At 36.5% G+C, this 72,089-nt stretch overlaps 1 protein-coding gene and 1 pseudogene across 1 annotated transcript; both read left to right on the top strand.

The window, feature by feature from the left end:
• The first annotated feature begins 15,228 nt into the window (after window positions 1-15,228).
• MYCT1 (MYC target 1) lies at window positions 15,229-44,214 on the top strand. Its single transcript, XM_058534308.1, is given in 3 exon segments — window positions 15,229-15,334; window positions 15,337-15,417; window positions 43,703-44,214. Coding segments are annotated over 3 exon segments (699 nt in total).
• Window positions 44,215-52,503: 8,289 nt separating this feature from the next.
• Window positions 52,504-63,467, top strand: LOC131399764 (mitotic checkpoint protein BUB3-like; annotated as a pseudogene).
• The last annotated feature ends 8,622 nt before the right edge of the window (window positions 63,468-72,089 follow it).

Raw genomic sequence — 72,089 nt, 5'->3', positions numbered from 1 at the left:
AATTTAAATTTAAGTTTAAATAGCTAAATGTGGCTACCATACGGGATAGTGTGACTATAGAATGTTCAAGCTTTCTGCAATTGTTTCCTATTGTCCGGTGTCACAGCATCACTCATCCACTTTTAGGTCTTCTGTTCCATTTGGTCACTTTGAAATCACTGTGAAAAGGGTAAAAGAAATAATTTGAGTTCTTGATTGTAATCTTGGTAATTTGTGTTAGTTGAAACGACTTTCAAATGTTAATTTCTAAGAAAAATATTATGTCATCACAATATATCTTTGCTCTTGCTTAGCTTCTCCATGAATGTTAAAAACTTAACTCTTTTGTCTTTAATTGGGACTTAATTAGCTTCAGTGTGTAATGTAAAGGTTTTCCTTTAACACCACTAATTAACAGCTTTTCTTTGCTGTATAACACCGTTTCTTGCGCTCTGTGTGCTTTATACTAATGCATTTAGTATTTAAGGTGCAAAGGGGCTGAGGTTATATCTTCTACATGGTGGGGTATCACCCCTATGTCATGTAATTTATGTACCAAGACATTTTTAAAAACTTAAAATGAATTGAGGGTAAGTCGTAATTCATATAAAAATTTTTAAAGATGTTCTTCACAAAATGTATTTACTAAAGAAGCTAAGATATTTGATGAAATGTGTTTAAATTCTAAAAACCTTAAAGATATGTAAAGATATAATATGGACCCACGTAATACCTCTCTACCTTATTTTTAAAATATCACTTATTATTTGACTTTTTTCATATTATAAAATGAATCACTGTTTTACCAAAATAATCCTCTAAAAGTTCTTTTAAATCATGGACTCCTATGCCTTATTAAAAATAGATTACAATTATCTTTTTGAGAGTCTATCTATTGCTTATGTATGAGACATCTAAAATTATTTTGATAAGGGCCAATTCAGGTTACAGTAATAAAAAAAAAAACAGAGTTGTTTCCAGCAAAAGTTTGTACCTTAGAGTATATAACACAAGCTCAGTTACAAGATGAAAGTATTTGGGCACTGAGAACTTTGGATGTACGGGCACTTGTTATCTGCTGCATAAACTGTGTGTGATAAAAGAAATAATCACTCCCAGTGGAATACAATTCCACCGATTATACATAGATTTTCAAGGACGTTTCTCTACTGTGTCCTCCCCTGGAATTCTTCCCTTAGGGTGTGAACCAAGTAAGAGGAAATGAGCCTTTAATAAAACTTAAAAACAACTCCACTGCTAGCTTGCGTTTTGCTTTTGCGTTCAAAATTTTAATGAACTGTAAGAGATAAGAAAAGAGGCTGATAGAAGGAAAAGCCAGAGAAAACATATTATTTAGAGTATTATATTTCTCTTAATAAAATAACATCATTCCAAAGCTTTGGCAGCATTTTATTTACAATAAAAAAGTAGATTTGGTAGAGAACACTGTTGAGAATGTCTTGTATCTGGACAATTTATTTGAGCAGGTTAGCCATAAGTTTCTATGTGTCTTGAATCCCCTTGACACAAGTAGATGTGATAAAGATATTTTTTCCACTTTTGGAAAAATACAAACTGTCTTTCTCCTTTATTATTTAAGTACATTTCTTCAAGGTAATATTTACTTTTAACCCTTTAACATCATAAAATCATGCCTCTTTTATAATGTAAGAAACTGCAATAAATTATGTTCAAGATTTAACACTCAATGACAAAAATTTTCTGCCCTTGTTTTACTGACTCCCTTTTCTGTTTCTACTAGTCATTTAATTTTTCAGTTATTTTACATAAATGTTGTTTCTATAAAAATATGTATTCAGATATTTGGTAAACCGATTTTAGTCTTTGGTGAAGTCCACTACCATTGTTTAATCTTAACTTTGTTTTATTATCTTCTCAGAATAATAATCTGACATTAAAAAATGAGAACCCACGAGTTTGGCCCCATGGCCAAGTGGTTAAATTGCTGTGTGCTCCACTCCGGCGGCCCAGGTTCACAGGTTCAGATCCCAGGCGCGGACGTACTCTACTCATTAGCCATGCTGTGGTGGCATCCCACATGCAAAACAGAGGAAGATTGGCACAGATGTTAGCTCAGAGCTAATCTTCCTCAAGCCAAAAAAAAAAGAGGAAGATTGGCAACAGATGTTAGCTCAGGGCGAATCATCCTTACCAAAAATAGAGAGAACTCATTATAATATATGAACTCATTATAATTAGGAAATAATCACCATAAATTAGATTAAAATAATAGCGAGACTAGCTCTTAGAGACTTTCTAATCCAAGTCATTTTCTAAGATATTAATAATAGGGCGCTAATTATAGTTACTATATATTGACCTCAGGATCCAAATGCTTTATGTAGGTCCTTTCATTAAATCACTTCTCAGATTTGTTAAAAGATAGACTGAGGCACATAAAAATTTTAACGGTTTGTTTGGGCAAAAGTTGATTTGAATTGGGCAGCACCAAGCTAGACGTAGTGCTCCACCACAGGAGCTAGGGGGAAGACTTTCAAAGAGAAGATGCAGAAGTAAGGAAATTATCTGATTGGCTAAAGCTTAAGTGTTTTCCTTACTTGGAAAAGCCTGGCTGGTTGTTTGTGACTGGTTGTCTTTAGGTTTTGATTTCTTAACCTTGAGGCACTTCAGGCTTAGGTTTTGTTTTGCTCACATAGGATGCTAAGGTATTTGAACCACCTCAGTCTTGTGACCTCCTTGTTTAATTAATTTAACAGATTTAACACTATTATTATTGTTGTTGTATTTTGTGTGTGTGTGTGGGGAAGATCAGCCCTGAGCTAACGTCCATGCCAATCCTCCCCTTTTTGCAGAGGAAGACCGGCCCTGAGCTAACATCTGTGCCCATCTTCCACCACTTTACATGGGATGCTGCCACAGCATGGCCTGACAAGTGGTGCCTCGGAGCATGCCCGGGATCCGAACCCGGGCCGCCAGCAGCAGAGCGCATGCACTTAACCGCTACGCCACTGGGCCGGCCCCCAGTTGTTGTATTTTTTTTTTTTTTTTACTAGCTAATTTATTTATTTATTTAAATTTTTGGTTTATTGTATTTTTATTAACCAAATCTTGCATAACCTATTACATGTTGCAAAGTTATGTTCATACCCATTCTCTTATTTAATTCTTACCATAACCATACCTGCCAGATATTAGAGTGCCCATTTTACAGATAATGCCTTTGCTGGACTGGGAGTAGATGGGGAGATGGCCGTTGTCTGTGAAATCCCATAAATGCTTGAGTTCATGAGCTTTGCTCTGGAACACGGACTCCCAGACTAGGTGCTCTACTTTTCCCCAGAAATTTCACAGAATCTCTTTAGAAAGGAAACCACTTTTTGTGGGAGGGAGGAGTGGGGAGTGGCAATGGGGGAGTGGGGGTTGGGAAGCAGTATGGGGAAATGCCTGGTTATCAGGCTGTCAGGTATGCTTCTTAGGTTGGAGAACCTTGTGGGGGAAATAGACAATGGATTGCACATTGTACATACTTATAGTTAATCTTCTTTCTTCTTCTTTCTTTCATTCCCACATCTCATACTTTTATTCAAACCAGGCACTTTCTTGACCCAAGACTCTCTGAGGTTGGGCAAGGTAGAAAGATTCAGTTCCTAGAGACTTCCTCCTGTGTCTTTTTTCCTGTTAGTCACCACCCCATAATTCGTTTCAATCTTTCAGAAAGGTTTGAAATTCCTTTTTCAAAATCCAAACATGTATTCCCCTTTGTTGTGAATATGTATATTCTCTTCCTTCTCCTTTTCTTTTAATCTTTCATTTTGAGACAATTGTAGATTCACTTGCAGTTGTAAGAAATAATATAGAGGGATCCCTGTGCCCTTTACCAAGTATCTCCCAAGGGAAACATCTTGCAAAGCTATAGTGCAACATCACAATCAGGATACTGACATTGATACAATCCATTGATCTTATTTAGATCTCACCAGTTTTACACGCTTTCGTGTGTGTGTGTGTGTATGTACTTATTTCTTTGCAATTTTATCACATGTGTAGATTCATTTATCCACCACAGTCAAGATACAGAACAGTTCCATCACCACAAAAATTCTTGCCCTTATGTAACCACACCTTCTTCCATCCTGCCTCCAACCCCTATCCCTAATCCCTGGCAACCACTAATCTGTTCTCTCTATATATAATTTTTTTTTAAGATTGTTTTATAAATGGAATCATATAGTATGTATCTTTTTGGAATTGGCTTTTTTCATTCAGTATAATTCCCTCAAGATTCATTAAAATTATTGCACGTAGCAATGATTTGTTCCCTTATTTTGCTGGATAGTATTCCATGGTATGGATGTACCGTAGTTTGTTTGACCATTTATCCATTGGAGGACATTTGAGTTGTTTTCAGTTTGGGGCTATTACAAATAAAGCTGATATAAACACTCTAATACAGCTTTTCGTGTGAACACAAGTTTTTATTGTTCTGGGATAGAGACCTAAGAGTGTGATTGTAGGGTTATATGGTAGTTGCATGCTTAGTTTATAAGAAATTGCCAACTGTCTTCAGGAGTGGCTGTACCATTAAACGTTGCTTCTAGCCATATAACAGCAATCTAGTTTTTCAACATCCACTTGGTGTTGTCACTACTTCTATTTTTTAATTTTAGCCGTTGTGGTAGATGTGTAGTAATATCTCATTGTGGTTTTATTTGCATTTGTCTAATGAATAATGATGATGCTCATTTAATCATCTGCTTACTTATTATCTATATATCCTCTTTGTTGAAATGCCTGGTCATGTCTTTTGCCCATTCTCAGATTGGAGTTTTTTCACTGTTGAGTTTTAAGAAGTCTTTATATATCTTAGATACTAGTCCTTTGTTGGATATGTGGTTTGCAAACACTTTCTACAGGTCTATAGCTTGTCTTTTTTATCCTCTTAGGTTTTTCCTGAGAGCAAAAGTATTAAATTTTGATGAGGTCTAATTTACAAGTTTTCCCTTTTATGGATTTTGCTGTTGGTGTCTAATCCAAGAATTCTTCACCTTGCCCTAGATTCCAAAGGTTTACTCCTATGTTTTTTTTTTAATTACATTTTATAGTAACATATTTTACATACTTATAGTTTTGCATTAATGTCTATGATTCATTCTCAGTTAATTTTTTTTTCCCCAAAGCCCCAGTAGATAGTTGTATGTCATAGTTGCACAGCCTTCTAGTTGCTGTATGTGGGACGCAGCCTCAGCATGGCCGGAGAAGCGGTGCGTCGGTCACGCCTGGGATCTGAACCCGGGCCGCCAGCAGCGGAGCGCGTGCACTTAACCGCTAAGCCACGGGACTGGCCCTCCACATACATTTTAGAGTAAGCTTGTCTATGTTTACCAAAAACCTTGCAGGGATTTTCATAGGAATTTTATTAAACCATCAATTTGGAGAGAATTAACATCCTTACTATATTAAGTATCCCTTCTTTTTTTTTTTTGTGAGGAAGATCAGCCCTGAGCTAACATCCATACTAATCCTCCTTTTTTTGCTGAGGAAGACCAGCCCTGGGCTAACATCTATTGCCAATCCTCCTCCTTTTTCTCCCCAAAGCTCCAGTAGATAGTTGTATGTCATAGTTGCACAGCCTTCTAGTTGCTGTATGTGGGACGCGGCCTCAGCATGGCTGGAGAATCGGTGCCTTGGTGCATGCTGGATCCGAACCCTGGCCGCCAGTAGCATAGCGTGTACAGTTAACCACTAAGGCATGGGGCCGGCCCTAAGTATCTCTTCTTTTTAAGACATACTTTCTTCTTAGTTCCATAACAGTATGCCCTTCTGGTTTTCTCTCTTTTGCAGCCAACTTGATCTTATCTTTCAGCTTCATCTTCTTCTACCTAGATGCTAAATACTAAAGCTTCCTAAGGTTCAATCCTGAGATCGCTTCTTCTCTCCCTCTATACCACTCAGATGGTGAACTCCTGAACATCCATCAACTTAATGACCATCAAAAACCAAACCCAACCAAAAAAGACTCATACATGTTTATGTCTACCACATACTTCTCTTCAGAACTCTAGACTTTACATCCAATTGCCTAATTGAAATCTGAATTTGTATATCTCAGAGACATCTCAAAGTCAATTTACCCCAGATTAAACCATTGTCCTTCCCACTAATCTGCCTTCATTCAGATTTTATTTATATGTGCCAGCAATCCTGTTCTATCAACCCCACCCAATTCTCAACTTTTGTCTCCTAAAAATCTCTTGAACATGAGAGTTTTCTATAGCTCTACTGCCACTCCTTTAGAATAAGCTACAACAGTACTTTTCCTGGATTATTGCCATAGCCTCTTAATTAATTTACCTATTTTCCTCAGCTCCCCCTCAATCTATTTTCCGTTATGCAGCCAAAGAAATCTTTCTGAGATGAAATTATGTTCATTTCCCCTAACACACACTCTTTTCTCTCCTTCACTCCTCCACATCAGTGGACATTTCTCTTAGGATAAAAATAAAATCAATACTTTTAAGTGAATTTCTGAGCTCTCTGGAAAGAAACATGTCCGAAGGCAAAAACAAAAACAAGTAACAACGACAAACATAAAAAACAATATGGAATTGGGACTGGAGAAAGAAGCAAACTCTAAAGTTAGTGTTGTCTGGGAACAGGTGCTAAAACCGGGCATTCAAAGACTGGCGATTAGGATCTAAGGAGAGAAGAGAACACTAGGCCTTGGGCACACTTAACCCGGGGAGGTAAGCCTGAAACCCTTGCATAAAGCTGCCACTCTTAAAAGGATTACACCTCAGTGAAAGGATTAGTTAAAAAAGAAATCTGCCTGTGAGCAAAGAGAGATAAGGAGAAAACAATGTCTGCCTTGCCATAGCTCCAAGTTTCCAGAGAGATAACTGTTTCCCCTGAGAATTTGTAATCATTGACCTGCCCTCATGTATGAATGGGCTTGAAATTTACAGTAGCTGTGGGGAAATCCCCCACCACGATACAAATTCAAGTGGTCCCAGCAGAAAAAAAAAATGCAAACCTGTTCTAGAAGAAAGCAGCCTAATCCCACCTCTCCAGATTCCCATAGATTGTCTTCTGCCAAATATAAACTAACAATACCAAAAAAACCCCCAAATACATGAGGCAATAAACAATGATGTGTGTAATTCCATTCCTTGAAGCAATAAAAACACATTTACATTCTAAGAACTTGGAATTAATGAGATTCAAAATATTTAGTAATTATGTGTAAAATGTTTACAGACACGAAAGACAGAATAAACATTGAGCAAAGAACAAATGGCTGTAAACATTACCTAGCGTGTGTCTATGAGAGAAATCTTTAAAATGTGTTCCTCATGAATAGGTAAAAGGTGGTGATGCAAGCAGCAGAGTACTATAATGCAAAGACTGCATAAATATGAAGACAACAGACCAGACGTGTGCATAGCAAAATGGATAGGACTTAAAAATATAGTGCTGTTAGCCAAAAGGTAAGAAATAGAATGAGGTCTAGAGCACATTGCTTACTATTAAAAACATATGCACTCAAATACTCTATATGTTTTACAAGGATCCATCCAAATAAAGGATAGCAAGGTAACACATTGGAATGATTGTTGTTGCAGGGAGGGAAATAAGAGTGGTGAGTCAGGATGAAAAGGAATAAATAAATAAGTTAAATAATAAATAACAAAGGTGAAAATAAACACGAAAGTAAGTTAGAAAGTATAGACTGATGATGAAGTGTATCATCCACATTCCTTCCCAAAAGCAATAAAATACTAGGGTATCTCTAGAATCATCAGCCCAATCCATTATTTTATTGGCTCACACCTGTGAAAAGTATGCAGTTACCTAGAGAAAAGATAATATAAGCAATTCTTAGCTGATGGATTATATTTACAGAAGTATTGGATATATATATAGCAAATTGTGAAGTAAAATGATTTTTATTTCTTTATTTATTTATTATTTTTTTGTGTGTGGAAGATCAGCCCTGAGCTAACATCCGTGCTAATCCTCCTCTTTTTGCTGAGGAAGACTGACTCTGAGCTAACATCTATTGCCAATCCTCCTCTTTTTTTTTTTTTCCCCAAAGCCCCAGTAGATAGTTGTATGTCATAGCTGCACATCCTTCTAGTTGCTGTATGTGGGACGCAGCCTCAGCATGGCCGGAGAAGCAGTGTGTTGGTGCGCAGTTGGGATCCGAACCCAGGCCGCCAGTAGCGGAGCGCGAGCACTTAACCACTAAGCCACGGGCCGGCCCTAAAATGATTTTTAATGAATTTTTTTTCTAAGTTCAACACACTTTCTAAGTTTGCTCTAATATTTTACTTAAAAGCCTTCAAATGATACTCTTCACCTAGAGTCACCAGTTGTCATCATATATGTTCTCACCACACACACACACACACACAAAGCGAATATGTGAGGTGGATGTGTTAATTTATCCGATTATGGTAATCATTTCACAAAGTATATCTATGTCAAATCATCACACTGCACACTTACATTACAATTTTGTCAATTATACTTCAATGAAGCTGCAACAACTTAAAAAAATAAATAAATGCAATGCATGATCATGGATTAGCTCTTGGATCAAAAACAAACAGTTTAGAATGACATAACTGGGGAAATTTAAATTGCATTTCAGGCTGTACATTAGATAATATTGTGTCAATCTTAAATTTTCTGATCACTGTATTTTGGTTACAAAGGAGAATGTTCTTTTTCTTTAGAGGTACATGCTGAGATATTTATGGGTAAAGTGTCATGATATCTACAATTAACTCAATTAGTTCAGGGGAAAAAAATAAATAAAGCAAGTGTGACAAAATGCAGACAGCTGGTGACTCTAGGTGAAGAGTACTTGTTGGTGTTTTATTCAGTAAAATTATCAAACACTCATTGCTTTTCGTAGTTTAACAGTTAATTTTCTTGGCTGATGTCTGTCACTGAAAAATCATGATCCCTCCCTCAGTTTCCAGACCTGAGCCAATCTTAGACCCAGAATGTATCAAATAAAATCTAGTCTAGGTCCCCCTGAAGATAGAACCTGTAATGGGATGGCAAGAGGAGATAGTAGTGATTTCCTCAATCCCCCTGCAAGGTGACCTATAGCTGGGATATTCCTTCCAAGGTAAAGGAAGAGTTAGTGCATCTTGCACCTGACATACGGCATTCTATTACAATGTCTTTGGAAATAGAAAAATTAAAGTATAATTATTTGCAGATGGAGTGATTGTGTACATGCAAAATTCTAAAATCTATTGACAAATTATCAGAAATAGTAAGAACCTTACAAAATTTGCTGAATCAATATACAAAATATACAAATATATAAAATCAATACACAAAAGGCAATTAAATTTCTATACCAGTTTGTGGCTTGTGTTTTCATTATTTTCCTCACATTTTTTGATGGATATCAGTTCTTTATTCTAACATATTCCACTTAATCTTTTCTTTTAGATTTGTGTTTTGTTTAAAATATCTATCTGGAACTCTTATTTTTGTAGGGCACAAATTAGGAATACATTTTTCCCCAAAGGAGTATTCAATTGTACAACAGCACGGTTTCCTGAACAGACTATTTTTCCCCAGAGATTGGCAATGGTTGCTCTGTCATATATTAAGGTTACATTTCTGGTTTCTCTATGCTGTATCATTGGTCTTCTCGTCTACCCTTGAGTCAAAACTATTGTACTGGGTCCGGCCTCGTGGCCTAGCAGTCAAGTTCACACTCCGCTTTGGGGGCCCTGGGATCACCACCCGGATCCCGGGTGCGGACAGACACAGGGCTTGTCAAGCCATGCTGTGGCAGCATCCCATATAAAGCAGAGGAAGATGGGCACGGATGTTAGCCCAGGGCCAGTCTTCCTCAGCAACAAGAGGAGGATTGGCAAAGGATGTTAGCTCAGGGCTAATCTTCCTCACAAAAAAAAAAGAAAAGAAAAACCTACACTGCACTGAATACTATATAGCATTACAATAAGTCAAAATATTGATTAAGTCCCCTAACCTAGTTTTTCTTCTTAAGTATCTTTTCTATTTTTGGCCCTTTGATCTTCCGTATATATTTCAGAATCAGCTTGCCAAATTTCTTAAAGAATGCATTTAAGATTTTTTTTAGGAATTAAGAAAAATACGTATGTTGAAGAGAATTGACATCTTTTCAGTACTGAGTGTTCCTATCCATGAACATATTATGCCACTACATTTTATTTATTTATTTTTTTAAAGATTTTATTTATTTATTTATTTTCCCCCCAAAGCCCCAGTAGATAGTTGTATGTCATAGCCGCACATCCTTCTAGTTGTTGCATGTGGGACGCGGCCTCAGCATGGCCGGAGAAGCGGTGCGTCGGTGCGCACCCGGGATCCGAACCCAGGCCGCCAGCGTCGGAGCGCACGCACTTAACCACTAAGCCGCTGGGCTGGCCCTATGCCACTACATTTTAAAAGTTTTTTTCACATCCTTCAATAAAATATCATCTTTCATATAAATTTTGTACATTTTTGTTATGTTTTTCTTGTTGTTATGTTTTATATCTATTAATGACTTCTTTTTTTGTACGTTTTATATTGCTTGTGGTAATGTAAACATACAATCTATAACAAATTATACTTTCATTTCTATCTTTCCAATCCTTTTACATTCTATAAATAAATATACTTTTTTTTTGCAGGGAAAGATTACCCCTGAGCTAATGTCTGTTGCCAATCTTCATTTTTTTTTTCCCTTCCCAATGCCCTAGTGCATGGTTGTATCTCCTAGTTGTAATTCCATCTAGTTCTTCTATGCGAGTCACCACCACAGCATGGCAACTAACAGATGGGTGGTGTGTTTCTGCAATGGGGAAATGAATCCAGGCCGCTGAAGTGGTGAAAACCCCAAACTTTAACTACTAGGCCATCGGGGCTGGCTCTACTTTCTATATTTATTTATTTTTCTTATTGTTTTGGCAATGTTGTGCAGTTTGATGTTGAATAGAAATGGTGACAGTGGTCAAATTTGTCTGGTTTCTAAAGGGAATGTTTTAAAGGAATTGTAAGGGGAATGTTTTAATATTTCTTCAATGATTATGATATTTGCTGAATTTGTTTTCAATTCATACTATATTTCAGATCAAGGAAGTTCTGTTCTTTTCTTCAGACTATAATTAATCATCAAGATCTTTATCCTCTTTCTGAAAAGTTAATGCACCTGAATGCTTCAGTTCATTCTGTACCTTTTACTTATAAGCTGTATTTTCCTATGGGCTTTTAGTTCTGTCTTGATTTTTTTTATTCCAGCAACTTAAAATCTATTGTTATCATTTTCATCATATAAACATTTGGATTGACCCAAACATTTACCAGTTTTTTTACGTTGAATTTTCTCTCTAGAATAATTTTCTTTCTTTCTGACCTTAATTCTCTAGTAATTAACTCAGGATAATTTTTGTTTTCTCAATTTTTGTTTTCCTGAAAATGTCTGTATTTCACTTTTATCTTTTAAAGATAGGTTCACTGTATACTCAGTTGCCTAGGTAGACAGGTTATTTTTTTCTCTCAGAACTTTGAAGATAATATTCCATTATCTTTTGGTTTTCACTGTTACCATTACAGGTCTTCTTTTAGAAAAACTGAGTTCATTTGGACATAATCTGTTTTCATGGGTTGGAAGTCTGGCCACAGTGTGGCTTGGCTGATTTCTGTGCTACTGGTCTCATAAGACTGAAATCAAGATGTCATCAGACCTGCATCCCTGACTGGAGGCTCTGGGGGAGAATCTAATTCCAGGTTCCTTCAGGTTGTTGGCTGAATTCAGTTCCTTGTGGTTGTAGGACTAAGCTCCCCGTTTCCTTGCTGGCTGTCAGCTGAAGGTTGCCCTTGGCTCCCAGAAGCCTCTCTCTGGTCCTTGAACATGGCACCTACATCTCAGAACCACCAACAGTATGTAAAATCTTTCTTCATCTGAGAACTCTCTGACTTCCTCTTGGCCAGAGGAAAGAGCATCCCTCTGGCCTCTCTTCCACCACATCTCTCCAACTTCATGCAGAGAAAGTTCTCTATTTTTAAGAGCTATACTGTTTGGATCAATTTAATATAGGAAGGCAAAACCCATGACAGTTTAAAAAATAAGGCTAAAAGAGGAAGTTTAAAGTTAAATGGGTATCTTCTCTTAAGTGTAACAATATTCTTTTGTATCATTTGTGCCAAGTTACGTCAAACTTTTAAAATACAGAATGCAAGGGCCGGCCCCGTGGCTTAGCGGTTAAGTGCGCGCACTCCGCTACTGGCGGCCCGCCTGGGGTTGGGATCCCGGGCGCGCACCAACGCACCGCTTGTCTGGCCATGCTGAGGCCACGTCCCACATACAGCAACTAGAAGAATGTGCAGCTATGACATACAACTATCCACTGGGGCTTTGGGGGAAAAATAAATAAATAAAATTATAAAAAAATTAAAATAAATAAAATACAGAATATCTATTAATAGAGATTTTTAACTTTTGTTTTCAAATGATTAGTGACATTTTTTATTAACCTGACTTGAAATGTCCAAAATACTTTCATCTTCAGATCTCTTGGAGTTATTTCATTCCCTTTTTGAATAAACATTTATTAAGAGCCTGTTATTAAGAGCTTGTTGTGTTATTTATTAATAACATTAACAAATGTTATTAAGACACTATGTTAGCCACAGGAGATACAGACGTCAGCAAGATCAATAAAGTTCCTGTCTTTGTGGAACTTAACTTCTGGTGGAAGAGACAAAAAAACAACCAAAAATGCAAGAGTATTTATGCATAATGTCAGGGAGTGATAAATGCTCAGAAGAAACTGATAATGCAGGGTGGAGGGAGAGAGTGGTTCAAGTGGGAACACTGTAGACAAGGTGATTACAGAATGCCTGGAGAAGAGGAGGACACCTGAATAAAGGGAGGAAGTTAGACCTGTGACAATTAGAGGGAAGAACAAACCTCTAAATGTATTTTATGACCACTGGAGAATCCAGATATAAAGACCCAACTTGCGAAATAATGAACAGTAGAAAAACAGACCTAACATTTTTGTAAAGATAAAAATCAACTTCCTGTTTTGGCATTACAAGTCATGGGACTCGAAAACCACATAGACACAAGCACTCACTTATATGGCTCTCTGACAAGGAAAAGTAGGTATCCTCACCAAGCAAATTACCTGCACAGATGAGAACTAATGCTCTCAACAAGTTGTTAACAGAAAAGGAAAATATTCCTAGGTCGTAAATTGATAGAAAACAAGTTTTCTTCAGGGTTTTGACTGGGTTCTGACCATCTGCAAAAGTGAAAACTTTTTGGAGGAAAATCTAGGTAATTAAACATGGAACAATCAAAGGAAGTCTCAGCCTGTATCCCAGCCCTGAGATGGAATGAGTCGGTTATTGCACAGAAGGTGGTTTTGACAAAGTCGGACTCATTCATTCCACTCACTTGGTTTGCTGTTTTAGAGCAAATGCACTCTATATAACTCTTTATAAAAATGTATCCATTTTGGAATTAGTATTTGTTGAATCAGGTAGCCTATAAATACAACCAAATGTGTATTTAAAAATATATATAGTAATTGAAGAAGCCCATTCTATTTGTTTCTAGAAGAATTTCGAAGTATTACAATGTACATTTATCCAGATTATATTCTTTCAGAAATAAGATAGTCTTTTAATTTTCTATTTTTATAAAATTTGCATTTTACTATTTTATATTTTTATGATATATAATATATAAAAATACACTATTATTTTATAAATACTGAAAAGTAAAGGTAACTATTAAAATGTGAGCCCTTTTTTGCTTTTCTTAAGCAATAATATCAGTATTTTATTTATTTGATAATATGGAAATAAACCTTAGCAAGAATTTTATAGAGATGAGTCTTCGTATTTGCTCAGTGAAGTTTGTGAATTTTCTATAACACTATATGATTCTCCTTTAGATTGTCTATATTTCAATTTCTGGTCACTGTAAATCTATCAAAATTAAGAAAATGAGCAGAAGCAACCTAGCTTTTAGAGAATTAGGACTGCAAAAATGAATATGGGGTAAACTTCATTTTATTTTTTTCAGATTTTCCCAGAGCTACTCAGGAATATATTACAGACTTCACAGAGACGATTACTGATTCACACTCAGTCGTGTTCTAATGACAGTTAGGGTGGATGCAAGGTAGGCAGGCGTTAATGCTACAAAGATTGAGGCAATCAGATTGTTGAATGCTGTTTGGGGCAGTTATTAATTACCACTCGGCGCTGTCATTCCTACTTCCAGTAGCTGCCTAATGTTCAGAGGATCTAGTTTAACTAATAAAGTTTGCAAAGACTCTTAAAATTTTAACTGAGCTACCTCTCCTGAAAAGCCTCACATAATTCTTTCTCATAGCCACACTTCCCACAGTCTATAGTCACACCCAGAATATCCCAAGTGTGAATTGTAACGATTCCCCTCCTTTGTGTTTGTTTCTCTTTCTGCCTTCTCACTCCTTCTCCACTTGGTAAAATTATTTTCATACTTTCATAGTCATCAGTTCTCTCAGACCTCTCCCTGAAGAAGAAATTACTGTGCTATCTACTCCTTGCTATAGCATTTAATGTTCTGTTGAAATTGAGTGTTTGAACTTGTTTGCTTTACTTGATTATAAATAAGTTCCTTTGTATAGAAACTGTTTATTTTCCACATTTAACTACCAGTTTTAATTTAAATATAAAATACATTTTAGATAAATATTTATGAAATCAATTAAAGAACTATACCATTTTTGTAGAAAGAAATATAAATTTTCAAAATTAATATACCAAATAGAGCAAGAGACTTGTTAAAAATTTTAATAAGTAACTGAGATTTATAAAGAATAGGTATTAGATAGAACTAATTGTACTTGAGCAGAACATGGATTTCAGAAGAAATATTAGTTCCCCCCCAACTTACTATATAAATATAATTTTCAAACATTGGAAAGCAGACTATTTCTCTATCTTGTATAAATTTAACCCAAAATGCTGTAGCTGAGAGTTTGAAATCTTCTTCCTATGTTATGTCAGTAGGAGATGGGGAAAGAACAAGAAAAGAGGCTCTTATCCCAAAGCATTTTGGAGGTGGCCGAGAGGAGAGGATTTAGTAATTTAGCTGAGGAAATGACGAGAAGGAAATTGTTTCGTGTCTCGGGAACCATGTGGAATTCCAAGATAAGAAAAACAGTTGCTAATTTGAGTATAAAAGCAGGAAACATGATATACTTATTTCCTTTTATGCAAACACAAGTATATGAAGGTTTGTGTGAAAATTGTTTTTCTCTCGCTGAACCACAAAGGCATAGAATCAAAGTGCTTCTTTCGGACATACTGGCTTTTCTTTCTTTCTTTTTTCCTTCTCTCTTGTGGATATTATGGCTAATAATACAACAAGTTTAGGGAGTCCATGGCCAGAAAACTTTTGGGGTAAGATATTTTCTTTAACTGTTTTTAATTTAAAATTAAGATGCAGAGAAATGTACTGTATGGTTTATGAAAACATTGGAAATCTCTGAGACGTTTATTTACTGTACTGATTACTTAAAGTTTTTCATAGATTTATTGCAAAAATTTGTTCATATAAAATGTCTTTAAAGTGGGCTCTGAAGACATTCGAGAACAAGCTGGGCAACGAGTATAGATTTTGGCTGGTGTTACAAAATATAATTAGAAAATAATGAGAATGAAAATGAGAAAAAAAGGCGGAAGTAATTGCTGTTTGGAATATGATCATGTGGATTTTGTTGGAAAATTGTTTTATTTGTCTTAAGATTATAGATCATGTATTTTCTTTAATGAAACCAAGAATTTCTATAGAGCTTATTTTACCTTACCTTGTCAATGTTATACTCTTTAATTTCCAAAGTGAACCAAAATAACAAATCTGTACTTAAGGGGTGTGAAGACATATATAAAATAGTTAGTCATGTTATGAAATCAGAGGAAAAAAACCATAATAGACAAAGTTAAGTGGAAATAACATCACATATAATATTACAAAGAAAACTCATCCCAGGGGAATGAAGGAACAATACGAAAGTCCTTTTTGGCTGAGTTTAGACACAGCTACTAATCAAACATCAGCAACAGGATGGAGCTGAGGTCAAAACTGCCAGTCGTTCAAGGTTAGATGTACAGGGAAGAAGGGCTAAGTCATAAAATTGACTGTATTCTTGGGTTCAGGGAAATTTTGAAACTAAAAGGCGCAATTTGAGTTAAATCCAGAAAAAAAACTTTAAAGGAGAAAATGGAGTTTATGAACATATAGATAGCCCTATTTATCAATCCAGAACAGTTTTTAATCCTCTCAGAGAACTATTTCAGACTTTCAGTTGTGATTCAGTGGGATGTTTTACAAACGATTAGGTTTGAAAAGTGAGCAGCAGAGCTGGCTTCCCTGATGCCCTGACTTGGTTGTCCACCATCACAGAAATTTGCAGGAAGGGAATTGATTAATTCTTTTTTCCCATCAACCATTCATGTTTTCTTCAAGCCTGAAAATGAGGGATATTAGTGAACATCCTAATAGAATTATTAAAAAAAATTAAGAAGAAGAAATTAAATTATGCTTGCATATTGTAAAGATTGGCTTTGGTAATAAATTATTCTGGGTAGACATCTATAGAGAGTAAGCCCTTGAATTGCGGGAGACAATTATTTATGTTTATTACAATACTATTTGCCGTCCCCATTTACAGAGAAAATGAACGTGCCAAACACACACTGAAAAATAGCTAGAGTGTGTTTACACTAAATTCATCATTACAAAAATAAGTAACTCTGTAAATTATTCAAAGTAAAGTAACTCTTATTGCAAAAATTAATCTGTAAAAGCCAGAGTCTATTTTTTTCAGACCATTCACAGTTAAATTTTAAGTTCACTTCAGAAAAAGAAATCACTGTCCACTAACTAAAATATGGATAATAATCCTAAAATAAACCTGAATTAATAAGAAAATGTTTAATTGGAGTCTATTTACCAGTCCTAAAAATGTTGTTTTTTTAAATATAGAAATCTGTGCTTGAGAAAGAATTCAAACTTATTGTTCCAAAGATAGTTCCTTGTGTTTCTTTGTCTTAGTGTATGAATACAATGGAAAATGGATGGAAATTATGAAAACCAGGAAGGAGAGTGTTACATTGATAAGTATTAACAAAACCAATGCAAACATGTAGAGCAGCTATACTTTGATGATTTGGGGAAAATATATATGAAAAATCACATTATTTCTTCTGGGGTAAAAAATATTAAGTATAAAATGCAAAAATGTAAATGTAAATATATAAAATGTAAAATTTTCCTAAAACATAAACATCAATCTTTTTTATTTTCATTTCTTTTTGGATATAAATTGGTATCTATATTGATCACTTACTCCACAAAAATATCATTTTGAAAATCTTGTAAAGTGCAGTGCAATGCATTGTCTATTGCTTCCAAAATCAATTGTCTGATTGGCATTTTGAATTCAGAGAATAAAGAAAGAATAGCTTAGAAAAGCAAAATTTGTACATTGAACCATATAAATTTCCCAGACAACACACTTAAGATGCATAAAAAGTTGTTTTACAAATATGATTTTCCTGTTTACCTTAATTAATGCTGAAAAACAGCATAATGATATCAGGTTATTACTAATAATGATAGCTTGCATTTTCATGGTAATCACCCATGAAAACTTACTAAATGTCGTTCAAGCATTAAAGGAATTAATGCAAGGGTGGGCAATAAAATTGGCCTGAGAGTGACAATCCAGCTGAAGACTATCACCTTGCATTTCTCACTTTTGCTTTCTTTAATGAATTTTCCTTCCCTGTAAACATCCCTCATGAAAGCAGCAGGAAATATAACCAGTGAAATTTTGTTGCACCCTGCTTTAATGAAATGGTAGACAAGTATGTATTGTTAAACTTGGTTATCCTCTTGGTACTTAGAGTCCTAAAGAAACATAGTTTTGGTTATATTCTCTGCCTTACCATGCATTTTCTTCTCTTATGGCTAGCCATGTGAAAAATTGGGAAAGTTATTTGTTTAGGAGATTGCATTTATTCACCTCATTTAATCCTCACCAAAACTATAATGTCTGTTCTCAAAATTACACTCTTGGAGGAGATTATGTGTCCATGCATACGTAAATATATGCTTATATTGTTATGGAATAATCAAGATAATATATGGCAAAATGGCAAATATTGGTATGAGTTTAATAAAATGTGGCAGAAATGGTCTCTAAATCCTTTTTAGATAAAAATGAGGTTTTACCTGTGCCTAGAAGTCAGAGAATGTTCAAATAGGGAGATAATTCTAGGAAGGATGCTTTAGTCTTTTGTTTTTCTTACATTAACTTATTAACTCATTCATTCATTCATCTATCCAGTTCATTAGTTTACTCAGAAGCATTGACTGACCACGAATTATATATTAGACAATGTGTTAGGTGTTAGTGATATAAATAAGGCATAGTTGGAGAATTTCAGGAGAAATGTTATCAGCAAATATGCAGAAGTAAAAACACACACGCCATGTTTGTGGAGAAGTGATGGACTTAAAGTAGATTTGTGTTGAGTTTTGAATGTCAGTGTAAAAGTTTGATCTGATTTAACATAATTTTCAATTTAGTGACTTCAGGTCTCTCCACTTCCCTCTTCCCTAGATCTATTCTCTAAGGTTGGAAAGGGGATAGGGTGGAGTTGTGGGTTGTATATTGTCAAGGGTTTTGGAAGGAGAGGGCCTTTGGTTCTTCATCAGGTTCTGCTCTCTGCTGACATCTCCTGATATATATTTCTCATCGGCTCTTGGGGCATTGCCTTTTCTCCTTGCCTCCACTGCTGAGGGTTCTTACCACAAAATCTGGATCATATGATCTATGCAACATTTGCTACTACCGTGATTTTTGCTTTCTTTATGCCTCCTCTGTTCTACTGGCCCTTATTCAGGTATTTTTCCACCGGTCTCAGTGGCATAGAACAATACTGAATGCTCTGGCATAACCTTGGATTTGCAGGAGCCTCTTGAGGTTGGGCTGTATATCAGGGCCCTGGATCTGGATGTACTAACATCCACCCCTCCCCATTCCTACTCTGCCCTTCAGGCACCCGGGGTGTCTCAGAGCGGCTTGTCCTCTTCCCCATCTGGACCCCAGGAAGCTGGGAATGGATACCAATTTCTCTGGGATTCCCTCAATTAATCTGTAGCTCATTGCAGGCAGCGATGAAGTGATGGTCCCTTCTCCAAAACCCTTATTGGTCACATACTTTATAGCTCTTCTCCTTCTCTCTCCAAAACTTCTCCTCTTTACACTGCTTCTGAAAAGCTTCTGACTTGTTACGGACTGGATGTTTGGGTCCCCTCCCCCAAATTCATATGTTGAAGCCCTAACCCTCAACGTGATGGTATTTGGAGATGGGGCCTTTGGGAGGTAATTAGGGTTAGATTAGATCATGAGGGTGGGGCCCCTATGATGGGATTAGTGGCCTTGTAAGAAGATGAAGAGGGATTGCTCTCTCTCCTTCTCTCTGCATACATGCGCTGAGCAAAGCCCACGTGAGGACATAGCTAGGAGGTGGTCATCTGCAAACTAGGAAGTGGGCTGTCACCAGAACTTGACCATGCTGGCACTGTGATCTTAGACTTCCCAGCCCCCAGAACTGTGATAAACAAAAGTCTGTTGTTTAAGCCACCCAGTCTATGGTATTTTGTATGGCAGCCCAAGTTGACAAGAACGTGATTCACAGGCCATCATTTATTTCTCCCAATACTGTTCTTTTTCTGTGTGCGTGAGGAGATCAGCCCTATGCTAACCTCTGCCAATCCTCCTCTTTTTTTGCTTAGGAAGACTGGCCTTGGGCTAACATCCATGCCCATCTTCCTCCACTTTTTATGGGACGCCACCACAGCATAGCTTGCCAAGCAGTGTGTCAGTGCGTGCCCGGATCCGAACTGGCGAACCCAGGCTGCCGCAGCTGAGCGTGGGCACTTAACCACTTGCGCCACCGGGCTGGCCCCACCCAATACTGTTTTTTTTTTTTTTTTGGTGAGGAAGATCAGCCCTGAGCTAACATCCACGCTAATCCTCCTCTTTTTGCTGAGGAAGACGGACTCTGAGCTAACATCTATTGCCAATCCTCCTCCTTTTTTTTTCCCCAAAGCCCCAGTAGATAGTTCCATGTCACAGTTGCACATCCCTCCAGTTGTTGTATGTGGGACGTGGCCTCAGCATGGCTGGAGAAGCAGTGCATCGGTGCACACCTGGGATCCGAACCCAGGCCACCAGTAGCGGAGCGTGCGCACTCAACTGCTAAGCCACGGGGCCGGCCCCAATACTGTTCTTTATGATAAAAAGATATGTTCTTGAGTCCTTTAGGCTCTTAGCATTTTGAAACTGCCACAAAATGAAACGTTCTTGTCTCTCTCAAAACGTCTAGTGATTGCAGTAAAACAATAGGTTTTCAAGACTATCATCTATTCTATATATTTAATAATTCTGTTAGTAATTCTAAGCATTAACTTTTTCATTTTCTATGCATCTTTGCTAACAGTCCTAATCCTTTCCAAGGTAATTGAAGAGATGGAGGGTTTTGAATTGATTTGTTAGTATCAAGAGCTGTCAAAGGGAAAAAATCGTGGTTTTCCGCTGAAAATTTTATTCCTTAGCCTGCAGAAAAATATGGCTCTTAGGGATCTACCCCTACAGATGGGAGCAGGATGTTCCTAGAGAAGTTAAGGAGGGAGTGAGCTCGTGGGCTGGACATGCACCCCAATAATGTTCTCTATTCTCCCTCTTCCTGAATAGTAAACAAATACTGACTATATTTCAAATGCATATCTTTAATTTTTATTTTATTTTATTTTAATTATTTTTGGATGCAATTTTCAGTGATATATTTCCAGCATTGTGCACATATTCATTAATTTTGTTCCATTTCTTCCTAATTTTTTTTATTGCAGTAACATTGGTTTATAATATTATATAAATTTCAGGCGTACATCATTATATTTCAGCTTCTGTGTAGATTACATCATGTTCACCACCCAAAGACTAACTACAATCCATCACCACACACATGTGTCTAATCATCCCTTTCGCCCTCCTCCCTCCCACCTTCCCCTCTGTAACCACCAATCCAATCTCTGTCTCTATGGGTTTGTTTTTTGTTATTTTTATCTTCTACTTATGAGTGAGATCGTATGGTACTTGACCTTCTCCCTCTGACTTATTTTGCTTAGCATAATACCCTCAAGGTCCATCCATGTTGTCACAAATGGCTGCATTTCATCAATTCTTATGGCTGAGTAGTATTCCATTGTGTATATATACCACATCTTCTTTATCCATTCGTCCCTTGATGGGCACTTAGGTTGCTTCTAAGTCTTGGCTATTGTGAATAACGCTGCACTGAACACAGGGGTGCATGTATCTTTACACATTCGTGTTTTCATGTTCTTTGGATAAATATCCAGCAGTGGAATAGCTGGATCATATGGTAGTTCTACCCTTAATTTTTTGAGGAATCTCCATACTGTTTTCCATAGTGGTTGCACCAATTTGCACTCCCACCAGTGGTGTATGAGAGTTCCCTTCTCTCCACAACCTCTCCAACACTTGTTGCTTACTGTCTTGTTAATTATAGCCATTTGACAGGTGTGAGGTGATATTGCATTGTCATTTTGATTTGCATTTCCCTGATAGTTAATGATGTTGAACATCTTTTCATGAGCCTATTGGCCTTCTGTGTATCTTCTTTGGAGAAAAGTCTGTTCAGATCTTTTGCCCATTTTTAAATTGGGTTTTTACTTTTTTTGTTGTTGAGATATATGAGTTCTTTATATATATTGGATATTGACCCCTTATCAAATATATGGTTTGCAAAAATTTTCTCCCAATTGTTAGGTTGTTATTTTGTTTTGTTTTTGGTTTCCTTTGCTGTGCAGAAGGTTTTTAGTTTGTTGTAATCTCATTTGTTTATTTTTTTCTATTGTTTCCTTTTTCTAGTCAGACATGGTACTTGAAATTATGTTACTAAGACCAATGTCGAAGAGTGTACTGCCTATGTTTTCTTCTAGACTTTTCATGGTTTCAGGTCTTACGTTCAAGTCTTTAATCCATTTCAAGCTAATTTTTGTGTATGGTGTACTTTCATTCTTTTGCATGTGGCTGTCCAGTTTTCCCAATACCTTTTGTTGAAGAGACTTTCTTTTCTCCATTGTATGTTCTTGGGTCCCTTGTTGAAAATTAGCTGTCCATAGATGTGTGGGTTTATTTCTGGACTCTCAATTCTGTTCCATTGATCTGTGTGTCTGTTTTTGTGCCAGTACCATGCTGTTTTGGTTACTATAGCTTTGTAGTATATTTTGAAATCAGGGAGTGTGATACCTCCAGCTTTGTTTTCTTTTCTCAGTATTCCTTTGGCTATTAGGGGTCTTTTGTTGTTCCATATAAATTTTAGGATTCTTTGTTCCATTTCTGTGAAAAATGTTATTGGGACTTTGATAGGGATTGCACTGAATCTATAGATTGCTTTAGGAATTATGGACATTTTAACTATGAACCAAATCCAAGAGCATGGAATATCTTTCCATTTCTTTGTGTCTTCTTCAATTTTTTTCAACAATGTGTTATAGTTTTCTGTGTACAGATCTTTCACCTCTTTGGTTTAGTTTATTTGTAGGTATTTTATTTTTTTGTTGCAATTGTAAGTGGGACTGTATTCTTAATTTCTCTTTTAACTGTTTTGCTGTTAGTTGATAGAAATGCAACTGATTTTTGTATGTTGATTTTTGTCTCCTGCAACTTTATCATATTCATTTATTATTTCTAAAAGTTTTTTGGTGGATTCTTTAGGGTTTTCCATATATAAAATCATGTCATCAGCAAATAGTAACAGTTTCACTTCGTTTCCAATTTGGATCCCTTTTATTTCTTTTTCTTGCCTGATTGCTCTGGCTGGGACTTTAGATGCTATGTTAGATATGAGTGGTCAAAGTGGGCATCCTCATCTGGTTCCTGTTCTTAGAGGGATAGCTTTAAGTTTTTCACCATTGAGAATGATATTTGCTGTGGGTTTGTCGTATATGGCCTTTACTATGTTGAGGTACTTTCCTTCTATACCCGTTTTATTCAGAGTTTTTATCATAAATGGATGCCGTATCTTGTCAAATGCTTTCTCTGGAACTATTGAGATAATAATGTGATTTTTCTTCTTCATTATGTTACGTTGATTGATTTGCACATGTTGAACTATCCATGCATCCCTGGAATAAATCCCACTTGATCATTGTGTATGATCTTTTTAATGTATTGTTGTATACAATTTGCTAGTATTTTGTTGAAGATTTTTGCACTGATGTTCATCAGTGATGTTGGCCTGTAATTTTCTTTTTTTGTGTTGTCCTTGTCTGGTTTTGGTATTAGGGTAATGTTGGCTTCGTAGAATGAGTTAGGAAGCTTCCCTTCCTCTTGAGGTTTTTGGAAGAGTTTGAAAAGGATAAGTATTAAGTCTTCTTTGAACGTTTGGTGGAATTCACCAAGGAAGCCATCTGGTCCTGGACTTTTATTTTTGGGGAGATTTTTGATTACTGTTTTGAGCTCCTTACTGGTGATTGGTCTATTCAAATTCTCTATTTCTTCTTGACTCAGTTATGGAAGGTTGTATGATTCTAAGAATTTATCCATTTCTTCTAGATTATCCAATTTGTTGGCATATAGCTTTTTGTAGTATTTGCTTATAATCTTGTATTTCTGAGATGTCCATTGTAATTTCTCCTCTTTCATTTCAGATTTTATTTATTTGTACCTTCTCTCTTTTTTTCTTGGTGAGTCTAGCTAAAGGTTTGTCAATTACGTTTATCTTTTCAAAGAACCAGCTCTTGGTTTCATTGATTTTTTTCTATTGTTTTTTTAGTCTCTATTTCATTTATTTCTGCTCTGATTTTTATTATTTCCCTCCTTCTACTGATTTTGGGCTTTGTTTGTTCTTCTTTTTCCAGTTCCTTTAGGTGCACTTTTAGATCGCTTATTTGAGATTTTTCTTGTTGTTGAGTTAAGCCTGTATTGCTATAAACTTCTCTCTTAGAACCATTTTGCTGTATCCTATAAATTCTGGCATGTCATATTTTCATTTGTCTCCAGGTATTTTTTTATTTCTACTTTGATTTCTTCATTGACCCAATCGTTGTTCAGTAGCATTTTATTTAATTTCCACCTATTTGTGGCTTTTCTGATTTTCCTCCTGTAGTTGATTTCTAGTTTCATATTGTTGTGGTCAGAAAAGATGCTTGGTATTACTTCAGTCTTCTTAAATTCATTGAGACTTGTTTTGTGGCCTAATATGTGATCTATCCTGGAGGATGTTCCATGTGCATTTGAAAAGAATGTTTTTGGTTTTTGGATGGAATGTTCTGTATATATCTACTAAGAGTATCTGGTCTAATGTGCCATTTAAGGCCAATGTTTCCTTATTGATCTTCTGTTTTGATGATATATCCATTGGTGTAAGTGAAGTGTTAGAGTCCCATACTATTATGGCATTACTGTCTATTTCTCCTTTTACGTCTGTTAATAATTGCTTTATATATTTAGGCGCTCCTATGTTGGGTGTATAGATATTTACAAGTGCTATATGCTCTTGTTGGATTGTTCCCTTGACCATTATGTAGTGCCCTTCTTTGTCTCTTGTTGAACTTTTTGTTTTAAAGTCTATTTTATCTGATATAAGTATTTCTACCACAGCTTTCTTTTCATTGCCATTTTCATAGAGTATCTTTTTCTATCCCTTCACTTTCAGTTTGCAAGTGTCCCTCGGTCTGAAGTGTGTCTCCTGTATGCAGCATACATATGGGTCTTGTTTTTTTATCCAATCAGCCACCCTATGCCTTTTGATCAGAGCATTTAGTCCATTGACCTTTAAAGTAGCTATTGATAAGTATGTACTTATTGCCATTTTGTTACCTTTTTTCTCAATGTTTTAGTAGTTTTTCTCTGTTCATTTCTTCTTCTCTTGCTCTCTTCCCTTGTGCTTTGATGGCTTTCTTTAGTATTACGTTCGGATTCCTTTCTCTTAGTTTTGTGTATTTGTTATAGGTTTCTGGTTTATGATTACCATGAGATTCATACATAATAACCTACGTATATTGCAACCTATATTAAGTTGATGCTCTCCTTAGTTTGACCTCTTTCTAAAAGCTCTACTCTTTTACTCCCCACCTCTCACGTCTTATGTTTTTGACATCATATCTAACCTCTTGTTTGTGCATTTATATCTGTTATCTTCTTATCATGGAGATAGATAATTTTTTCCTATATGTGTTCTTCTCTTTCCGTCTTAAATAAGTCCCTTTAGCATTTCTTGTAGGACTGGTTTCTTGGTGGTAAAATCCTTCAATTTTTGCTTATCTGGGAAACTCTTTATCTCTCCTTCCATTCTGAATGATAACCTTGCCAGATGGAGTATTCTTGGCTGTAGGTTTTTTCCTTTTAGCACTTTACATATATCATACCACTCTCTTCAAACCTGTAAGGTTTCTGCTAAGAAGTCAACTGATAGCCGTATGGGGTTTCCTTTGTATGTAACTTGCTGCCTTTCTCTTGTGGCTTTTAAGATTCTCTCTTTATCTTTAAATATGGACATTTTAATTATGATGTGACTTGCAGTGGGCCTCTTTGGGTTCATCTTTTTTGGTGCTCATTGTGCTTCCGGTACCTGAATGTCTGTTTCCTTCCTTAGGTTAGGAAAGTTTTCCACTATTATTTCTTCAAATAGGTTCTCGGTCCCTTTGTCTCTCTCTTCTCCTCCTGGGACACCTATGACATGGATGTTAGTGTGCTTGATGTTGTCCCAGAGCTCCCTTACACTGTCCTTGTTCTTTTTAATTCTTTTCTCTTTTAGCTGTTCAGCTCGGGTGATTTCCTCTAGTCTTTTGTCCAGCTTGCTGCTACATTCTTCTGTATCATCTACTCTGGTTTTGAGTCCCTCTAGTGAATTTTTTATTTCCAGTATTGTATTCTTCATTTCTGATTGGTTCTTTTTTATATTTTCCAATTCTTTGTTGACGTTCTCACTGAGTTCATCCATTCTTCTCCCAAGATCAGTAAGCATCCTTATGAATCTTTGTTTGAACTCTTGGTCAGTTAGATTGCTCATTTCCACTTCATTTAGTTCTTTTTCTGGGGTTTTGTCCTGTTCCGTTACTTGGAATGTATTCCTTTGCCTCCTCATTTTACCTCTTTCTCTGTGCTTGTATCTATGTACTAGGTAGGTCAGCTATGTCTCCCTATCTTGGAGAGGTGGCCTTATGTAAGAGATGCCTTATGAGGTCCAGCAGTGTTCTTCCCTCTTATTACCATTCCAAATGTTCCAGGAGTGACCCCTGTGTGGGCTATGTGTATCCTTCTGTTATGGCAGGGTTGCTCTTGCTGCAGGTGCCCAGGGAGGGTAGGCTGTCTCCCTGGCTGGCTGGTTGTATTGCTCAGCTGTGTGTAGCTGCTATGGACCCTTCAGTCTCTTTTCTGGGTCTGGGGTGGCCCCAGCACAGCTGGCTGCAAGGTCTAATAGCACATTCCTGTTGTGGTTTTACTGGTAAGTAAGTAGGCCCCCAGTGTGGCTGGTTGTTAGGCTCAGGGGCTTACAATTGCTGTAGGCCTCTGGCCTACAAGGGTCTTGTCAGCTCTCTCAGGATTGCAGCTGAGTGGGGCTGGCCCCAGGCATGGGAGCACCCAATTGCTTCAGGCTTTGGAAGGTGTGATCGATCCCCTATGTGGTTTTTTGGACGCACAAGTTTTCTGCAACTGACAAGTCCCATGGCCCACAGGGCCACACACCCTGTCAACACAATCCTGCCCCATGCACACACCCTGACCCCCTGAAGTAGACACAATTGCCCCACTGCAAAGGCCCACATACTCCACCCACTGCTCCCACTTGCCCTGCCCCACAGAGGTGAACCCCCTGCAGGGGTTCCAGGCACCCAGCCTATGCAGGCCCATCAGTTGCCCAAGAGCTTGCTGGTGGGTGGGGCCAGTCCCTAGGGTGGGCTGCCTGCCCTGGCTGAGCTGAATCAAATCAGTGCTCTAGTGGGTGGAGCAGACCCTGTGCTGAGAGGCCAGGGGAAGAACTCCAATGGCATCGGCCAGTGTCTGTGTCAGCATGCCCATACTAGGTCACAATAATGGCTGCTGCCAATGTCTCAGTCTCTGGAGAGGTCTCACCTCTCACCAAGAAGCACCCAGAGCATATATGGTGAGTCTCTTTTCACCAAAGGACTGTGTACCTTTCTTTCTGGTGATTTTAGGTTGCTTTCTGAAATGGATGAATTCGTTCATGGGCCAATTAAGGGCTGGCTTTTTTTTTCCTTTTGTGCAATAGCTTTTCTGGGAGGATTCCCTGTTGTTGTTAGTAGCCAGCAAAGCCAGATATTATGACACTTGTCTCGGTTGTGCTGGGACCAAAAGATGCTTATAGCAGGAAGGCTCCCCTACTCAGGTTCCCAACTCCTCCAGGGAAGGCTGCGTATCTCTGGATTGCTCCCGGGCAGCTGTGAAGCACTGTGGCTTGTAAAGGTGGCTTTTTTTTCTCTCCAGAATGGAATTTCTGCCTGTTCCACCTCAGTCAGGGCTGTCCCTTGTTGTGGGGGTTATTTTCATCCAATTTTCAGTTCTCTCTCAGGGGTAATTGTTCTAAAAGTAGCTGTGAATTTGTTGTGTTTGTGGGAGGAGGTGAGTTCAGAGTCTGCCTATGCCACCATCTTGACACCAACCCCCTTAATTTGTATTTTAGATACTCTTGGACATCTAGGCATCATTGCATATTAACAGCCTACTAATTATTTCTCTTTTCTCTGTTACCTGAAAAGTTTGAAAAACATGTTTACAAATGTTCATCTTTAAAACCACTGCATCTAAATTATGTAGAGAGAATTTTAATAATTCATCTCTCACTGGGCTCCATGCTCAGAGATTATGATTCAGTAGGTATAAGATGGAGCCTAGATGGCTATACTTTTAAATAGGTCCCTGACTTAGAACTCCTGCATCTACATTCATGAGAGAAATTTGCCTGTAATAGTCTTTTCTTATGACAGCCTTGTCAGATTTTGATACCAATGTTAGGTAGGTCTCCTACAAAAAGTTGTGAAGTGTTTCCTATTTTTCTATTACCTGGAAAAGTTTGTGTAAGATTGGCGTTGTTTATTGTTTAAATGTTTAGAAAAACTCACCAGTGTAATTATCTGCAGTATTTTTAATAGGAAGATTTTAAATGACAAAGTCAATATCTTTAGCAATACTAGACTACTTAGATTTTCTATTGATTCTTCTATTAATTATGATAGTTTGTGTTTTCTAGGAATTTGTCCATTTGAATTAAATTTCCAAATATATTGTCTTAAAGTTGTTTATGATATTCTCTCATATGTTTTCCAATATTTTATTCTGAAAATGTTCAAATATACAGAAGTATTTAAAGAATTTTACAGTGAATACCCATACACCTACCACCTGGATTCTATCAACATTTTTATGATACTCATTTTACCCAATTTATTAGTTTATATTTCAAAGTAAATCGAAGATATTAGTACACTTCCCCCTAATTACTTCAGCATAGGTATCATTAACAAGAATTCAATACTTTTACTAGTTTTCTTCTTTTAAGGTTAAATTTATGTACAATTAAATGTGTAAAATGAACAAAAATGAAGTGCATAGATCATAACTGAACATAGGTTGAATTTTGGCAAATACAGGCACATCTGAATAGCCCAAACCTTAATCAAGGTATAGAATATTGCCACCAACCCCCAAAACTCCCTAATACCACTTCCTAGTCAATCCCTCTCTACAGGGAGGAAACCACTATTTTGATTTTTTTTTTCTAGGCTAGATTAGTGTTGCCTTTTCCAGAACTTCATATAAATGAAATCATACAGTGTTTACTCTTTTGTGGAAGACCGCTTTCCCTCACATAACATTTTTAATATCTCTTCATGCTGTTATGTGTCAGTAGTTTGTTTTTTTTTTAATTGCTGGGTAGTATTTAATATATATCTCAAGTTATTTACCCATTTTCATATTGATGGACACCTTGGCTGATTCAACTTGGCTGTTAAGAATAAAACTGCAATGGAAATTCTTCTAAAAGTCTTTTTGTTGATGTATGTTTTCACTATTCTTGGGTAACTTCCTAGAAGTGGAAGCTGGGTCATGGGATATGTGTATGTTCAATTTTATAAGAAACTGTCAGACCTTTTTCCAAAGTGGTTGTACCATTTAACACTACTTTCAGCAATGTATGAGGCTTCCATTTGCTTTACATCCTTGTCAACAGTTTTTTATTCTCAGCCCTTTTAATTTTAGTGATTCTGGTCAGTATTAAGTTGTATCTTATTGTGTTTTCTTTTTGCATTTCCCTGATGTCTAATGATGATGAGCAGGTATTTGCAAATTATGGTCCATAGACTAAATATGATCCACCGCCTATCTTTTTTTTTTCCTGAGGAAGATTCACCTTGAGCTAACATCTTTGCCAATCTTCCTCTATTTTTGTATGTGGGTTGCCACCACAGCATGGCTGATGAATGGTGCAGGTCCATACCCAAGATCCGAACTGGAGAACCTGGGCCACCAAAGCAGAGCACACCGAACTTTACCACTAGGCCATGGGGCTACTCCTCCACCTATCTTTGTACATAAGGTTTTCTTGGAGTATTTGTTTATGTGTTTACGGCCGTTTCGTGCTACAAGGGCAGAGTTGCACAGTTTTGCTAAAGTTTGACCTGAAAGCCCTAAAATATTTGCTACCTGGGCCTTTACAGAAGAAAGTTAGCTGAGCATTTCCTCTTTTGCCTATTGGCCTTTAAACATATATTTTGAAGTGTCAGTTCAAATTTTCAGCCTATTTATTTCCTTTCTTTGTCTTTTTATTTATTTATTTTTATTTATTTTTTTTATTGGTTTATAACATTGTAAAAATTTCAGGTGTACATCATTGTACTTCTATTTCTGCATGGACTACATCATTTGTCTTTTTATTATTGAGTGGAAAACTCTTTTATATATCCTGATTATCAGGCTATTGTCAGATATATATATTTGTAAATGTTTTCTACCTGTCTGTGGCTTGCCTATTTATTTTCTTAACAGTGTCTTTTGCTGGGCATATTTTAAAATTTGGAAGTCTAATCTATCTATCTATCTAAATATTACCTATCTTTGTGTGTGTGTGTGAGTGTTGCTTTCTGGAAACTAAGATACCTTTTGCTAACCAGAAGTCTTTTACATATTATTTTGTTTTCCTCTAAAGGCTTTAAGATTTTAAAATTTTACGTTTCATGTTTAGGATCTATGATTATTCATTTCAAATTAAAATTTTGCATATAGTATAGAAGTTAAGGGTTTCTTTTCATGTTGATATCCAGCTTTTCCAGCACAATTTGTTGAAAAGACTTTCTCTATTGGATTGCTTTAGTCCCTTTGTTGAAAACCAAATGACCATATAAATACAAGCCTATTATTGCTGGACTACATTTTGTTTCACTCTATTTCTTGATTTTTATAGTAAGTCTTGAAGTTAGGTAAGTCCTTCAATTTTGTTCTTTTTCAGAGTCACTTTGATTTTTCTTGGTCCTTTGTATTTTCCTATAAAATTTAAAATCATTTATCAAATTCTACAAAAAAGTCTATGTATTGAAATTGAATTGAATCTATAAATGGATCCAAAGAGGGTTGACATCTTAATAATATTGAATCTCACAATCCATGAACATAGTATATTCCTCCATTTATTTAGGCCTTTAATTTCTTTCTGTAATGTTTTCAAGATTTTAGTGTAGAGATCTTACATGTCTTTTATAAAAGAAAAATAATAATAATCCTCAGAAGTCTATGTTTAATGATACTGTTGCAATATTGTAATTACATTTTCCAATTATTTGCTGCTAGTATATAAAATATTTTTATATACTAGCCTTATGTTCTGCAAGTCTGCTTAATTCATCTTGCAGTTGTATTTTAGAATCCTCAGGATTTTCTACATAAAAAAATAAAGGTAACAAGTTTGTTTATACCCTATCCTCTATCCTTTGTATAATGGACATTATATATATATATATTACATCTACATAAATTACAAACCTCATAAAACAATATTTTAATTTTCTAAAATAGCAATATGTATTTTAAATAAATTAAGAGAAAATAGTCTTTCAGGTTTACCGGAATATTATTTCTGATGTTCTTTATTTCTTCCCAAAGGTCCAAGTTTTTTATCTGATATCATTTTCCTTCAGCCTAAGGATTTTCTTTAGCATATCTTTTAGCGTAGTTCTGCCGGTGATGAATTTAATTTCTCCTTCACCTGAAAGTGTATTTATCTCACCATTATTCTTAAAGGATATTTTTGGTGGATATAGAATTCTGGGCTGACTGATTTTTAATCACTTTGAAATAGCATTTTTTCTTATTAGAGGTTAGCAGTTATTCAAATAATTGTTTTTCTGAATGTAATATGCCATTATCATTGTAATTTTTAATTTGTTTGCTTTCAATGTTTTATCTTTTTTCTTCAACGGTTTTTTTATGATGTGCCTATGCATAGTTGTTTGTATATTTTCTTCTTGATATTGCTAAGATGAATCTATAAATTAATTTCTTTAACAAATTTTGAAAAATTTTCAGCCTTATTTCTGCAAATAGTTTTTAGCTCTATTCTTTTTCCTTTGCTTCTGGCACTACAATTAAACCTGTATTAAATATTTTTATATTTTTCCATGAGTTCCTGAGGTTTTGTTCTCCCCTCCCCACCAACAAATATTTTTTCTCTACTCTTCAAATTGGATAATTTCTATTAATCTCTCTTTAAGTTTACAGACTCTTTTCTCTACCATCTTAATTTCATTGCTAAACTAATTGACTGAATTTTTCTAGTTCTTATGTTCTTTTAAGTTCCATTTGGTTTTTTTCTTAGAGTTTATATTTTTCTGATGACATTTCTTACCTTTTCATTCATTACGAACATTTTTCTTTACATCATTTAACATAGATATATAAGTTGCTTTAAAATCTTTGTCTGCTAATTCCAACATCTGGGTCATCTTAGAGTCTATCTTTGTTGACTATCTTTTCTCTTGAGAATGGGTCACAATTTCCTGTTTATTCATATGTAAAGTAATTTTATATTGTATCCTGGACATTTTGAATGGGTTTTGGATTCTGCTATATCACCTTAAAGAGTATTTTTTTTTTCAGCTTGTTTTCATAGGCAGATAACTTTGTAGAACTCAAACTACAAAACCCTATAAAGCCTGTCTCTTGGAAGGCAGTTCAAATCTTAGTTTAGTTTAGTTAGTTAGTTTTTGTCTCTAGCTGTGCTGTTTGGAATATACAGAGTGATTCAAGAGCCAGCCATAGATAATATGGGAAATCTTTATAATTAAAATTTGGGGGTCCTCCTCTCTGGCTTTCTCTTTTCCAGAATTTTTTTCTCATACATTCTAGCAGCTCTGGTTGCCACAATCTTTGCCCTTTGTTTCTCCAAACCAGAAATACTGCAGATTTTTAATTGGAGTTTTACTGCCTTACATAATTCAGACTGAAAACTGTTCCTTTGAAAGCTAGGAAACTCACCTAGGGCTTGCTATGCTTTTCTTCCAAGTGCCAACTTTTCTCTAGTAGCTGCCTACATTTGGTCATTCTTCAGTGCCTTTAAGGCAGGATTTTTTGAGGAGGATGGGCAGTGTTGTTTCTAATGTTTATAGTCATTACACGTGGAACGGTCAGTGTACAAAAGCTTACTTAGAATCCTATCTACATATGTTTCCACTGCCTCTATAATCTGTTCCAATGCCATCTTTTTTATTCCTGATATTGGTAATTCATTCACTCTCTCTTCCTCTCCCACCCCCTTGCACCCTTCTCATCTTGGTAGTTCCTATAAGTAGTTAATCAATTTTTATTAGTTTTTTTTTCATAGAAAACACATTTGGCTTTGATAATTCTCTCTCGATCTCTTTTCTTTTCCTTTTTGCTTTCTTTCTACATCATTGGATCCAGTTTTCTCCATATCTACTTTACTAACGTTTGTTTTAGTTGTCTTTTGCTAGCTTCTTAATATGGAAACTTGTATCATTGATTTTTCAGCATTTCTTCTTTTTAAATGTATGTCTGTAAAGCTACACATTTTCCTTTAAACATAGCTTTAGGTGCATTTCACATTTTGATATTTCACATTTTTAATATAATGCAGTTAAAATATCTACTTATTTTCACCAGATAGTTTTATTTGATTATTTTTATAGGTTCCCATTCTCTGCTGAAATTTTCCAACTTCTTATTTATTCTCTTTAACGTATTAATTCACAATTATTTTAATATTTGTGTCTGTTAACTGTAGTATCTTGATAATTCAGGATATTTTTCTATTATATACTTGCTCTCTTGATTTTTGTTCATTTGATCTTGTCTCTTGGAATGCCTTGTAATTTATTATTTATGCCCAATATTGTTTGGGGCATTGTAGAAACAATTTAAGACTGAGTAAGGTTATCTTTCTTTAGAAATAATTAATTTTCCTTCTGGAGTTAGTTAGGGGAAGATCACCTTAATGCAATCTGAGATTGATCTAATGTGCACCCGTATTTCTATCTTCATGAGGTCTGTTCTTTTTCTTGTTCACTATTACTCTCAGGGAGGAGCTCTTCAGGGGCCCTATTCAGAGGTTGGAATGTTTCCCAGAGCCCATCTTCCTTGCTATCCCCTGAACTCCAATTTTTTATTTTCCATGTCTACTGAGATTGCACAGAATTCTACTTAGATTTTTCACCTCTCTTTATTGTGGCATAATATTTTCTTTTCTCCTCGAATTTTATCCCTCAAGTTAACAGTTTTGGTAGACCTCTGACGCCTTGAAACAGATTTTTAAAAATATTTTTAATTGGTACTTTATCATGTTCTCAGTGGTTTGCCATAAGCTGGTCTTTGTATATGGCATCATATATAAAAAGGGGTGTGCCACTCTGTTCCTTCTGAACATAATTGAATTTACCTTCTATTCTAAAAATACTACTGACTAATTGTATTCAGAATATGGCTTATGCTTTATGCCTTTGGTCAAAACTACTTCTAAATCTCCCAGCCTTTTGCTTATTTACCCCACATTCATACATGAAGAGACGTCTCAATTCTCACTTCATTCATGAGCTTTTTCTAACCATTCTAGATAAAAATTATTTTATCTTTCAAATTTAATTACAATTTTGGCCCTTGATACGTACGTATCTTATTTACTTTTTTCAAAGAGTATGAATTAATGAGTTTAGTTTCCATTAATCTAGAAAGAAAAAAGAAAATCAAGACTGCCAGTTAAACATCAGAGGTGGGACAGGATGTAATTTTCAATAGGGTGGTCAGGGTAGGCCTCAATGAAGGTGACATATGAGCAAAAAGCTGACATTAACTGTGCAGACAGCTGAGGAGAGAGGTTACCACCAGTGCAAAGGCCCTAAGTCAGGAGCACATTGGTGTGTTTGAGGAATGGCAAAGACGGGAGTGTGGATGGAGCTGAATGAGCCAGAGGAAGAATAGGGATGAGCACAGATAATTGGGAACAGATCAAGTCGGAACTTTAAGGCCATTTTTAGGGATTTGCTTTTACTCTGGGAGAAATGGAGGGTGTAGAACAGAGAAGTGATGTGATTGGACTTAGATTTTCAAAGTTTCACTCTGGGGATTGTCTTGAGAAGAGTGCAGTTGGGGGTATGGAGGCAAGGATCGAAGCAGACAAACCAGATAGAAGGCTATTGCAATATTCCAGTTCAGAAGTGATGGACACTTGGACCAGGGAGGTAGCAGAGTAGATAGTGAGAATTGAATTGAATTGAATGTGAGAATTGAATTTGGGATATATTGTGAAAACAGACCCAATGAGATTTTCTGACAGATGAGATACATATAGAAAAGACTTACAGTTTGTTTAAATTATTGTAATTAATCAAGTTTTCTGTGCCCTAAATATTATTCTTCCTAAAAAACTTTTTGCCAAAGTCTTTTTATTGCCTGAATCCTTGTATATACTCTAGGGTACCAAGAATGGTGTGGCCTACTTTGGTAATAGCTGAACTTATGATTCTTATAACTGCAAAGTGTTTTGTGAATTGATCAGTGTTCCAGTCTGTTGACACTGATAAAATCACTTTTCAGATATTGGAACGATTCAACTCAAAGCCACTAGATGGTGACCTCTACTAAATTTTAATACTAATGAACAGAATTTGAGACATTGATTAGATTTACTGAAAACCAGATCCAATATCAGAATCTTAGTATTGAAAGGCACTATAGTAGCCATTATTATTAAGCCGAAAAGAGGTGAATGACTTGGGTAAATTATACAGTTATTAGTAATAACAGTTACCATTCATTGAGGACTTGTATGCCAACACCTTGCTAGTTGTATAGACACATCTTACAAATGAGGACAACAATACTTAATTCCTATGGCATACCTCACTCTTGTTTGAGTTTGTTCCTTTTTCCTTCAAAGGGGGATCAGCATTTTTAAAAAGTAATCATTTGGTCTCATTAACTGCATTATATTGTAATCATATGAGGAAAAATTATGGCTCATTTTTCCTCCTCTAAGATTGTTGAGAAATAAAGAGGCAAATAGTTATCAAAAAAGTAATATCTGTGCCATGTATTTTTCAGATACATTTTCTTTTACACTAGGTTTTTAAAAAGGCTCCCAAAAGTTATTGTCAAGTCTGTCAGAATGGAATTACATATATGAAAAGTGAAAGCTGTATGGCAAATAGATGCTGTTTTCGTTATATATTTTCTTTTTTTATTTTCTTGTGAGGAGATCAGCCCTGTGCTAACATCTGCCAATCCTCCTCCTTTTTTTTTTTTTTTGCTGAGGAAGACTGGCCCTGGGCTAACATCCGTGCTCATCTTCCTCCACTTTATATGGGACGCCGCCACAGCATGGCTTGCCAAGCAGTGCGTCGGTGCGTGCCCAGGATCCGAACCGGTGAACCCCGGGCCACTGCAGTGGAACGTGCGCCCTTAACCACTTGCGCCACCAGGCCGGCCCCTCGTTATATATTTTCTGGATTCTACAGTTTGTGTCAGAAAAATGATTCACTAGTTAAATAAAAAGAATCCTTATGAAAGACCATCTGGAACAGGCCGTACTACCATTATCATTTCTACACTTATCTTTGCAGTTTGGATTTAAAGGAGCTTAGCAAGATCGATAAGCTTTTTACAATGTATTTCAGCAAGTCTTAGAGATTCTTATGTTGTTACTATCATTTACAACTATTTAAAAAATTCTTTACATATAGGCAAGGGCATAAGAATTGGTGCTATGATTTCTAAAAGAGATATTTGACTGACCTTATGGTTAGGAAGTCATTTTCATGGTATGTGCACTCAGCTGAACAACAAAAATTAAGCAAATACATGTCAAAGGTAGTATGATATTTTTTCTTTGTCATTCTTATAACTTCTGTAGCTCCATCTTATTCTACTTTATATTCATTCAAAATTTAAGTAGTTTATTATTACTGTGTGTATATTAGTCTCATGATTGTCAGTACATTTAAAATTTATTATTTAGGGCTGGCCCCGTGGCTTAGTAGTTAAGTGTGTGCGCTCCGCTACTGGCGGCCCGGGTTCGGATCCCAGGCGCGCACTGAGGCACCGCTTCTCCGGCCATGCTGAGGCGGCATCCCACATACAGCAACTAGAAGGATGTGCAACTATGACATACAACTATCTACTGGGGTTTTGGGGAGAAAAAGGAGGAGGATTGGCAATAGATGTTAGCTCAGAGCGGGTCTTCCTCAGCAAAAAGAGGAGGATTAGCATGAATGTTAGCTCAGGGCTGATCTTCCTCACAAAAAACAAATAAACAAACAAAAAAATTTATTATTTAATCCTTTTCAGATATCTATATAACCCTATATAGTGTTCTATTTATAATACTAATATGATATTTTGAGTCATAAGTATCTATGCTGCCTGCCATTTCCCCAAATTTTGAGCACAGACAATAGGCGTACAGTGTCAAGTACAGATATTATCAAGCCATAGAGAATAATCATTTAAAATACATTTATTGCCAAATTGCTCTCCTGGAAATATTGATCTCATTTTAGTGCCACCAAAATATAATATTTTACTCACAAAACTGAAATTTGTCATTTAAGAAGATCATGGTGGTTGAACCTATTCTATAACAACTTATCTGCTGGAGTTTGGATATTACCCTTGTTTTATTATATTAGAACAATAATATATTTTAGAAATCAAACAGTCATTTGGCATATAAATATGTTCCTCACTCCATGTATTTTGGCTGTCTTTGCTAATTTTCTCAATCACTTTAATACATGAGAAATTATTTCCCCTTGATTCTACCTTTAAAAAGTTTCTAATTTTTTTCTTGAAATTGAACTTTATGCTATTTTTCACTATAAATAAACCTTTAGGAACATTTTGTCAGAAGACACTGCAGTAGAGAGGCTCAAAGGGTATATACACCGAGACCATGTGTAGAAACTCCTGAAACCTTTGAATGCTTTCATTGGGTAACTGAATCTATTTTCTCTTTTAAGATTCTGGTTTTATCTCCATTGAGTTGAAATAAAGTGAATGTATTTCTTTCATTTCATCTATGATACGTGCTTATATCCTGAGATATTTAGAGTCCTCAATCAGACCTTAGTGGTCATAAGGTTTACACATAAAGGCAAGGGCACATACTTTGTGAACGTTATTTGTCTTCTCATTTCACGTCATAACATGAGTGGAAGCGACAGTCCCCTGACGAGTGCTACTTGTTAATATAAATCATTAAAATAAATCGAGTGTTAATTCTACTACACAAACCTTAGCCTTTGTTCCAATATCAATGAAACGAGGAGTTTGAGCAAAGTGGCCAATGACCGACTCATTGCCTCGTGGCTTAAAGGACATCTTTCTTATCTTAATTGAAGTCATATAGAATATAAACTCCATCAGGGCTGAGATTTTGTTTTCTTTGCTGCTGTCTCTATACTTAGCATTACTTGGTACCCAGCAGGTGCTTTATATGTTGAACAAATAAATGGATAAAGTCTCTGGGGCATCTGACTGCTCATCACTTCTACCTAAAGTTCTCTTCTTACTTTCATTCAGTGCTAGTAATCTTTCTTGTCCTCTCAGACCTCCCTAATTCGTCCTTCTTTTTCTCTCTCTCAATTCTCCTTTCTGCCATCATAATTAGGCGGGCTCCATATGTGTATGCCTCAGAAGGGACTTTCTCGGCTATCTGGCCCCATCTCCAGTCATAGATTGCTGCCATCTGTCTCATAATCAGTATAAGGTCTGGAGTGTGGGAGGGTTTCTCTCGGTTCTGCTCTGCCCTCAGACTACAGCAGGCTGCGGGAACTTGCACCTTAGAAGGGTCTCTCAGTTCTCCTGCCTTGCCATCAATCTTTTTGGTGAGCACTCAGTGAAGGCCTGTGTTAAGGAGTTGGCAGGTAGTGTGGATTCCTCATGTATGGAACCCCCAAGATTTCTAAATTCTTACACCAGTCTACACTCAGCCTTTAAAAATCACAAAAAGTTCACCTGTTTTCTTCCTACTGTGTCTATGGTAGTTTCCTCTTCTCCTTGCTACTCTGCTGAAAATGAAAATATCCATGGGTTCCATCTCTCCTAAAAGAACTTGGCATTTCTCAGATTTTAGTTCATTATGTTACTTTGAAACCTTAGGTCTTTGATGGGTTTCAAATAATAATGTGGTTTTTTCTTTTTCAATTATTTTATTGAGGTCATAATAGTATATAACATTGTGTAATTTCAGGTGTACATTATTTATCAGTTTATGTATAGATTGCATCATGCTCACCATCAACAGTCTAATTTTTATCAATCACCATACATATGTGCCCCTTTACCCCTTTTGCCCACCCCTGAACCCCCTTCCCCTCTGGTAACCACTAATCTGTTCTCTCTATCCATGTGTTTGTTTATCTTCCACATATGAGAGAAATCATGCAGTGTTTGTCTTTCTCTGTCTGGCTTATTTTGCTCAACATAATACCCTCAAGGTCCATCCATGTTGTTGCAAATGGGATGATTATGTGTTTTTTTTACGGCTGAGTAGTGTTCCATTTTATATAGATATCACATCTTCTTTATCCATTCATCAGTTGATGGGTGCTTGGGTTGCTTCCACGTCTTGGCTATCGTGAATAACGCTACAATGAAAGTAGGGGTGCATAAGTCTCTTTGAACTGTTGATTTCAAGTTCTTTGCATAAATGCCCAGTAGTGGGATAGTTGGATCATATGGCATTTCTATTTTTAATTTTTTGAGAAATATCCACACTATTTTCCATAATGACTGCACCAGTTTGCATTCCCACCAGCAGTGTATGAGGGTTCTCTTTTCTCCACATCCTCTCCAACATTTGCTATTTTTTGTCTTGGTAATTATAGCCATTCTAACAGATGTAACATGATATCTCATTGTAGTTTTGATTTGCATTTCCCTAATAATTAGTAATGTTGAAAATCTTTTCATGTATCCGTTGGCCACCTGTATTTCTTCTTTGGAAAAATGTCTGTTCATATCCTTTGCCCATTTTTTGATGAGGTTCTTTGTTTTTCTGTTGTTGAGTTGTATTAATTCTTTATTTATTTTGGAGAATAACCCCTCGTTGGATATATGATTTGCAAACGTTTTCTCCCAGTTGGCGGATTGTCTTTTCGTTTTGTTCATGGTTTCCTTTGCCGTGCAGAAGCTCTTTAGCCTGATGTAGTCCCATTTGTTTATTTTTTCTTTTGTTTCTCATGCCTGAGTAGACATCATATTCAACAAAATGCTACTAAGACTGATGTATTATTTTTTTCCATTATCTAGATTTTTCTTATTTTGTGACTGAGAAATTTCATCAAAATTAAAAATATGATAGAGGGATTGCTTTCTCCATCAATAACTTTTTTAACACTAGAGAAAATGTCTTTTGCACTTAGCTTCCTAATAATTAGTCTTTGTTTCCTTGTTGTTTACTTCAGCCACCTGTTCATTCCTGGTTTTCTTGGAAGTTTATCCACAACTAACTTCTATAAACACACTCTTTTATTTCAGTCTAAGTGCTTGCTATGGATGATTGAAACTCCTTTGTAACATGAAGATTCTCAACTTTGCTTCTCTTTTAAGCTCCACATCTATTTAACCTTGAATTCAAAATGAATATCCCAGGGACATTCAAATTCAATATCTTCCTAATATCAACTTCACCCTCAGTCTCACATTTCTTCCCTGTTTGGATGAATGACACTAGTAACCACCCTTGCCTGCCCATGCCAAAATCCCGGGAGTCATTCTAGAATATTCCTTTCCTCAGTGAAGCAAAGTATGGTGTTTTTACTGGCTGACTTCTACTTTTAAAGGGAGGAGGTGGGGGAGGGATTGTGTGTCCTTTGGTTTTTTTTTTTTTTTTTTTACATTTTCTTTTGTTTTGAAAGATTCTAAACTTTCCCCTCAATCTTGCCTCTTGTCTCCTTTATTGTGCGGTTTTCAAAAAGCACCTCTCCTTTTCTTTCTTTTTTTTTTAAGCAGCTTTATTGAGATATAATTCACATACCATTATAATTCACCCCCTTAAAGGGCACAATTAAATGGTTTTTGTTTTAGCCACAGAGTTACGTGACCATCACCACAACATAATTTGAGAACACTTTGTCCTTCAAAAAGAACCCCGTGTCCATCAGCTGTTGCTCTCATTCCATCCTCCCACCCCCCAGCCCCAGACCATCACCAATCTTCTATCTCCATAGTTTTGCACATTCTTGACATTTCATGTAAATGGAATCATCCAAGATGTGGTGTTTTGTGACTGGAGACTTTACCCTCTTCTTCCTCAGGAAGGGAAAACTTTCCAAGACTGCCTCCTCACATTCCTCTCTGCACTTTAAGTCTCTTTCCTACAGTCAATGTGCTCATGGACCAGAATGTCTTTTCTTTATTTTCACAGTTTTTCCAGAATTCCCTTTCCTCTCCATGAAGGCTCATGGTGGATGCATGGGAGATAATTTATTAGAATCTGTTTTATCACTGTTCACTTACTAGGTAACTTGATATTAGGATGTTCTTTGACTTCTAATTATGCTGAAGACATAGGTTTTGTACAGTGTTATTTGTTCATCTTTTTTTTGGAATGAATTTTGGGAATTTCTGATTTACATGGCTGCCATTGCCTTGGCAACTCAGAATTCCTATAACTTCTTTCTTAGTTTCCAAATATTTGGAGCAGTGATAGTTACAAGTTGATTTGGAATTTTGCTGTATTACCAATAAGGCTAATTTTAGGTTCTGACTGTATTTAGTTGCTTTTTCCAGATAAAGCCTAACTCTCTGAAATCCCTGTCTCAAGAGATTGCATTTTAAGGCTATGACTCAATACTATTTTTATGAGACACATTTTGGAAGAACAATACTTGGTCCAGCAGAGCTATCCTAAATCATCTTGTAATTGAGAAGTCATCTTCCTATTATAAAGAATTTATTGTTTAGATTTGATATAAACAGTTGTTTTAGAGCATTTGTGAAGGTAATTTTGAAAATAGGACACAACAAATATAGTCTTTTCGCAGGAGACAAATGAGACAATATAAGGTGGAAGGACACTAAAATGTATCCTAAAATTAAGGAGCAATGATTATTCTCATGTATTTATTAACCCTAGCTTGGTTTGTTATTTCTACATTATGATTTTCTATATGTTGTCACAGGTTACAACAAACTGAAAACAACCCAGTAATCATAAAATCTAACTCTCTCATTAAAAAAATTAACAAAATCAGTGAGGCTAAACAAATTTCTTAAAAACCATACAATACATCAGAACAGAGCTGAGTTTGGAACCCTGAATCTGTTAGCTTTTGCTGTGTAACAATCTACCCCAAAACACAGTGGCTTAAACACAGCCATTTACTTAGTTCACAGTTCTGAGAGTAGGTGATTTGGGCCAAGCTGAGCTAGATGGATTTTCTGCTGGTCTTCTCTCATATGTCATAGTCAGTTGTTGGGTTGACTAGCATCTGATTTATCTAGGATAATCTCATTCATATGTTTGGAGGTTAGCAGGCTCTTGGCTAGGGCTACTGGGGCAACTGGGCCATATGTCTCTCAGCATCCAGCAGGCTGGCCTAGGTGCATTCATATGCTGGCAATTGCAGGGCTCTTGAGAGCAGGAGGGATGGAAGCCGAAAGGCCTCTTCAGGCTTAGGCTTCCATTTGCACAGCTTCACTTCCATTGCATCCTATTGGCCAAAGCAAGTTGAGAAGTCAGATTCAAAGGCTGGGGAAATAGATTCTACCTCTTGACGGCAGGCACTTCAAAGCATTTGCAACTCCCTCTTTTTCTTCCCATCTCACAACACCAATTAGCTAATTTCCAGTCCATGGCTCTCTCAAGACAGAATCTTTAAATAAACGATTAGATAAGCTTACCTCTCTACTTAACAGTAATAAATTGTTGTTTATGAAATTTGGAAGTCTTTATCCAAAAGGTGATACTTGAAATGGATCTTGAAGAGTGAGTTTTCTAGACGGAAACTTAAAAATTGTATCCAGATATAAGGAAAAGTACGTGGAAAAGCGCAGAGTTTGAGGGAGAAACACGTTTTGGGATAGTGAGACAATCAACATGGCTTGTGGGTAGATTATGGAGTGGAGGGTGGGGAAATGTGATGGGTGGTAAGGCTGGAGGGGTCTTCCACTATCAAGAGTGTCTTTCCCTTCAAAGCAGGGGCTCTGCTACCCAGCTGCACTCAAGAATATGTTTTTAGTTCCCAAGAAGAAGCAGAAGGTAGAATTTCCATTTGGGGAAGGCATTCCCCACCCCCTCCCAGAATAGGAAATCTGAATAAATACAAGTGCTGTGAATTGAAGGGTACTGGTGTATAGTAGAAATTCCATGGAAATTCAGGGGACAGGAATTTTATTATCACAGCAGACATTCTATGGAGACTCAGGGGACAGGAATTTAACAATGGTATTGTGACAGCATTAACTGGAACTTGGGGACCAAAAAAGAGCCCAGTAGTTTGCATAGGTCATGTTATCAATGAGTCAGAGGTACAGGTGACCGTCCAGGAGTTCAGGAAATACGACATAAATCAGTCAGCCCACCAGATGGTTCTATCCTAGCACTTCCAGTCTCAAAAATGAGTGCAGGAAGTGAGACATCATGCAGCCTGCAGGTGGGAGACATCAGAAGGGTTGATGAAAGCAGACAGAGGAAAGGGCAAAGCCAACGTGACTATGAAATTTTTTATCAATTTTTGGCACATTGGTTACTACCATAACTCAAAAGGAAGCAATCTTTGGACTATATTTGCAACTCTATAAAAAAATTATGAGCTAAAGAATAGCCTTTTTTAAAAAAAAGTGAGACTATTTTTATGACATTTCTTAAAGGTAATAAAACAGCAAAGGCAATGTGGAATGCTACTGCTAAAAATGTTATTTTATATCCTTTTGCTTTAATACATAGAAGCACAGCAGCTTCCATTTACTCACATCCACCTAGCACCATCTTTTATTTACCTAATTCAAAATTTATTTAAATTCATCATGTATGCCATAGTTACTATTTGTATTCTACTCTATGTTTTTAGTTGAACGCTTATTTACAAATCAAATTACATCTTTTTTTTTTCTTCCAGAGGATCTTATAATGTCCTTCACAGTGTCCATGGCAATTGGACTTGTCCTTGGAGGATTGATTTGGGCTCTGTTTGTTTGCTTGTCTCGAAGGAGAGCCAGTGCCCCCATCTCGCAGTGGAGTTCAAGCCGGCGACCTAGGTCTTCTTACACCCACGGCCTCAACAGAACTGGATTTTACCGCCACAGTGGCTGTGAACGTCGAAGCAACCTCAGCCTGGCCAGTCTCACTTTTCAGCGACAAGCTTCCCTGGAACAAGCAAATTCCTTTCCAAGAAAATCAAGCTTCAGGGCTTCAACTTTCCATCCCTTTCTGCAAAGCCCACCACTTCCCGTGGAAACTGACAGTCAGCTGATGACTCTCCCTTCTTCCAACACCTCTCCTACCGTCAACACTTCCCACAGTCTGAGCCGTCCTGATTTCCACTGGTCCAGTAACAGTCTTCGAATTGGCCTTTCAACACCGCCCCCACCTGCCTATGAGTCCATCATAAAGGCATTCCCAGATTCCTGAGCAGGGTGCTTTGGCTTTTAATTTGTTTCTTTCTTTTCTTGCCTTTTATTGAAAGGAAATCGTAAATAGGCTAAACAGAATTTTGAGGAAATGGCCCAGATGACTAATGCCTTTCCAAGGTGAAATATGCTTGTGCAAGTTGGACATTACAATGTAAAACACCTTTTCTTAAACATGTTTTTTTCTTTTTGTCTCACAAAAAGTAATAATTTTTCAAATAGTTATATATTTATGTCTTTTTTTATTCAATATGAGGATTATTAGAGATAGTGATGCTAATCTAAGAATCAGCTGTGATGCAGTATATATATTTTAAACTAAAATAAAAACTTTAGATATTTGTGATTTACAATCCTCATTCACTTTCCAAAGTGACTATAAAGGGAAAAAAAAATCACTGTCACTTTTAAAAAAAAAACTTTATCCTAAAGAATTTTAATTTTACTTTTTTTGGAATGACAAGTGAACGAGCTTAAAAACTTGGATTTTTAATGAATTATATGGACTCAAAATGATGGAACATAGAAGATTCTAAAGTTCCTTGGTTTCACTCCTTTACGAGAAGTGTGGGAATCAAGCAAAGGAAACTGAACTCTGTGGGTATATTTTACGATACTTCAATTAGACACTTATTTTTTTTCCCAGATAGGATCTTTTTGTGCTTTTCCCAAGAATAGTTGTCCACATCATTGAGGAAAAATCCTTGGATTGAATTTTAACAAGATTTGGATTGAATTAACTAACAAGATGATTTAACTTTTCTTTGCCATTGTGTTATGTTGTCAGGAAAGCAACGAAAACAAATCCAATTCATTTGATCTAAAAATGAACTTTAAATCTGAGCTTATATATTTATTAAAGAATAAATTTTATTTCTTAGATTTAAATGTAGCAACTGGGAACGTACTTTATCTAGGGACCTTCTCCTGTAACTTCACAGACAAATAAGTGAGGGTCAGTGGGAAAAAGTCTGTCATCGAAATATACGTTACAAGCGTGAAGAATTCTCCTTCTTGTATTGACTCATCAGGCATTATCCCTGTTTGCTTCCCTATGAACTTCAACCTCAGATTCTCTGAAGGGTTTTGTACAATGATTAAACTATGCCATTGATCCTTTGTGCAGTTATCTAGACGTCCACTCCCATAGGTGGCCACCCTCTTAAAGGAAGGTACATCCCCAAATGTGAGTACCAGAGAGGATCAGTGGCCAGATGCCTGTGGCTGCCGCTTTTCGTTTAAGGACACAAACTCGCTGGAGTATAACTCCAAAGGCCTGTGATTTGTTTCTGATATAGTGAACATGTTGCTTATGTTGCTGTTTGTTTGTTTCTCCTAACGCTGGGATTTTCATTGAAGAAAAATGTACTCTTATTTTAGTTTCTGCAGTGCAGTGATCACAGCTAATAGTGTCTGTATATGGCTCAAGAATGTAATAATTTTTACCTAATAAGTGATTCCATATAGCATTTTCTTTATTATTTTTATTTAGCTTATATTTTCCATTATTTCTCAAGGACAATTATTCTTGATGTCCGTCAGTAGATGCTTTCTAGTGCAATATGCTAGACAGAAAGAAGGAAAAAAAAAGAAAGAAAGGGGCCAGCCCAGTGGCATAGTGGTTAAGTTCACGTGCTCCTCTTAGGCGGCCTGGGTTTCACAGACTCAGATCCCTGGTGTGGACCTAGGCACCACTTATCAAGCCATGCTATGGTGGCATCCCAAATATAAAATAGAGGAAGATGGGCATAGATGTTAACTCGGTGACAATCTTCCTCAGCAAAAAGAGGAGAATTGGCAACAGACGTTAGCTCATGGCTAATCTTCCTCATCAAAAAATAAATAAATAAAAATAAAAAAGCAAGAAAGAAGGGAAGGAAGAAAGGAAGGAAGGAAGGATGGAAGGAAGGAATAAGAGAAAATAGGAGGAAGAAAGCAAAAACAAAAAGCTCACAGGATAACCAATTTGTTGTAAGTTGGTTTTTAACAAATATATCAATTGTCATATAGCTACATAAGATTTCAAGAAAGCATTAGCTTAGTAACAACACTGTCTTTTGCTTGTCATCATCCTGAATGTTTAACATGAGAAGTAAGCTATGATTTTTACCTAGAATTTGTATTGGAAGTAAACACCGCTTTGTATCTCTCAAGTTAGGAAAATGAGAGCAGAAATCTTCTGGAATATTTAACCATCTGGCAGAATTATTGCCTCCCCCTCTTCAAGTTATGAAACAATCAAAATGAGCATCTAGTAAATATTGTGCAATGTATGAAATGTGAAATTAAAGCAGAAACTGGAGGCTTTTTAAAGTTGTATTTCTTTTATTTGAAATGCTTTGTTGATTATGAAATAAAATTAAACTGATGTCAATTTTGATTCCCAGTTTATTTATTGAATAACCTGTATCTCCTTATTACTTTGGTATTTTAACCCAATCTAGACCATTCTCTATACACTACTACTGAGACATAAGCCCTATTTTGTATTAAAATATATAACAGAAAATGGGTAACATAACAAATAAATTGAACAGGATTTTTCAATAAATTAACGCAGGTGAAAGATACACAGTGATTTGTTTAAAACATTTAAATTCTTATCTTACTATATAAACAATTCCAGACTTATTTAATTAAGTTTTCTAGATAATAAACATTTTAAATAAAGGTGATATTAAAACTAGAGAAAATTTGAAATGTTTAACAAATCTATGAAATAGGAAGGGGATACTTTTAAGAGCCAAAAGGATGGAATAAATTACAAATGAAAATATTAATAGCTTTGATTATTTAAAACACTCTGAAATCATGTTCATCAAAAGACTAATTTATCCAAAGTTTAAAAGAAAGCAAAAAAAGAAGGAGGAGGAGGAGGAAGAGACGAGGGAGGAGGAGGAGAAGGGGAAGGAGGAGGGGCAGGAAGAGGACGAGCAGGAGAAGGAAAAGACTCACCAGAAATACAGCAAACAAATGACCAATATCTTTGTTATGATTAGGTCACACAAGTAGACATGAAAAACACTCAGTTCTAAATAGACAAAGGAGTGAAAGACCCAAACGGATCATTTACCAAAGACAAAATTTAATTGATTAACTAGTATATGGTGAAAGAGCCAATATTACTACCAAGAAATTCCACATGTACATTTAAACAACACTCCCGAGTTTTTGTCTACCACCTTAGCTGATCATTTAAAAAAGAATGAATCTCTTCGCTCTTGACAAGTATACTGAGAAAGGAGTGCTCTCACACCTTTCCGGTGGCAAGATAAATTGGGACTGCCCTTTTGGAAGACAATCTGATAAAATGGCCAGGAGCCTTGCACTGGACAGATCATGAAGTCTCATAGTCTGCTAGGTACTCACTTTCCTCTAAGAAATATGGCAATGAGCTTTTAGGGGGACCAATTCTGTTATACTGGCCATATATGACTGAAGCAGAACATCCCATATCAGATGATGAGTAACCAACCAAATTAGATCTTTCCTGCTTTGAGGAGAGAAGGTCAGGATGAAGGGACAGAGTGGGAGAATTGTCCACAGCAAGACCATAAGAGACCTCGAAGGGAAAGAAGTTACTAGAATAGCAGAGACCTGTGGCAAAAATGCTGCAACAACCTTTTAGTAAACTCCCATTACTTGGGGTTACTTATATGTTTTTATGACTCCATAACTTGAAAGAAATTAATTCCCAAACCAGTCCAAGGAGCAGGTGATGAGAAATAGACCCTTAGCGTGTATACACTGGGATGGTTCTGCCTTGATCTAGGCAAGTGGGATCCTTGCCCTGGGCGACATGTCTCACAAGGCCCCACACTTTGGATTACTCACATGAAATTTTCTAAGTCACAACTCAGTATACAGGACTGGCCAGGCCTGGCAATGCTGTCTGGATAGGGCACCCTGAGGCTGGACCGGAACCCATGTGGGTCCTGATCCCTGTTTCTTCTCTTTAGGGGTGCTCTTTGATCCTCTAGCTCACGTGCGGGGTTGACTAGATGCCTCAGGAGCTCCACAGCTTTTATCTGTGGGGTTTCCTGGGTCTCTATGGTTGAGCCTCAATTCCAGGAAGGCATCCTGGCAAGCAACTCCTGTCTGCTGACTGGGGCATATTTTTTCGTTAGAATCACATATTGGACAACCAGAATGGTGCTAACATGCCGATTGGGGGTAAGTCACTCAGAATGAAGAATCTTCATGTGCGTTGATTGGGCAATAAACAACTACTTAAGTACTTCTCAACTCTTTTAAAATATTCATAGAAAGATCACTATACCACACATGTACCCATGAACTCTGTAAAATGTTTTTAATTAATTTTTTTAAACAAGATAGAGTCCTGCAAAAAATATTTGCCCAGAGCCTCACACAACCTAGGTGTGTCCCTGTGCTGAGACCATGCCAGGAGACATAAGATATTTGCCTAATCTGATTTGGAAAGTAAACAGTTGACGCTTTGTGGTGGTAAAATGCTTGCCATTTCTGACTCTTGTGGTTCAGACACTGAAGTTACTGAACAGCTTTGAGTACTGTCGCTATAGATTTAAAGTGATTCCAAGGGGTGAAGCCATGCAAGAACAGATATCTGATCTCTCTTACAGTCTAGGTAAAATAGAGAGCAGTCGTGTAAGTACATTAGCATATATGGTGGCACTTGTAAGGTATGTTGTGGAAAGGATGGATCCTAGTCCTAAAGTGGCTCATCAGGGGGAGATAGAACTTCAGGGCTAGTATGTGTCACTGCAGCCAGAAGTCCTTGCTGCTGGTAGCCTTCACTTTGAGACTGCAGAAATGGATACGTTTGTGAATTGTGGGATTTCTAGAATGCCAGAGACACCATGATTAAAGAGAGTCTTTATTAAAAAAAACTCAGGCTTTGTAGGTAAGCCCTGGCTTAGCTAATAGCTAAAAGCAGGTAGTGGGAGGACTGAAACTTAAATTGTACTCTTGGCTACAACGAGGATAGGAGAAGCTAGGACTGGCAGCTAGAAGTGACACAAGCCTAATAGCCAAATGGTCATGGGAATCCCAGAGTAAAGGTATTCAGGGTATGATGGGAACAGCCTAAGATGTTTGTTCAAAGAGGAAGAACAAATCAAGAGACAATATTGACAAGATGCATGACAAAGAGTTAATGATCTTTACATAAAGAACTCATATGATCAATGGGAAAAATTATTACAGGAGAGAAACTAGGAAATTCACTGGTGAAAATGGACATAAAAGTTCTAAATAGAAAAGAAAATTCCATCTACACTGAAAGTAAGGAAAGCTAAAAATTAAGAATCCACAAAGAACAGCACAAGATATAGTAGACTTCTGGTAAGATTGACAAGGGACACCAAGAATAACATGCACTTTGCAGCCCAAGGACACAGTGTGAAATTGTAGAGAATCAGTTAAATGGAGAAAACTCAACAGGTAATGTGAATACCTAGTCTGGAGAGACAAATGCTGGAGACATGAGTGGGCTGTAGACCTGAATAGGCCATTGGAAGGATTAAATCCACCTTACTCCAAGCAGTCGCCAATCAACAGATTTGACAGAGTTCAAGGACAAATTACTCTGCCCGGCAGAGCCATTTGTTTTCCTCTCACAGGCTTTCCAGCAGAGATTGTGGAAGTCTGAAGACAAATTTTATTTGTACCTTCAGAGAAATACATATATATATATAAAACCTGTTTTGCTACAACACATCTTTCTTTAATGTCAATTACCTTGTATGTAACTGGTAAATGGAATGATATCAGTATAAAGTCCTATTGGTTCATTTCGGATTTTTCCTAACACATTCATGTCTTGAAGCCATCAGAAATAAACTTTCTCAAATTAAGAAAAAGAGCCCTAGCAACATATGAAAACCACAAGAAAAAAGCTGAAGATCTACAGAAGTGCCTAATTTTAGCGCAAGTAGTGTTTGCTTTATAGGCATCACAAGGCGCTGTGTTTTCCATATCTTAAGCTATCTGTCAAGGCTGTGATGATAGATGAAGAAGCTGCAAAAATATTTCTCCTATATCAAAACAATGGTTAATGAAGACAGCTCTTTCCTAGATCAGATTTTTAATTCGTGTGAAAATAGTCTCTTAGTAGAGAATTAAATGTCCTCCAAGACTGTGTCTTGAATGAGGGAGCATAAGCTTCAGGCTTAAGGCTATAATGGATTGATTGACTTGCTCTGAAGCTAAGGGCAAATGCTGTTTAGAAATTTAACTGCACTCATATTATTATTAGGATTGCTATTGGTTTTTGTTAGTTCTCTAGTTACAAAGTTCCACAGGTCTTTTAGGTTTTTTGAGAGGATTGCTCCTAATATTATTCTATCTATAAGCAGTGTTATTTTTTTAGTGCTTGATTTTGTAGAGCCTGAGATTTTTTTAGGAATGCACATATAGTTGTAGAGTAAAAACGTAAGCACACAGGTACATGTATATACATACATATGTATATATGAAAAGTTTCAGAAGTTAAGGAATATTCCCCTAATGAGAATGTCATATAACCAAAATAGCTGGCTAAACATTAGGCAGTGAACCAAGCTGAAATCCAAGTTAGATCTACCACACATGCAGGAGAATCTCCCAAAGTGATGGAATTGACCACAGTTGAGGGAAATGCCACCAATTAAAGGAAAAACTACAGAGTCACAACTCAGACTGCAGACTCCCATTGCTTTATCTGTTCAGCATACTGAATATTCAAAGCTACACATTCTGCCCTCCATCTCAGGGGCTCTGCAGAAGAACAAAAGGGCCCCAGGTAAAGAAGTAAGGACACAAGAGATTCCACCACACTGTAATTGGGGACATAGCAGATGAGAGTAGAGCTTTCCTTGTATTAGCTCTCACTGGTAATCCTTCTGAGCTGGCTTTTCCATATTAGATGATTAGAGGAGTATCTCAAGGGAACCCCAACAGGGAGGAAACCATGCTTTAGAAGCAAATGAAATAAACTGTAATCATGGATTCAAATGCGAAGTCTCTTTCTCTTTCTCTCTTATGTATGCATCTCGTCTCTTTCTTTTTGTAATGTAAAAAAACATGTTGATCACACAGTACAGTACGGGGTGGGGGGTGGGGGGGTGAATAAAGCCAGAAATTTGCAAAATTAATTAGCTACTAGTTGATGGGAGCAAAAGAGGGATAGTTTCCTTATCTTTCATAGCATGAGAGTACAGGACACACTATTTTGTCTGCCAAAACATTTGCTATGCCAAAAACCACATTCCCTCGCCTGGCTATCTACCCACATGATTATGGCAGGAACAATCATTGCACCAAATGTAACCTCACTGGTTGGTCTATGAGAAAGTATCTGATCAAGCAAATCCAGTGGCCCTTTGCAAAGGATTTGGTGGGAGGGATCCTGGGTCAGGCCAATATCGCTCAGATGGCTAAAACTATAAGAAGTAAAATTTAAAAGCTCTTTTCTGCCATATGGTAAGAAAGAAATTAAACCGATCCACAGAGAGAAGCAGAAAAAAAATAGAAGTGCCAATGGCTTTGAAATTCTTAGTCCCTGTAGCTCCAGAAGGCTGGCTGTGTACATCCTTCTCCTTCCTATGGCTGAGTAATGGACTCTTTCTGGGATTCCACTAGATACCACAATAGCTTACTAGCAAATTCCCATTTTTATATAAACCAAATTGGGTTAGATTACAATAACTTGCCAAAAAGGTTTCTAACTAAACAGGTATTTAATATACACTGCTTTATTTCTGAAACATAAATTGAGAAATATGGATATAAGCGTATTATGAGAAAGTATATCAGCAACTGCTAGTAAAATTAAGTAGAGTGTATCTGTCTTAGGAAAATAGGTATGTAGACAAATAAAGAACAGATGATATAGAAAATGGTAGAAAACAAAGGAAATACAGTAAAAAGTAAAAAGTGAAAGCAAAAGATAAACAGATTTAAAATGAAATCAATGACATTCTTTACAAAAGTAAGTACAAATGAGATAAACACACACAAAACAACAGGCTTCTATTGAATCAAAGAACACCAACCATAAAGCCAATTGTAAAGCTCGCCTAAAATGAAGTCATTCAGAAAAGTTGAAAATAAAAGGATTGACAAACGTATATTAGAGTACACCTATTATCAATATCTGAAAAAGTTGAATTTGAGAACGTAGGGGAGGAAGAACTATTCCTCTACCCTCTAGGTTCTTCTGGCGGGTCTAAGAATTAAATCGAGAGGGAAAGAATAACAGGAGTAAATCAAATAAATTTAATAACCTGTACACATGGGAGAAACCAGGAAAACTGAGTAACTCGCCAAAATGGCAGATGCCACCGCCTTAAATACCATCTTCAGGTAAAGACAAAGGAGGACGTTAGGGGCAGTGGTTTGAGACTTCAAAGGGGAGGAAGGCAACTCACATGGAGAGGGAAAAGCAAATGTTTGGTAAACAAATGTTTGCCGTACCTTGCAAAGACAATGTGACACGGGGAGGACTTCAGTCAAATGAGTCCTGTGAGGTTCCTCCCTGTCTATCACACCTCGTTCATATTCCATTATAGTTATCTTACGGGGATTGCTCCTTCCTGGAACAGGCCTTCTATCTTAAATTCTTTTAGGCAGTTAGGAGGAAGGTCAAATTTTCTTTCTGAGTCTTTTGTTCTTAGAAATAACCAAGCTAAAGAGATACATTTTAGTGTGGAAAATTCTGATTCTCCACAAGACAAAACATGTGAAATAGGATAAAGAGTGTTCTTTTACAATATTAAAGAACATACTTCCAATGAGGATATAAGTTATCTTGAATTTTAGGTAGCAGGTAACAAAAGACCAGAAATGTCTTTGTAAAACAAAATACAAACATAGTGAGGGATGTAAAAGAATATTTGAATATATGTGGAGGACAGGTCTTATTTATGGATAAGAAACCTCAATATTTTAGGCTATTTTATACCTAAATTCATTTATACATTCAGCATTATTTTAGTCAGAATCCCGCCCAAAGAGCTTATGTTTTGTTTTGTTTTTGTGTTTACTTTTATTTGTCTTTTAACTTAGATGAAGATAGGAAGTCATGTGGATATAAAAATTAAGAAACAAAGTTATCAAAATTCTGAGAACGAAGAGTAATGAGGAAAGACTTGGCCTCCTAGATATCAAAATTTTCTTGGGGTCAGCCCAGTGGCGTAGTAGTTAAGTTTGTGTGCTCCGCTTCAGCGGCCCAGAGTTCGCAGGTTTGGATCCCAGGCGCAGACGTACGTACTGCTTATCAAGCCATGCTGTGGCAGGCGTCCCACATATCAAGTACAGGAAGATGGGTATGGAAGTTAGCCCAGGGCCAACCTTCCTCAGCAAAAAAGGAGTATTGGCAACAGATGTTAGCTCAGGGCTAATCTTCCTCACACAAAAAATATATACATATTCTTAAGGTTAAAATAACAATTAAAAACTCATGTGAACAAAAAAACCTCAAAGGAAAATAATGTGCAAACCAACCAAACAGAATAAACAATACAGAATAGAACCAGGTATATGTGGAAAATTAGTTATGATGAGGGTGGAATTTCTCATAAGTGAGAAAAAATGATTATTTTATCAATGTTTTGGGGAAAACTGGGTGGCCACAGAGAAAAATCTGTTTCTCATTTGTCTTAAAATAAGTTCAAAATGGGTGAGAAATGTAAACATTAAAATGAAGTAAAAGTATGCAATAAAAAATAAATATTTAAAAAATATTTACATGGGAATAATTTTTCTACATGAGTTTGAATAGTGGGAGATGAGATCATTGTAAATTTTGAAGTTTAATTTTTTTTTTTTGAGGAAGATCAGCCCTGAGCTAATATCCATGCCAATCCTCTTCCTTTTTTTTTTTTTTTTGCTGAAGATGACTGGCCCTGGGCTAACATCCATGTCCATCTTCCTCTACTTTATATGGGATGCTGCCACAGCATGGCCTGACAACTGCTGCATTGGTGCATGCCCGGGATCCGAACCCAGGCCGCCAGCAGCAGAGCGTGTGCACTTAACCGCTATGCCATGGAGGCTGGCCCCTTAAGTTTAATTTTTAAAACGAACAAATCAATTATTTAAAACCTATATTTGAAATAAACTTTACTGAGATTTAATTCATATACAATAGGATGCATAGCATTTTAGGTGTGATCAGTTTTGACATATGTACACACCCATGTTATCATCACCATAATCAAGATATATATATTTTCATCATCACAAAATGTTCTCTTATACCCCTTCCCAGGCAATCCCCATTTCATCTCCCCAGCTCCAAGCAAACATGGATGTGCTTCCTATCATCATAGATTGGGTTTATTTATCCCAGAGTTTTGTACAAACAGAATCACACAAAATTTACTATTTTGTGTCTGGCTTCTTTCAAGATAAGTATTTTGAGGTTCATCCCTGTTGTCGTATGTTTCAATAATTCATTCCTTTTTATAGCTGAATAATATTCCATTGAATGCATATACTATGACTTGTTTATTTGTTAATTTACTGATGGACACTTTATTTTCAGTTTTTGCCTATTATGAATCAAATTTCTACAAATCTTTGCACAGAACTATAGTAGGCTGAATAATGGCCTCCAAAAATTTCAGGTCCTAATGCTTGGAACCTATAAATGTTACTTTATTTGGAAAAAGGGCTTTCGCAGATGTGATTCAGTTAAGGATTTTGAGATGGGGAAATTATCCTGGATTATCTTGGCGGGCTCTAAATGCCATCACAAGTGTCCTTACAAGGGAGGCAGAGGGAGATTTGACACACACACGGAAGAGAAGCTGATGTGTAGACAGAGCAGAAAGAGATTGGAAGATGCTGTTGGAGTAATGCTGTCACAAGCCAAGGAATGCCCACAGCCACCAGAACCTGGAAGAGGCAAGACATGGATTCTCTGCTAGAGCTTGTGGAGGGAAAGCAGAGGTGCCAACACCTTGTTTTTGGCCCGATGATAATATTTTTGAATTTTTGGCCTTCTGATCTGTGAAAGAATATGTTTCTGTTGTAGCAACCCACCATATTCGTGGTCTTTTGTTACAGCAGCCATAGAAAACTAATACAAGTCCTATGTTTTGATTTTTCTTGGATAAATACCTAAGAACGACATTGCTATTGGATAGTAACTCTATGTTTAACTCTATAAGAAACTGCTTAATTATTTTCAAAAGCGGCTCTACCATTTGAAATTCCCATTACCAATGTATGAGAGTTCCACTTATTCCATATTCTTACTGTTACTTGTTGTTTTCTGTTTTGTTTTGTTTTGTTTTTAATTTTAGCCATTCTAGTAGTTGTATAGCATTACCTCATTGTAGTTTTAATTTAAATTTTTCGGATGACTAGATTCTGAGCAACTTTTATTGTGATATTGGCCATTTGTATAGTTTCTTTTGTGAAGTATCTTCTCAAATATTGTGCCACTTTAAAAAAACTGTGATGTCTTCTTATAGCAATTTGAGAGTTCTTTATGTAATCTAGATAAAAACCCTTTATTTCGATTAAAAAATTAAAAACAGAATGACCAGGTGATTCAGCAATTCAACTTCTTGGTATTTATCCAAAGAAAGCAAAAAGACTAACTCTGAAAAGATATATGCACCCTCATGTTCACTGCAGCATTATTTACAATAGCCAAGATATGGAAACAACCTAAGTGTCCACCGATGGATGAATGGATAAAGAAATTGTGTGTGTGTATATACACACACACACACACACACACACACACACACACAGTGGAATATTATTCAGCCACAAAAAAGAATGAATTCTTGCTTTTGCAACAAATTCCCTTGGGGGAATTATGCTAAGTGAAATAAGTCAGACAGAGAAAGACAAGCACTATATGATCTCCCTTATACGTAAAGTTAAAAAAAATAAAACAAAAAAACAAACAAGCTCATAGGTACAGAGAACAGATTGATGGTTTCCAGAGTCAGGGGTGGAGGGTGGGAGAAATGAGTGAATGGGATAAAAAAGTAAAAAAAATAAATAAATAAATAAAGTAAAAAAAAAACTGGGCAAAATGGTCAAAAACAGCATTATCAAGATGCTGGAAATCTGTCCAAGGAATATAAAATTTGAGAAATATTTATTCAAGAAAGACTACTGAGCTTGGGGTAAGAACATCGAGACTCTGTGGTATTTTAGCCCGTAGTCAACTCCATCTGTCACCTTCCCGCCCACCACCCCCTCCAGTTCCATAGTTCTACCAGAGCAGGGCAGGCCATGAACTCCAGCAGCTTCACCAGCAGAGGGAGCTGACTTGATTCGGAGCAGAATGCAGACAAACCTCATGCCCTGGGCATTGTCGGAAATGGTAGTGATCACAAATGGGACAGGCCAACCTCACAGCTAGCCTGAGGTGGGGGTGGGAAATGTCCTTTATCAGACACGTGTATTGGAAAACAGTTCCTCCCAATTTTGGCTTGCCTTTTCATTTTGTTAATGTGTATTTCAAAAACACATTTCTTAGGTTTTTTTTTTTTTTTTTTTGTGAGGAAGATCAGCCCTGAGCTAACATCCATGCTAATCCTCCTCTTTTTGCTGAGGAAGACCGGCTCTGAGCTAACATCTATTGCCAATTCTCCTCCTTTTTTTTTTTTTTCCCCAAAACCCCAGTAGATAGTTGTATGTCACAGTTGCACATCCTTCCAGTTGCTGTATGTGGGAGGTGGCCTCAGCATGGCCGGAGAAGTGGTGCGTCGGTGCGCGCCGGGATCCGAATCTGGGCCGCCAGTAGCTGAGCGCGCACACTTGACCGCTAAGTCATGGGGCCAGCCCACATTTCTTAGTTTTGATGAAATCAATTATATCAATTTTTAATGTTTCATGATATTTACCCACCCCAAAATCAGAAAGATTTTTGGACTAACTTGTTCCTGCTGTGTAATAACTATGTAGCAACTTGCGACTACCCCAGGCCCCTGACCTCTGAACTCTCTCCTCAATTTGGAAAGACCAGTGTGCTGGGTTTGGAATCCCTCTTCCTGCTCCAGAATGTGTCTTCCCCTCAAAAATTTGATGTGACTGTAGGGCTTACCTCATCTGGTTTCCTTACGTCAGCAGTCAAACTTACGTGCTGCCTGTTGCCCAATATATGAAAACAATTATTTAATATATTTTGTTCAGTTTTATAGTTTGTGGTCAAAGGGTAAATTTTATCTACTGTGGCTGGAGATGGAAGTCTCTAAAGCTATTTTTGTGTGTGTGTGTGTGAAGAAGATTGGCCCTGAGCTAACATCTGTGCCCATCTTCCTCTATTTTGTATGTAGGATGCCGCCACAGCATGGCTTGACGAGCAGTGCCTCGGTGCATGCCCTGGATTCAAACCTGCGAACCCCAGGCCGCCAAAGTGGAGTGTGCGAACTTAACCACTATGCCACCGGGCCGGTCCCTCTAAAGCTATTTTTAAAAAACAAAGAAAAATAATAAAACATTATCCTGGGGGTGGGGAGAATGCTATTAACCCCTATTAAAAGACAAATTACAAACTACAAGTGATATTTGCTATATATATGTCAGTAAGTTAAGACTTAATATACATCAAATGTTCTACTATTTAATGTAGAAAGACTAATATCTCAATGAAAAATGTACAAAGGATCAGGTAATTTGCAAAACAAAGAGCTAAAAATGGCCAATGTGTCCTTGAAAATATACTTTTCTGAAGTGTACTTTGACCATATAAATGTAAAATTTGAGTGTTCTTTGAGGATTTACCCTGGGAAAGTAATGCTAGCTAGCTGTTATAAAATTTCATATTGTAGCTTCCTCGGGTGTCTGATGATTATTAAATGAAAACCTCCACTGAGTAGACAGCATACAACAAATCTCCTACCCCCAAACCCAAACCCAAACCCAAATCTAAGCCTCATTACAGCTTCCTGCAGAGTTGTCCCTAATTGAGGCATAGGGCCAGACAGTGGTTAGGGCTAGGAATTAGGGTTAGGGTCCGGGTTAGGGTCAGGGTCAGGGATGAGTGAGCTCTGAATGAGGCCATATAAAGACATGCCCTGTGAATGAGGCTTTCAAGGAGCTGCCAATGAGGTCAAATCGTGACTATTCCCCGGGCATGGGGCTTTTTGAGAAGCTCTAAACTGACACAGATTCTCTCCTTGACCAACCCTACCCAGGCTCCTCTGATCTCTCTTCTCAACTAGGCCGTGACCTTTGAGCCTCCATGTTCGTCTCTGCATTGTCCAATTTTAGCAAGAATCCTGCAAAATCAGTTTAACCATAATCCTGCATCCTCGCCATCTGATCACCCTTGATGTCTCATCAAGTTCCCTATCCTCCACCTTCTCCTAGGGGATGTCTGATGACCTTGGCCTGCCTTTGGTAAGAATCCTGTTAGGCCAATTTAGTCAGAATCCCCCTTTACCCCCGTTGTTTCCTCTTAGTAATTTTCCATCCACTGACTCCCACCCTGCTCCTTGGCTATAAATTCCCACTTTTCCTTGTTTTATTTGGAATTAAGCTTAGTTTTATACTGAGGTTTCTTTTCCCGCATTACAATAATTTCTCTAAATAAATCTATTTTTACCACTTTAACTACTGTCCAGCTCTGTTTTTTCTTTGACAAAACCTATTTTGACTTTCCTAGTTATGCTGTTGGTTTTCACAGATACTCTGGTTGCAAGATTGCTGATTTTCAAGGCTACCATGGAGCTGCCAAGAAGGAGCTGGGAATAGGCCAGTTAAAATGCCACATAGCTCACTGTTCTTACCAAGGTTCAGTTGTTTTTCTTGAATAAATGCTCCTTGGCTTGTTACAAGTCTTTGGCTAATTTCCAGAGTACTGGAAAAATTTTATAATTTTTGCCAGTGTTCTAATTGTTTTTTGAAGGAGGAAATTTTCAGAGGTCTTTATTCCATCACTCCAGAAATGCTTGTGCTTATTGACATCTTGGTATTTAGACAATCTTGCTGTAAAAATCTATTGGCATAAAATGCACAGTTCCTAAAAATTAGAAACAGAACCTAGCATTCCTTCACCAGAGTATTATAGTTGATGAGTAAACAAAAAGCAATAGAATATTTTGGAGTATATGAGGAAGCCATTTGGTTTAAAACTAACTTGGCCTGACCTTGTTTTTCCAGAAGGGCCTGATGTGGCCTGTTGAGCATGCATTGTATATCTGCTTTAAACATTTACAATGTCCCAAAGCCAAGAATGATGCCCTTAAACATAAGGATGTTGCCTCCCCCCATATCAGCATTTCTTTAAGGATAAGTATTTCTTCCCAGAAACTAAGGATTAATTGCTGACCTGTTTTAACTCGTCTCATGACCACTGACCTGATGACCACCGACCTGCTGTGTTCACCTTGCGACCACTGACCTGCTGTTCCAGCAAAGCGTCTCATGACTGTTGTAAAAGAGATAGTTCTGTTATATGTGATGTACGTTCTTTGTTCCAAGACAGTATATAATGACTCTGTATACCTTGCTTCTTCTGAGTTTTTCTTTCCTCAGGGAAGGAAGCCCCCAGGCTATGGTCCTCAAACTGGCTCATATAATAAATTCACCCCAATTTTGATTTTTGGATTTATTATGGATTATTTGTGTCAACATAATGAGTTCTCCTGGCTCTACTTCTCTTATGATATGAAATAACAGGTGAGAGTCAGGACCATTCTTTGGAAGAAGTTGATGGATTTTAATGGCATACCCTTCCTCAACCATGAATCTCTTGTTACGGAGAACAGAATGTGGAATACCTACTGATCACCAAAGGACTGCCACACCATATCCCAATTTCAAAATATGGACCATATATTCCAAGATTTTCAGTCCTCCAACTCTCTAGAATAAATCTCCCACTTCATTAAATCTATTTCTTTGGGACAAATGTAGAATTTATTGTTCAAATCCCTTCCAAAAAGGTCTTGGAGTGAGACAACTCTCATGTGTGATAAACGTCAAGATAAAGTGTTGTGTTAAAAAGAAAATCCAAAATGGCATCACTCATGCTAAAGCCCCTTTAGCATGGGCTTGGATTTGATACCAAATCCAGATTTAATATCTAATCTAATTGTAGTTTCAACCTTTCTCAGAAACCTAATCTTAATCAACCAGTCTGGAATTTTCTGGTCAAGCACTGGTAAAGTAATCTATCCTGTGGGCCCTCTCCATCTCCCAGAAGTAGAGGCAATCTAAAGACCCTTGCTGTTCCCTTACTTCGAGAAAAGATAGCCTCGCCTAAAAATAATCCTTTCTTTTCTTTTGCTAATAGCTCCCTTGCCCCACCCTTCTTCCTATAAAAACTTTCCATTTTGTACAACCCCTCAGAGTGCCCTTCTAGTTGCTAGATGGGATGCTGCCCATTCATGAATTGCCTAATAAAGCCAATTAGATCTTTAAATTTACTAGGTTGAATTTTGTTTTTTAACAGTTGCTTGACATAATTTCAATCTTTGTGTTGTTGACAGAAAATCACCAACAACCATTCTATAGATAAGAGAGATAAGGTGACCTTTACTTGAGTCAGGCTGAGGACTATAACCTGAGAAGACAGTCTCCGCAAAGGAAGAAAGCGTTCCAGAGAAGTGTGGTTTTCAGTACAGTTTTATACCTTTTTGGAACAAAGAACATACATTAAACACACCCAGGATACATAGTCATCAAACTTTCAAAGAGGCATTCAGTTGCAGATTGGCAAGTCAGCAAGACCCTAATGCCTGGAAAGAGAACATATCTTCAGGAGTACTGATATGGGTGTTACTGATACTGGCATTGTAGGAGGGGAATTATGCATTCTCATCTTTGAAGAGTGCATTCTTTTACTTTAAGATAACGTTGAATGCATTCTTTACTTTCATGGTTAAAGCAGATGTACAATGTATGTTTGATAGATCATAAGTCAGGCTTCTTTAGTTCAAGCTGAATCAGTTTTAAACCAGAATAGCTACCCCACATACCTCAATATGTGAAAATTTTCTTGTCAGTTTTTAGACATGTCTGTTCCCCTGACTGGAGGGAAATACAGTAATAAGTAGTATTCTTGCTGGATAGAAATAAGAGATGGAACATGTGTGTAGTGACTTTGTCTTCCGCCTTACCCCTAAGTGCATGTTTTTCCACAGTTTATTCCTCACTGAAATTCTCATTAAAAGGGACACTTCAGTAACATTTTCCACATGCTTTGACTTTTTTTTTTTTTTTTTGAGAAAAATGTTTCATCCTGTTAGGTTAATTCCACCCCAAGGTATTTGCATAAGTGGTGTGGATCTGGCCTTTGACGTTATCTTCCTGAATGATCTCTAATTGTTCACTCAGGCATATTGTAGACACATGGTCTCATTGAATCTTGTGCTATCTTTACCAAATCAAATCTGTAAAGTTCACTTGCAATTTAATGTATTGTTTTTGAGTCATCTTGGCATTTTGACTTCGTAAGTGTAAACTGAAAACTGCATTTACTGGAAATTTGTTTTTAAAAATAAAACAACATATGCCAGATCCCTGATCTACAGATGCTTTATATAATTAGGTAATGCTTATGAGGTAATGCTGCTGGGAGAAAATTTTAAAAAAGAAATTTATCTCTAATATTTCCAAAGCACATAAAAGAATAAGACTGAAAATACAAAAGGAGCTGAAAATACGCAAGGAGTGGCATAAATTACTAAGATAGAATCCACTTCTTTAAAGGGAGGCAGAGAACAGAATGAAATGTTAAAAGGGTGACAATGTTTAGCATTGTTGAAAGAACTAGAAGAGAAGCTCTTCTTTACTTCAAAGTTAGAAATATTGTAAATTAGTAAGCTTTTTGGTACAGTAAGCCTAGGTTTAAAAACCAATGCATACTGGAAAAAGATGAAATTTTCATAAAGAATAATTTTTATTAATGACTTGAGTAGTCTAGAGTTAACTCTTGCTACTGAATGGGATCATAATATGATCAATTCCAGCACTTTATTTTTATGAACCATTTAGCTATACACATGCATATCGGCATTTGGAGGCAAATGAAATGGCTAAATAGAGTTGAATAGGAACTTGGAGGATGCTAACCTCATTCAGTCTAAGGTTAAGAAGTTTTGGCAGTTATAAAAAGTATTTTGGGGGCAGGATAATAGAAATTTGAATATAGACTAGGTATTAGGTGATATTAGGAGGTTATCATGGATTTTGTTAGGTGTGAAAAATGTTGTTATGATTATGTAGAAACAGGCGATTACTTTTCAGAGATGGATACTAAAACATGTGGACGTGAGATATTGTAATGTCTGAGGGAAGCAATGAAGTGACCATAAGTGGCAGTGAAGTTGCTTCCAAGAGGAGCCCAAGACGACCAGGTCTAACAAGTTAAAGCTGAACCAGCGACCTGAGGATGGGCTCTCCTCGATGAAGCTCAGCCCCAGTACCTCTCAGTTCCTGCTGGTCTCCTCCTGGTTCGTGTCCGCACATCTCCATGATGTACCGGCCAACTCCATGCCGCTCAAGTACTAGCACACCTGCGCTGTCCTGGATGTAGATTGCCCTGATCCTACAATCTACGTATGCCTGGAGTGGGGGATTAGACCATTAGTTGAAAATGCATGATTTGAACACTGATCCAGAAAACTTTGTGGAGCCCATGTTGCCCCCAATCAGATGTGTTGAATACTGTCCAGCAGTGAATGTGATGGTTAATGGGAGTTGGGATCAGATAGATAATCATGGGATCCCAGAACTCCTTATAACGCTTGGACCTTCTCTCAGCCTGAAAAGGTCTATATCCTCTCAGTGCCTGGAGACTGGCTGATAATGGGCACCGTGGGCCGCAGAGTGTTAATGTGGATCTTATGGAATTACACAAATGTGGGCTACATGCCAGACTGTGCCCTGCATTTGAGCACTTCCAAACAAGCAGTGTTATGTATTAAAGCTCTTTTGAAGGCTGAGTGTCAGTTGAGTACTTGGACCCAAGCCCTGAGGTACAGAAGAAGCATGCCTTCAAGTGTCACAGACCAGAAGAAAATAATATTGAGCAGAATTACCCGGTCAATGTCATTTCCTTTCACAACATCCACAATATGTTTGCCACAGGTGGTTCTGATGGCTTTGTAAATATTTGGGATCCATTTAACAAAAAACAGCTGTACCAGTTCCGTTGATCCCCCACCATCACTTGCCTTCAGTAATGATGCAAACACCCGCAACTGCGTCATCATATATGTATGAAATGGATGACACGGAACATCCTGAAGATAGTCTCTTCATTCGCCAAGTGACAGATGCAGAAACAAAACTCACGTCCACCTAATCATCTCGTGAAAGTGGTTTCTTTACTGAAACTTTTGTTTTGCTTCCTACAAATACGTGCTTATTCCCTAAGTCATCGTGGACCCATTATTTAGTATGTGGATTTCTCTGTGTTCTGTCTTAAAAAAAACTTGTCTGTGTTCCCTTTTGTACTGACTTTGTGTAGTATGACAAGTCTTCACTTTTGTGTCTGTTATTTACTCTAAAATACTTTAACAGGAAAAAACTAAAAGAAGCAAATATGGCAAAATATTAAACATTTTAAAATCAAGGTGATGGGTATCTGAGCGTTCATGGTACCATTTTCTCTACTCTTCTGTATATTTGAAAGTTTCAATAATAAAAAATTTTTAACTGTTTTGTAGCTAGAAAAAAATGTTTTGGCAATTGTTTGCAGTTGAGATTTTGCAACCACCAATGAAACACGTGGATTAATAAAATAATTTTTATTACTCTTCCTTGTTTCGTTCTAAATTTGCTAAAGTCTTTTAAAACTTTAAAATGTAAATCAGAATTAAATATTTAATTAATTGCTTGCTTTGAAAGAAATTGGATATAATGGAATATAACAGTTAAAAAAACTTTTTTTTTCTTTTTATTCCTTTGTTCCACCTTTTCTTTCTTCCTTCTTTGCATTGTTATACAGTATTTATAAGAGGGCTTCTAAACAAGATAACATAAGTAAGAAGTAGATGATAAAGTTAGGGCCAAGAAGAAGTAAAGTGACTCAGTAATGAGGTTAGTGCTCAAAAAACAGAGTCTTACATCCTAAATGCTTATAGCAAATGGCCACAGATTTAGCTCTTAGCTTTCTAGCTATAAATTTAAAAATGGGGATATGAATAGATATATCATTCAAAGTGCTCATAAAATAAAGGCAAATCATCCATGAGGAGAAGCACAGTCATTTCTGATTTAAAGTTTATCCTAAACAGGATCCTGTGTGGTGTAATGAGCAAAGCCCTAAACAATATGCTTAGAATAACTGCAGCAAGGAGCTTTATGAGGGTATGTCTTAATTTACGCAGTTGTCATCATGACAAAAAATAATCAGTGAAAATAAAATTATTGGGGCAAATGCCACAGTATCTTTGAGGTAAGCAGCACCTTAGTGGTCTTGGGAGATTTTTGGAGGGTCTTGAATAAAACTTATTAATCAATTTCAAGAACTCAAAGGGAGTTTGTTGACAGATAAACTTTGAAAGAAGAGTTGTAGAAATCCTGTAAATCGTGTACATTAGTGGGCATATATGGGCATGGATGCATTTTTCTGAGGACGGGGTTTGTAACTTTCATAGTTACAAACTATAGGGACCTTTGATTCAGAAAAGATTTGAGAAGTGCTGATTTATAGAAATGAAGAGGCTGCATGTCCCTTATGAATATCTTTTTCTTAATGAGCTTTTTAAAAATATATATGATAATGAGTTTTGAGATTGTGCTCCTTGCCCACTTCTCAGAATGAAAAAATTCTGTGTGTCCACTAAAGGAAGAAAATATGTGAGTCAGCTCACGAGGGCAGTCTTGATCTCTTCTTATGAAAGTTGAGGTGCTGATTTAGGACTGACTGGTAGAGAAACCCACTTCATGTATGTTTAAAGTTGAGCCCAGGTGTATTCTCAGGTATGATAAAGATTTTTATGGAAAATAATTTGTGGCAAATTCTAAATGAAATGAAAAAAAATATCATGTAGTTAGTTAAGTTTAACATGAGTATTTTTAAAGCAGGTGTAACCGAAAGCTTATCTTGAACATCACAAAAGAAAAGTTGAATAAATCACCCACAGACCGTCTGGCTTTGAGCAATGCAATTTCCTGGAACAAAGTACAGAGATAAATTGCTTGTGAAATGTTTTCCTCTGTAACTGAATGAGATACCTTGCTGAATGGGGTTGTTAGCTATAAATAAATTATGGCCAGAAAGAAAGTTTTCTTTCTGGCCATAGAGAGTCAGGCCAGAAGTTTCTTAAGGTCCTGGCTAGATCATAATATAAAAATTTATTAAGCACCGTGTGTATGTATGTGTGTATATATATGTATAAATTAAGTTGTCATATATATTTTGTATATTAAGAATATATGTTTTCATAAAGTTTTAATATATTTTTCTTAGTGTATGAAATACATATATGACATCTTAATTTATACAGACATGCATACATACATATGTGTATATTATTAATATATTTTTCTTAACATATGAAACATTTATGTAAAATCATATCTATATGTATATATCTCCCAGAGAAATCAACTAACTTGCTTAAGGTCTTACATTGTAGTAAATGGGGAGCTGGGATTCCCACCAAGGCAGTATAGCTCCAGAGTGTACACTTCAGCCACTAACCTAGGCTCTCTCCATGTGCAATAACACAATCCTACTATTCACTTATAAAAGACTATTGCCAGGGCTGCCCTGTGGCCTAGTGGTTAAGTTTGGTGCACTCTGCTTCAGTGGTTGGGGTTTGGTTCCCAGGTGTGGACCTACACCACGCATCAGCAGCCATCTTGTGGCAGTGACCCACATACAAAACAGAGGAAGACTGGCACAGATGTTAGCTCAGGGCAGATCTTCCTCAAGCAAAAAGAGGGAGATTGGCAACAGATGTTAGCTCAGGGTGAATCTTCCTCAGCAAAAAAAAAAAAAAAAAAAAGGAAATAGTAATATTGTAAAGGACTTAATAAACATTTTGTCATTCTTTCCCTAATCTTCTGATTTTTATCTTTCTAACGAACATTTGAAAATTCGTTGACAAGTTCCTGGGCTTTCATTAGAGGTTTTTAGGATTTCATTAGTTGTTAATGGTCTTCCAACCTTTCAAATACTGTCTCCTCCACACATTACTGGGATGATATTGTGCCAATTAATTAACTTCTCTATGCTGCATTTTTCTTTTTCCTGCTGAAGATGGAGAAAACATTTATCTCATAGGATTGTTTAGATCAAATGAGATAATGCAAATTAATCCTTATTACAGTGTTTCCTCTATAGAGTATGTGCTTAAAGAAACAAACAAAATGAACCCAAATGGAGAAGCAAACTCAGCTACCATTTTGATGAGTGTTCAGAATTTCAGACTAATATGTAGGATGTTACCATTTAAATGGTGAGAGAAAAAATGTGATTAATATGTCAGAATGAAATTTGTTTTTAACTGTCTTGATAGAAAATGAATAATGTATCATAGAATACCAAATATCAGACACAACTTCATTTTTTGCTGCTATTTTAGGGGAAAAAAGTTATTTCAATGAAAAGCATCTTAAACTCAACAAAAATTTGGAAAATTGAGAAAAAGAGAAAACATTGTCAATGGCTTCCTCCAAAAATATGGCTGTTATTAACAATTGGAAGGAGTTACTTTCAGCCTTTTTGTTTCCTACACATAAGTTACTTTTCCAAAAGTAATAAAATTATATTTGCAATTTTGTCTTTCTGTTTCCCCTTAACATCAGAAATGGTTTTCCTTGTTGCTAGCCTGTTTCCTTAAACAGAATAGTAATGGCAACATAACATTACATTGATTAGATAATATAATTTATTAAAATATTTGACAATAGTGTACCTTGTTTGTCACTATTAAAATAAAGCTATAATGAATATTTTTGTGCTTAAAGCTGTTTTGGTTTTTAAGATTATTCCATTATTTTCCTCAGAATAGTTTTCTAGAGGTAGAATATTGGTTTAAATTGTGAATATATATATATATATTTTTTTTTTGGTGAGGAAGATCAACCCTGAGCTAACATCCATGCCAATCCTCCTCTTTTTGCTGAGGAAGACCAGCTCTGAGCTAACATCTATTGCCAATCCTCCTCTTTTTCTTTTTTTTTCCCCAAAGCCCCAGTAGATAGTTGCATGTCATAGTTGCACGTCCTTCTAGTTGCTGTAAGTGGGATGCGGCCTCAGCATGGCCAGAGAAGCGGTGCGTCGGTGCATGCCCGGGATCCGAACCTGGGCGGACAGCAGCAGAGTGCGCACAGTTAACCGCTAAGCCACGGGGCTGGCCCCAAAATCAAGAATATTTTTAATGATTTTGATATAGATTGATATACTATGTTGCTGGCAAAGAATGAATAGAGAATAAAAAATGACAAAAAACAAAAACCTGAACTTTTTGAAAACTGAGAGTTTCTGTCATTTTAATTTGTTTCCTTCGTCTTTCATAACTATTGGTAGAATATTTTTACTGCATTTTTGACCATTTTAGTTTTTCTGTGTGCATTGTCTATTCACATTGTTTACTCACTTATTTTTTAGGCACTTCATATTTCATTACCAATTTGTATGAATGCTTTAGTTTAGGAAAATGTTACCTTTGCCATATTTTCTTCAAGTATTTCTCCAGTGTCTTTCCATTTTAAATTTGATATTTTTAAAAAGACAAAAATTTTAAATGTATTCAAATGAGCCTATGACTTCTTTTTATTTTACTTTAAATTTTACATCTTTCAATGTCATGAACTTGATAAGTATTCAATTCTATGTTTTTTGTTTTTTTTTTCCTGGTGACGAATAGTGGCCCTGAGCTAACATCTGTTGCCAATCCTCCTCTTTTTTTTCTTGAGGAAGATTGTTGCTGACCTAACATCCATGCCCATCTTCCTCTACTTCATACGTGGGATGCCGCCACAGCATGGCTTGATGAGTGGTGTGTAGGTCCACACCAGGGATCCAAACCTGCGAATCCCAGGCCAATGAAGCAGAGCGAGCGAACTTAACCACTATGCCACCGGGCCGGCCCCTGATTCTATGTTTGTTAAATATTATGTTTTCATTCAGTTTTATTTATTTGTATCTAACTCTTTATTTTGGTGATAATTGAATTCAATTGCCTATTCATGCTGGTCTCCTATCAGAAGAAGGTGTTTGTTTTTACATCCAAGTTTCTTTCTCTTTAGAAATCTTGGCTTCCCAGAGCAAGAAGAAAAAAATTAAAGAATAAATAAAGACTCATTCTGAAATGCTATAGGTATTATTTCTCTTATCCCTTACCAAAAAAAAAAAAACAAAAAAAAAACCATGGTAACTTCCATTTAAGTAACCGGAAGAAAGTTCCAGAATGTCCTCATCTTCTGATAAGTGCTTAGAAATTTGCTTCTTTTATTACTGTTCAGTCAGATAGAATCTTAGGCAAATTGACAAAAGAGCCCTACATAATCAAGAGTAGACAATATGGAAATAGAAACCTATACTTGAAAAATAAACACAGAGGGTTAAAATAATTATTACTTTTATGAAATGAAGTAAATTTTATAAGTACAAATTTGAAGTAAATGCATAATTAGTTAATTTCATTTTGGTAAATTACTCTGCTCCAAAAAAGCCTAAAGTTTAGTCATTTTAAGTGAATGGGCTTCTTTCAGAGAAAATCATTTTTAGATTAAGATGTCTTAACAGGAAGTAAGAACAAAAGAGTAAATGTTCTTTGGGTTTGAAAAACTATTATTTTGTGTAAAAATTAAAGTATGTTTAGTCATATTTGATTTATAGATATATTTTTCCTTTAACTATAAGCACATTCTGAAGAATAATAATTTTAAGGATACAAAGTTAATTTGGAAAGGTCTTTATAGGATAAGGTTGTAAGGACAGTTCAAAAATGTCTTCCCTTTTCTAGAAATTTCCATTCAGGTTAGCCACCTGCCTACCTTCACCTTCACCCCAACTCCCCTGGAGAAGGACACAAGAAAGCAGGCAAATTATCCTACAGCTCTGAAGCACTACCTTTAGACTATCGATTATGGCCTCCATTGGTGTAGCTTTTGTACATATATTTGGTATTTCTTTAGTTTATGATTCTTCATATTTAGTTACTATCTTTGTTTAATTTATTATAATTATTTATCCTGTTATTCACTTATTTACTTTTTTCAAGCTATTGACATTTTCTAAGTCCTCTAGGTAGTTTCTAAGAAAGAGAGAAAATATTCAAAATTCAAACTATTTAGGGACAGCTAAGATATATTTTTCTCAATTTGACTTCATAAGCATATGCCTTCTCCATGGTCTGTATTAGTCTAGTAACTTAAGAAGCTAGCTATTTACCTGAAGGCACTCACCTAACAAAGCTGAGAGGGAAGATTTAGGAAGGCTAGCTGTGATAAATATATAGAGGAAATGGAAATGGAAAAGGGTGGAATAAGTACATATACATAATTCTGAAGCTGAACCTAAGTAATTTTTCCCTACTTTGGTGGATTATCTTGAAGCTATTTCAGAGGACAAAGAAAAAGACCCAGCATTGGTAGTCTTTCCAATCTTAGGTAAATTGACTAAGAAGTTTTAACATCTAGTATGCCCACTTATCCTCAGAAAACCTCTTAACTTAAACAGACCGCACTTTGGAAGATTTTAAATCCTGGAATTATCAAATCTGTTCCTTGACACTTTAAGTCACAATTCATGAATGAATTGGCTTTTGGGAGATTTCTGTAAAGACACAGTAATCCTAATGCATTGGAAACCTGCTATTTCTTAGAAAAAGCTACAATTGATGAGAGTATCCAATTTCTAATTCCTCTATTTGTCAAAATGATTGAAACAAGTATCTCTCCTTACTAGATCCCAAGGATTTTCTGTTTTTTTCTTTCGGTCTTAGACATGAATAGAAACATCACTCAAAGGAGTTATCTTTAAAATGTATTTTGTACCACTCAATTATTCTTGGACACCTCTTTAGAATTTCATGTATCCCTTAAAAATAGTGCATAGTAAATGCAAGTACATTAAAATCTAGGAAAGTAGATTGAAGAGAAATAATTCTTAGTAACACCCCTGCCACACACATAATTGCTATTATGATATTAATGTGTATCCCTATAGAGCTTTTATATGTGTACGTACAATATATCCCCCAAACTGGGATCATATTCTAAAGAGCATTTTGTCAGGTTTTTTTAAAAATGATTATTGTTAACAAGTCTCTATTTCAATAAACATAATTATAAACATTTTTGGAGTACACTGTACTCCATTTATGCATATATTATAACTTATTTCACCAAAAGTAAATTCAAAAAATACTTATTGACTACATAATGCATGATAGACACTGTAGTAGATGACGGAGAAAGAATGGTGAAAACGAAACAGAAGTGGTCTTTATTTTTTGGGAACTTAAATTCTATTGAGGAAGAAAGACCTTTAGATTGTTTTCAGATTTTGCTACCAGCCATAGTTTACTTCAGAAAAATAATTGGGCTCATAACTAATTATTTGCCCAGTTTAAATTTCTGGAAGTAGAATACCTGGGTCAACCATGGAGCCCAAGTTAAAATATTTTTAACATCTATAACATATTGTATATATTTTTTCAAATTGACTCCCAGAACATCTAGATAATAGTTCCATTTTTAAACCTTCTTTGATAAAAGTACTATAATCTTTAAATTTGCATCAGATTGATAGAACAAACAATTTCAATATTTTAATCTGAATTCCTTTTACTCCTGATAATGTTGAGCATTTTTTTCATGTGTTCATCAGCTTTGTGTATTTATTCTTTTGTAAATTGCCTATGGAAGCATGCTCGTTGCTCATTTTCTTTATTGGAGTGTTCATTTTGTTTTTACAAAAAAATCTGCCAGAGCTCTTTCTTTATTAAATATAATAACCCTTCATATGTCTTAATGCTTTCCTCTATTTTAATTTGCTTTTGTGTGCAAAAATAATTTTAAAAAATGAAGTGGGGGTGCTTCATCCTGGAATATCACCCAGTGATCTTAGTAAAGTGCATATCCAACTATCTCATTTGAGTAATGGGGGCTGTCTCTGTCACCTCTACTTGCCTCAAATCAACACAGTCAGCAAAGCCTCCTATACCTGTGCTAATCAGCTTGGCCATGTCGTGGCACATGTAATCATTCAGCCTCACATGGATTGAGGAGCCTGGAGATGCCCTGCTAGTACTTAAGTGCAAGCTCAATATGCACAATTTCCCCCGTCCACTCCTTCCTCCCAAATGTAATGAAACCAAGAAACCATCTAGCTTTCTAATTAGCAGTGTCTGTATTTTTTTTTCAATGCACAAGCCTTCCCTGCAAACTTGGCGAAGATAGGTTTTCTGATTAAGGAGCTGGCAGCTATTTCTCTCTACTCTTTGAAAATTAGGATAGCTCCTATGTCGAAGGTTGGAATCCCTGGGAAACTGACTCAGAGGTGAAGATTTGAAGGTAGGAAATTTATTGGAAAGTGACAAAAGACAAAATATTGACAAGAGACAAAAATCTGTGGAGAAGTAGAGAAAACAGCATTGGACAGAAGGAGAAGAAGGTGAACTACAACGTAATTTTAATAAAGACCTCAGCTGATGCCACAGGGAATTCTGAAACTATGATGACATTTCAGAGTTGTCCCAAACTGAGGCAAGCTGACTGTGACTTACCCTCCATATTGGACAGTCACTGGAAGTGGGCTACCCCTGTGACAGGAGGATGGCCTTGGACAAGGTGACTCTTTTCAGCCAAGAGCAATTCTCAGTCATGTCAATTAAGGCCTGATGTAAGCTACCAACATGCCCAGTACCTGAATGCTTCAGTCACGAAATAGTGGAGAATCTGGGTGGCACGTCACAGGATTCACTACAGTCCTCCCCTTATGCTTGAATAATACATTCTGGAATGAGCTCTTCC

The sequence above is a fragment of the Diceros bicornis genome, chromosome 39 (genome assembly GCF_020826845.1).
Source record: "Diceros bicornis minor isolate mBicDic1 chromosome 39, mDicBic1.mat.cur, whole genome shotgun sequence".
Lineage (NCBI taxonomy): Eukaryota > Metazoa > Chordata > Mammalia > Perissodactyla > Rhinocerotidae > Diceros > Diceros bicornis.
This window is presented reverse-complemented; position numbering and strand designations above follow the sequence as displayed.